The sequence below is a fragment of the Lithobates pipiens genome, unplaced genomic scaffold (assembly GCF_037356315.1).
Source record: "Lithobates pipiens isolate NorthernLeopardFrog02 unplaced genomic scaffold, aLitPip1_a1.2 Scaffold_19, whole genome shotgun sequence".
NCBI classification, from domain to species: domain Eukaryota; kingdom Metazoa; phylum Chordata; class Amphibia; order Anura; family Ranidae; genus Lithobates; species Lithobates pipiens.
This window is the reverse complement of record NW_027507764.1, coordinates 543,839,653-543,911,741: the sequence shown is the minus strand read 5'-3', so window position 1 is coordinate 543,911,741 and position 72,089 is coordinate 543,839,653. Positions and strand designations below refer to the sequence as shown.

The window sequence follows — 72,089 nt, the reverse complement described above, 5'->3', positions numbered from 1 at the left end:
TTAGGAGTGCACCGCAAGGTTGTGGACCCTACGGCTGACTGCTATGGACAGGTGATCCCACCGGGGTTAGAGCGTAAGATTCCCTGGGGCGTGGAGTCTAAGAGTCAGCGGGTGTTCACCAGAGCCTCTAGAGGTGAGGATGGACAGGGCTGCAACTGGCTCCAGGTCTCGACCCCCAGGGTCCCCCAGCTCGCACCCACAGTAGGCAACAGGAGGATATTGATAGTGAGGGATAAAGCCAAGGTCGGGGCCCCAAGCAGACAGGAATAGTCAGGGACACGCCAATAGGTCAGGATCACAGGCAAACACGGATAGTCAAGGACACGCCAAAGTCGGTAACGGAACAACAGAAGAGCACACAGCAGGTAACAGGAAGCTAAACACACAAAAATTGATCAGCAGGGTAGGCCTGCAGTGCACAGGTTAATATAGAGTCCTCTGAAAGGAGCTAGGGTGGAGCCATGCCAGAGGATGGATTACAAAAGCAGTCAGGTGAGGGTCGGCTGGTCTCTAGAGATGAACACATGGAAACAGGTAAGCAGACAACTCTATTGCATAACCATGACAGTCTGGGGCTTAGAAATCCCTGCAGCTTAATCTCCTAAATGTACCCAGTTAGGAGGGATGTTTAGGAGCATTCTAATTGGTCGGCACCATCACATGTGATGGCTCCGACCAATCGGAACCTGCGTCACCTGTCCTCTCAGCAGGAAAGAAGATGTGTGAATGCCGAGGGGATTTCTAAGCCGGATCGGTGAGGCAGCTATAGCAGGGCTCAGAATGGGAGATCACCGTGCTGCAGGTCAGTGGGACTGGGGGGGGGGGGGGTTGAGGAGGGGGTCCTGTGTAAGTTTACCTTACAGATTTTTCTGTAAAGGTGAACTCACCCTTTAATTTTACCTGTTGTAAGGTGACAGGTGGAATGCAATAATGAGCTTGACTTAAATCGATAAAGGAGGTTTTGGAAGAACAACAACATGTAATGTAAAGTACTGTGAACTATGTAGTGTATGCATTATACCTTTCTATCCAGCAGGTGGCACTCTAGTATGATAGTGTGTATTCTATGGTACAAAGTAATAACAGAATATGTCTGTATCTAAATATGTATCGAAGAAGCTTCCAAAGCATGATTTTAACTAATAGGTTATGGGTCCCAGGCACCCAGGCATTGGAGAGGATATCCCAGCACACCCAGCAGGCACCCAGCAGCACCCAGAGGCAATGGAAGGAATTGTGCAATACTGTGACTACTGTGTACAGGCTGCTGAAGGATGGCAAAAGGTTAGGATGGGAAATTTTCAAATGCAAAGCTGAACAATGCCAATTACCAGATTTGGAAGTTTAAACTGGAAATGCTTTTGAACAAGGATGACTTGTGGCAAGTGCTGAATACAGAAAGACCCACAAATGGAGAGACGGAGGAATGGGACAGGAAGGACAGACAAACAAAAGCAATTATGTGGATGACCAGCTTATCCACATAAGAACAGAGAAAATGGCCAAAGGTATGTGGACTTTATTACAAAAGCTGCATGAGCATTCAAGTCTAAACAGCAAACTGTTTTTACTAAGAAAGTTGTACAAGATGAGGCTACAAGAAGGCCAGCAAATGTCCATGTGAATGCTATGCTAGAGATCATAGAGCAGCTGTGTGCCAGAGGAGAGGACATCAAAGATAACCATATTGTTGCCCTTCTCCTCTGCAGCCTTCCAGAAACATATACTGCTCTTATTAACGCTTTAGAAACCAGACCCGAGCAGGAACTAACACTTGAATATGTCAAAGGCAAATTAATCGATGAATATGACAGGAGGAAGGAAAATATGCATCATGATGAAAAAGCTCTTAAAGCGAAAGGTACAAATACTGACTTTTAATAATCGGACACTTACTTATCCCAGGGTCCAGCAATGCCGGGAAACGAAGACCCGATCATCTCCCCCTCCTCTCTGCGGCGCCGACATTGTCACTTCACAGCTGGGCACGCACACGGGAGCCACGCTGTGACTGGCCAGGCAATCATCTGGGACCTCTGACGTGTCCCAGATGATTGCCAAGAGGGAGAGGGGAGAGGTGAACTGACTTCTGGCTCCGTGGAGCCCCGGGAGGAAGTGGGAGCTGGAACCCTCTTTTTAGAGGGTTTCCACTCCCCCCAAGCAAATGACATGCCAAATGTGGCATGTCAGGGGGTCACCTTCCCATAAAGTAGAAGTTCCATTTTTGGGTGGAACTCCGCTTTAAGATATACAAAGGCACAAAACACAACAAAGAAAGGAGAGCCTTTTTGCTGTAAAAGGACTGTTCTATCTGGAAAGCCGAGCAGCGAAAGCTAAAGTTATTCTCGAAAGAAAGAGTCAAAGCAATCACAGAGGAAACTGCAGACACATTATGGCACCTTTAAGGTAACACAAAGCGACAAGCAACGCGGCTGGTGCATAGGCTCAGGTGCGATAAGCCACGTGACTAGCAAAGAGACCTTCTTCACAATCATTGATTACAGTGCAAAAGACAAAGTCTTCCTAGCAAACGAGAAAAGCATCATCTCCAAAGGTAAAGGCCAGGGCTTCCTGAACTGCATTACACCACAAGGCAAGCAGCATATCCATGTAAAGAAAGTGCTGTATGTTCCAGATAGGCAGCCTTCTATCAGTGAAATGTCTTGCAAACAACAGTCTCACAGTTAAGTTCCAGGGTAATGAATGGACAATTCTGTCAGGGCTGGCTGCTCAGCTGTCAGCTAATTGCCAGCTCTCATCTCTCTCCACAATTACCCAGCTGTTCCTGATCCTGCTCGCCTGACCTGCCTACTTAAAGTGGGAGTCCCACAAATCTTTTTTTTTTTAAAGTCAGCAGCTACAAATAATGCAGCTGCTGACTTTTAAAATAAGGACACTCACCTGTCCCAGGGTCCAGGGATATCGGCACCCGAGGCCGAACCGTCCCTCGGTCCTCGGATGTGCCCGGAAGTGGGTGCAAATACCTGTCTTAGACAGGTATCTGCACCCCCGCCCCCCCTGAAAGGTGCCAAATGTGACACCGGAGGGGGGGAGGGTTCCGAAAAGCAGACGTTAAATTTTTGTGTGAACCTCCGCTTTAAGGCTGTCCAACTCACTTCATCTCTACCTTCACCTTGGTTACATCACAAGAAACCATCTCCTGCGTTCCTGTTTAACCACTAGGGATCCGCGCTATAGCCAAATGACGGCTACAGCGCGGACCTGCTTTGCCGGGACTACGTCTATTGACATCGTCCCGTGCACGAGCGGCCTGCGCGCCCTCTGAGGGGCGCGCGCGGTGCGCTCTGTGATCAGTGAGTCTATGAGACTCGCCTGATCATGGATCAGAGCAAGGGGTCGATCCCGACCCCTTACCACGTGATCAGCTGTCAGTCAATGACAGCTGATCATGTGACAAAACAGAGCCAGTAATCGGCTATTTTTCCTCAGTCCCGATCACGGCCAGCTTATCAGTGCCCACCTGCCCCCTGCCAGTGCCACCTAACCAATAAAAAAGTGCCCCCCATCAGTGCCACCCACTAGTGCCCATAGTGCCACCCATCAGTGCCCACAGTGCCACCCATCAGTGCCCAAAATCTGCCTCAACAACAGTGCTGCACCCCAGTGCCACATATCCGTGCCCATCAGTGTCATCTACCAGTGCCCATCAGTGCCACCCATCAGTGCCCAGCAGTGCCACCTATCAGTTCCACCTATCAGTGCCCATCAGTCCCATCTCTCAGTGGTACCTATCAGTGCCCCTTAGTGCCACCCATCCATGCCACCCATTCTTGCCACCCATCAGTGCCATCTTATCTGTGCCCGTCTTTGCCCATCAGTGCCGCCTTATCTGTGCCCATCAGTACTGCCTTATCTGTGCCTATCGGTGCCACCTTATCTGTGCCTATTAGTGCTGCCTTAACTGTGGCTATCAGTGCCCACCAGTGCAGCCTATCAGTGCCCACCAGTGCCGCCTCATCAGCGCATTTCAATGAAGGAGAATTTTATTTTTATTTTTTTTGTTTATTTTGCATCTTTTTTGTTTGTTTAGCAAAAAATAAAACTCCCAGCTGTAATTAAATACCACCAAAAGAAAGCTTTATTTGTGGGGAAAAAATGATAAAAATTTCATTTGGGTACAGTGTTGTATGGCCGCGCAATTGTCATTCAAAGTGCATCAGCGCTGAAAGCTGAAAATTGGTCTGGGCAGGAGGGGGGTTTAAGTGCCCAGTAAGCAAGTGGTTAAAGACTGGCTTGCTGACATCCCTTCTGGCTCCTAATCCTGCTTGCTGTTCCTCCACTTGGATCCCTGACTTCTGGTCTGATTACCTGATCTGGTTATTGAACTCTGGCCTGGCTGACTACTCGATCCCATTAATGGACTCTGGCTATGCTTTGACTATGCTTACTCTATTTACCTTTTTATTTTTTATTAATAAACAAGTGTGATTTAATTGTACTTCTGTCTTAGTATGGTTCATGGTTTCTGACAAATTCACAATAATAAGCAATTCCTCGCAAAAGGAAAACTGGATGATCACCTATACAGGCTCATCACCACAGACCAGCAAGCCAATATAGTCTCTAATGGCCTACACAGCAAATGTATTCAGGCGGCTGGGGCACAGAAGTCCAGAAGCTATACAGGACATTGAAAAGAGAGGTGTATCAGAAGATTTGACAATAATGCCTTGCAAAGTTCTCATGAAATACAGGTGCTGTATTGAAGCAAAAGTCACACATGCTCCCCTTCTACAGGCATCTCAAAAAAAAAAACACCCACCCCCTGCAGCTCATACACAGTGACATATGCGGTCCAATGAAAACTCCCACGTCAGACGGGAACAGATATATACTGACTTTCATTGATGATTATTCCAGGTACAGAACTACTTACCTGATGAAACACAAGAAGGAAACATCAGAGAAACTTCAAGAGTTAGTAGCCATGTCTATCAATAAATTCCAACGCAAACCAGGAATAATACGCACCGGCAATGGGAGAGAATACATAAGCAAAGAAGTGGCCTCATATCTGAAGAGGCAAGGAATAGTACACCAGACAACCACACCGTACACTTCTGAACAAACCGGTGTAGCAGAAAGGAAAAAAAATCACACCATGATGACAAAGCTCTTAAGATGTACAAAGGCACAAAGCACAACAAAGAAAGCAGAGCCTGTTTTCGCTGTAAAAGGACTGGTCACTTAAAAAAAGGCCTGTTCTATCTGGAAAGCCGAGCAGCTAGAGCTATCCAGAAAAGAGAGTCAAAGCAGCCACAAAGGAAGAGTGTTTGGATGTAAAGCATATGCCTATATTCCAAATGAAAAGCGATCCAAGCTTGAGAACAGAGCCATAGAGGGCATTCTAGTAGGCTACAGTGAGCAAACTAAGGGTTACAGAATCCTACACCCAAAAGACTGACAAAGTGACAATAAGCTATAGTGTTTATTTTGATGAGAGCCCATCATCAGAAACACTGATCCCTGAAAGCTGTGAAGTGAATATCCCAAACAAACCAGAAGAAAGAGTCAACCAAAGCGAACCTTTGCAGGAATCAGAACAAGAGGTGGAAATCACATTGCCCAAATCAAGTTCCCCACCAGATCCTGCTGAACTGCCTGAATTCAGAAGATTCACTCGGACTACAAAGGGGATACCACCCCGCAAGCTGTCATACACTGTCAAAACACACAGCATACTTGAACCAACATCCTGGGAAGACATAGAAAAACTGCAAAAACGTGTAGCAAATAAATTGGTAAGGCAGCAGAAGAAGAATTAAAGTGACTTCAAGGAAATAAGATCTGGACACTCACAGAGCTCCCTCCTAACCGCAAAACTATAGGAAGTAGTTGGACTTTTAAAGTAAAGACAGATGCAGAAGGTAATATCCATAAATACAAAGCCAGACTAGTTACCAAGGGTTACTCTCAGAAATTTGGTAAAGATTACGATGAAACATTCGCTGCTGCCATAAAACACTCTACAATCAGCTTGCTTCTTAGTGTTGCAGCCAAGAAGAACATGCAAGTCAAACACCTAGATGTTAAAACTGCTTTCCTATATGGAGACATTAAAGAGGAAGTAAACCCCTTCAAACCACTTTGACCTACAGGTAAGCCTAGATTAAGGCTTACCTGTAGGTCCAAGCAATATCTCCTAAACCTATATGGTTTAGGAGATATTTGCCTGAAAATGGGCGCCGCTGTCTACGGCGCATGCGCCGTAGACAGCGGCGCGCAGGCGCACTAAATGCGGCAAGTCCAAGAATGGATTTGCCTAATTTGTCGACTCCCGTGCGCATGCGCGGGAGTGACGTCATCGTGGCTTCGCCGCTGTCATTGGTCGGAGCTGCGAGATGCCACCAGCAAGATGGATGCGGCGGACTACAGGGGACAGCGGCGACTTCGCTGGCTCCTGTGTCAGGTAAGTGACACATAATGAGCTACTATGCGATGCATAGTAGTCCATTATGCTTTACCTTTGCAGGGAAAAAAAGAGGAAGTAAACCCATCAGGGTTTACTTCCTCTTTAAGGAAGATCTCTACATGGACCAACCACCAGGGTTTGAGAAAGTTGACAACCTTGTGTGTAAACTTCAGAAGAGCATCTACGGTCTTAAGCAATCTGCAAGGATGTGGAATAAGAAAGTGGATGAAGTACTTACCTGAGAGGGATTCTCAAGAAGTAAAGCAGACCCCTGTCTCTACTCCAAGAATCAAGAAGACAGATGGATTTACATCCTTTTCTATGTTGATGACATTATAACTTGTTTTGAACAAAGAGGGCGTGGTAGCCCTTTGGTGAGAGGGATCTCAAGACTTGAAATGTCTTGGATCCATTGTTTAAAATCTTATACCCCATATGGATTGAACATCGATACCGACATTAACGCCTTTATTGATAATTCCTGAACCTGCTCTTTCCATTCCAATATATAGTGTAGTATTTTTATTCTTTATCATTATGGTATTTAGAATATTACTGTATATGGTATGGCTGTATATCTATATATATATATATATATATATATATATATATATATATATATATATTTTCTGTATATTTCTTATTTTATATTTTTTAGTGTTTTTTGATGTAAACCTGCTCTGAGATGCCGAACAGGCCTAAAAAAATTATTAACTGAGTACTTCATTGAATTGGGGGTGGTAATTATCTTCCATTTAAATTATGGATTATATATTAACTATGGGCACATTCTTTGCAAGATGGGTACAATATTCACTTTCTATTTCTTTTTGGTTCCCCCACTTTTTTTTGGTTTAAACCTATTAATTATGGGTATATGCTTGCTAGGGTTTGTTGTACTGATTACTTTCCCTTTTAATTATATTAATTTTCATATAATTAATATACACATTTTTTAGATATATCCTATTCACTTCATTAACTTATATTTATTATAGATACATTTTTTCGCACTACACATATAAATTTTTTTCTTCACACATATATTTTGGACTCTATATATGTTCAACAATTACATGTCTTACATATCATTATATATTTTTGTTTTGGTGATGTGTATTCCTATTATATGCATATCTCCGTAGTAATTTTCAGTTTTCATCACTATACATTTATATGCATATATTTTTTATGGTCTTGTTGACATATACATGTGTGGGGTTTTCCCTTTCCATATCGGAACCCATATCCCCACTGGCGATTCGGTTCTTCCAAATATCGCATTTATGGTGGAAGCTTCCGGGACTATCACTTAATACCACTATTATTGTTTACCTTTTCTATTAGGTTCGGATCTGCAATACCACACTTCTTTTTCCTTTTTTTTCCTTTTTTTCTTCTTTTTTATCTTTTTCCCTTTCACTATATGGGAACATTGGTTACTTTTGCCATCAGTTAAGATGGTGTTGGAGGCCGGATCTCGCATCTCAGAACGAGGTCCGGGCATAAAAGGTGGTGCGTCGCTGCGTCGCCCGTTCCCCATTGATAACGTCATCTATGACGAAACGCGTCTGGGAAGGTACGCAGTGACGCCACCACACTCTACGAGGGGAGGACGGGATGCTTGTTTGTATGCCGGCCGGCGTTGTTTGCTCTGTTTTGATGCTGACAGAAAGCTGTTGTATGTAAGTGTGATTCTTTTATTCTAATAAATTATCTGAACGATTTTACGCTATGGAGGCATCTTTTTTTCTTTAACGGTGTTACCGGTGATACACGTGACCATTGACCATTGAAACTCTAAAGGCTGGGGTATTGCCATATACCTGCGTTAAGGGTTATCTGGATGCAAGAACCTTGATTGATGTTCTAACCACTCTGCTTCGGATTAATACCATTAAGGCTGTTACTGTTTATATATCTGGTAAGCGCATCACTTATCCGGTAACGGGCACAGATTTTCAGTTGTGTGTGGATTCACGGTGGTGACATGCTAATCGCTGCGATATTGGAACATCTTAATGGACTTTAATTTTATAGTTTTTATGTTTATTTTCATATATAGTCTTCATTTCACATAGATTATATATTTTTTATTTATATATTTCTTTGTGATTATTATAAGCACGTTAAGTGATTGCTTTCGGCAATTAGGCATTTATCCTTTATGAATGCCATATGTCCTTTATATGTTTTTATTTATACAGTTATTTTAATTATATAGTGCTACTGGCGCAGCTCTCCACATTTTCCTTCTTAGTGTTGCAGCCAAGAAGAACATGCAAGTCAAACACCTAGATGTTAAAACTGCTTTCCTATATAGAGACATTAAGGAAGATCTCTACATGGACCAACCACCAGGGTTTGAGAAAGTTGACAACCTTGTGTGTAAACTTCAGAAGAGCATCTACGGTCTTAAGCAATCTGCAAGGATGTGGAATAAGAAAGTGGATGAAGTACTTACCTGAGAGGGATTCTCAAGAAGTAAAGCAGACCCCTGTCTCTACTCCAAGAATCAAGAAGACAGATGGATTTACATCCTTTTCTATGTTGATGACATTATAACTTGTTTTGAACATAGAGGGGATTATAAAGAACAGCTGAAAGGACATTTTGAAATCATAGAACTTGGAACAATAGCTACTATCTGGGAATCTAAATAGAGAGAGAAGATGGAAGTAATCTTCTCAACCAATCTCAGAAAATCACAGAAATCTTGGAACAATTCTATGTGCAAGATGCAAAGGAAGTGAAAATTCCTATGGAACCAGGCTATCAAAAGAGCAATGAAGCAGAAAACTTGCTACCCAACAATGACACGTATCGCAGAGCAGTCGGTAAGCTGCTATATGTTGCCACTGTGACAAGACCAGACATAGTGGCAGCAGTGGGCATACTATGCAGGAAAGTCTCAGCTCCCTGTCAGCATGACTGGAACAGAGTAAAAAGAGTGATGCAATACCTCAAAGGAACAATCCAGAGGAAGTTCCGGTTACCAGCAACATCCAATCCAAAACTGGTCTGATATGTGGATGCTGATTGGGCCGGAGACTGCACACACTGCAAATCCACAAGTGGATTCATTTTCCAGTATGGGGAAGGAACCATAAGTTGGTCTAGTCGAAAGCAAGCAACTCTCGCTCTATCTTCAACTGAAGCAGAGTACATTGCAGCAACACATGCGTGTCAAGAAACGATATGAATGCATCAACTTTTGTGGACATTGGCATAGACGTGTCAAAACCAATTCCCATTTTTGAAGACAACCAGGGATGTATAAAGCTTACGCAATCAGAGAGGGTCAATCCTAGGACCAAACACATCAACGTCAAGTATCACCTACTGAGGGACAATCAAGAGAAAGGTGATATTGACATTCAATACTGTCCATCAGAGGAGATGACTGCTAATGGACTCACCAAACCTTTGCTGAAGGAACGTCATAGTTATATCCAGAAGAAGCTGAATGTAATTTGACAAAGCACATGCTGTTGAGAAGGGGTGTTGGAAGCACAACAACATGTAATGTAAAGTACTATGAACTATATAGTTTATGCATTATACCTTTATATCCAGCAGGTGGCACTGTGGTATGATAGTGTATATTCTATGGTACAAAGTAATAACAGGATCTACCGTTTGTATCTAAATATTTACTTGTATGCTCCTTGTTCCTTTTCTCTTCCTGTTCTATGATACAAGGCATGTAATATATTTCTCCATAAAAGTAAAGCCGTTTTCTGTATACAAGAAACTTCCAAAGCATGATTTCAATACTCAGCTAATAGAAGACAGTGAAACAAATTTTCCCATCATGATGCAAGACACATTTTGTTATTATTTTATAAAGAGCCTATGGCATGCATCCTGCTTACTTTGTAAGGTATATTTTCCTTTTAGGTACAGAAGACAAGCCAAACAGTACTCTGTCATGTTTAAAACTGAAGAAATGCAATAAATTTATAAGTCAGTACACACAATATAGTGAAATGAAATCTGCTTCAGGAACAAACTAAATCATTTGCTGCTTGTGCTGAATTTGACTGGGACAGAATAGAGGTAACAGTAATCTGTCTTACTTTATGGAGGAGCAGACTATTGGTTTTGTATTTTCTTTCTTAAAGCTCTGTGTTCTGTAACAAAGGAAAATAATAAAATATACAGTCTGAAAAATGAAAATCAATTTACATTGTGTTACCTCACTACATCAAAGAAAAAGGAATGTAAGGAACAGGTGTAATAAATCATGAATAATTGTAGTTACACCGATCAGCCATATGACCACCCACCATAGGCCGTTGAGGTGCGGCCTTCACTAAACCTTTTAAAGTGGTTGTAAAGTCTGAAGGTTTTTTTTATCTTCATGCATGAAGGTAAAAAATCTTCTGTATCTCCTGATTTAAACCTCTATTGCCATAATTGCGTGCATTGCACCCAACTGCATGCTTCTGCGGGGTCCAAGAGGTTTAAGCAAGTGGTGAAAAAGCAACACAACGTTGCCTGCTTTAACCCCTTGTTTGCTGTACTGCACAAGGTTACAGGGTATTTGCAGAGCAGCCTCATTCACTTTAATGGGTTATGCTTGGCATGTGCTACACCCACCAACCATGACAGGGCGTACAACTCTTACTGCAGCTGCGACATTTGTACTCCCCTGGCCACTGTAGCTAAAGGGGCTGCGTTTGGGGCAGAGGTGGAAAAAACATGGGGTTTTACCAACCCCCAAACTACAAATGTAAATACCGTAAACCCCAACAAGGCTACTTTCACACTGATGTGCTGCAGTTTACCCGCACTATGGGTGCAGTGCAGATCTGTGACATTCCTGAGTTAGCTGCACTTTGCCATAGACTTCTATTATATCCTGCAGGTGTGCTGCACTTTCTGAAAGATATTAATGAACCTTTTCCTCACAAAATTGTAGGGATTGTATGTTACCGTTAATATTTTTAATCTGGTCATTTACAGTATGCAGGGCAGTTTATTAATTCATAATTTTCCCACTTTATTTATCTAAGCTGTGTGTTGAAGCCGTGTCTGGGTGAAATTAGGTATAGACCTGCATTGCAACCAAATTGACTATTGTGATCCCAGGGAAATTGTCTATTGAAGAACCGAAGAGGGGGACAAGACCCTCGAAGTCGGAAGAAGAGGCGGCGGCAACAGAAGACCGGGCCACCACTAGTAAAAGAGCTATAGGAAGAAAGTGGAGGCCCGGCAAGAAGAACCGAAGAGGGGGACAAGACTCCCGAAGAGGGGGACAAGGCCCCCGAAGTCAGAAGAAGACCCCCAGGTGGCCACGAAGAGAGGAAAGCCAGGCTCCTCCGCTAGTAAAAGAGCTAGCAAAAGAGCAGAAGATAGCGGAGGAGTCCGTTGAAAAGACCCCCCAAGATGGAAGAAGCCCCCGGAGCTGTGCAATAAATTATTTTAAAACCTTGTGTTGTGTTTTATTTACATTTTTTCACCAGGTGAATGGGTAGGGGTACATTGTACCTCATACTCATTCACATAGGGTGGGGGGCCGGTATCTGGGGCCCCCTTATTAAAGGGGGCTCCCGGATTCCGATAAGCCCCTCGCCCACAGACCCCAACAACCAACGGCCAGGGTTGTCGGGAAGAGGCCCTTGTCCTCATCAACATGGGGACAAGGTGCTTTGGAGTAGGGGGGCCGCAGGGCCCCCCCTTTCCCAAAGCACCCCCCCCCCATGTTGAGGGCATGTTGAGGGCATGCGGCCTGGTATGGCTCGGGGGGGGGCGCTCACTTGTCCCCACCCCCTTTCCTGACCGGCCGGTTTGTGTGCTTGGATAAGGGCCTTGGATGAAGGCGGCGACATTGACTTCCTTCGCTAGTCCCGTCTACCTGGAGCTGCATTCAAAATTAATGGACTTTTCTCCGTGTGCGGGAAAGTCCGTTCATTTCAAAAGTCCGGTGGACTAGCACACAGGCGGCTGGATTTTCCGGCGGACAATTTTTGAGTCAAAACTACTTTCTAAGTCTGCACACGAACACAAACGGGCCCACAAACGGACGGATTAGTCCGCCGGATAGTCTGATCGTGTGTACGTGGCATAAGACAATCTGTTAGGTATCATCATCCTTATCTCTGGTTGCTTAAGATTCACAGTCATGTTCATCCACATCTTCTTTATTGAAGAGCCTGAGGAGGGCTGTTTTGTTCTGAGAAATTACCAATAGATAACCTTTCCACAGGGTTTATGTGCCAATTAACAAACCAACCCATGCAGTAAAATAAAAGTTTGCTTAGTAACAAACCTTAAGGGGTTTACCACTGCTAGAGGGAGACTGAGGCCGCCATCTACAGTCCTGATTCACCAGGTGGTTAATGAGCTAAACCTTGCCCTGCCAGGAATCAGGACATAATGAAACATTTTGTTCAGAACAGCAACAAAAAGGTAGGAATTTGCAACAGAATTACACTAATGTTCTGCAATGTACACAAACTGGAATTGTAGACCTCATAAACATGCTTCTCCCTCTTTTTTTTTTTTTTTTTTATGAAAAACTGGAGAGCACATAGAAATATAAAAGGATATCCCATACCTCAACAGGCCATGGCTGACCCAGTAGTCATCCACAGGTGACTCCTCTACCTTCTCTGGAAATGCTGGTCTTTTGAGGGGGTTGTCATAATAGCACAACAGTAAAGCAAACACAAGAAGCCACCAAAAGGTTATTGCCATGTGTGAACAGACAAAGTGTTACTTTGTGTACCTGTTATTCAGAGTACTCCCTGTGGAGGAGCTCAGGCTATGCATAGTGGCTGCAGGGAGCAAGGCACAACAATACTCAGCAATGCAGCATTCATTTGGATACAAAGCATTTTTCAAATTTAGCTCACCCATCCTCCATCTTTCGACTGTAAACACCAGCACATCGCAGATGCATGCTGCATAGGGAAGACTCTGCCAACACCGCTGCCCACTTTTTTATGGACCCAGCTGACCCCAGACAAGGCTGTTAGCCCTGATAAAAGCCACCCCAAGGAACTGCAGTGGGGCTCCCTGGATTATGGGTCATTTAGCCGAGACACCAGGGACTGCATACAGCCTAGTCCACATGCATTGACAGATGGCCAGCTCTTTATACTAGCCAGGTAGAGGAGCACACCTAGGTCCTGTGCATAGGAGGAAAAGAAGAAACACAGAGGCTGTAGGTGGGCTCAAATGTATATGAGTTAAGTCCTGGAGGCATGGGGGGCGGAGCCTATACCCAGTTGTGCTGACATGGAGCCGTCTGGAAAATAAATTGCCTTTGTATATGTAAGGCCCCTTTCACACGGGACGGATCCACTCTCCTCTATGGGGGATCGGATGAACACGGACCATAGCGGAGACGGATGATATCGGTGTCATGTTGTCATGATGTTCATCCGCTGACACCCGCTATCCCATAGGGATGCATGTATGTGCGTATTACATCCGAAAACGGATGGATGAAATGTGTGAAAGGGGTCTAAACCTTTCCTAAAATAAATATGAAGGCTGCCATTGCTGGCTTCCTCCTGAAAAGTACAAGTTCTATAGCTGTAATGCTGATCGTCTGGCTTCAGTCTAGAATCACTGACCTGGCACAAGTATGCAGATTAGGAAAAACAGAGTAAAGTCCTTACCTGAATGCCTGTCTTGGGTCAGTGACTCAATTTAGGAAACAGGGTCAGCATGACAGCCAGGCAAGTAGCATTTGCAAAATGAAACAGCAGCGTGGATCGGGAAAATGGGGCAACGGACTTCACAGACCGACATCCCTACAGCTCTGACATGGAGAGTGAGTGGATTGTTTTTAAGCATTTAATTTATTAGAAACTACCGCACCAGCAGCTGCCTCTCTCTTTCCCTTATGTTTTGACTCCTGTGTAACTGCCCCTGCTGCTCCGTCCACAGCATTCTAAACCCGTACTGTCCGGGCAAAACCCAGACAGGAGGCAACACTAAGCTGAGACTTCATATATTTTTTATTATATTGAAGCTGTACCCATTTTCTTGTGTGGAATGGGGGTGCCAAAAGCTGGGACAACACTAATAGGGATTGGTGTTCCTGTGGCCCACCGTCTGCCAAAGTAGATCTTCCAGCGGTGTACTACTTCCAGATCATCATATATTTCATTTATAAATGCTAGATCCCAGAAAAGGCATGTTCAGAAGGACAGAGGATGTTTTATATGTATGTTTGTGGACAGCTGATGTTTGTTTTTGTTTTTACTGAAAGATCTATCTATTTCTAGTTTTATTTTTTAGTCCTTTCAAAGAACATAAATGTTTGCCATGACCAGTGTAGTCTAAAGGTCCTTCCCATTCACCCTGTTATCCATTATACTCCACCCCCATTCCCCTTATCCCAATTACCCTTGAAAGATGAGACCACACCTTGATTTGGAGTAAAATGGCCATAACAGCCTTTATTAACATAACTTAAACACTCCAATCCAATATATATAAATAACCATAAATATAACCATATGCAACCATCTGGCATAACAAACAAATAGCATATAACAACCTGTCCAGTCTGGTGATCTCTGACGGTGACCCATAATTTTACCAAACAACCAACTCACTGCGGTACCCATTTTAACTTAACCAGGCCTCCAGCTGTGACCGCTCGTAGACAACTTCCGACAGTGATAACTATAACCGTATTCCATCCAACGTTCTGGAATACACCAGAGGGACCCATACTAGCGATGGGCCCCCCACCCCTTTCAGATGACCTCTGATTTACCACCCACCGTCAAAGACCACCAGACAAACACCGCCAGCACCCTCTTCCATCCACACCGCTGTCATGACGTCCGATTCTCACCACCTGAAAAAGAAGAACAGAAACAACAAAGAAAAAACACCCCCAGTAACCCAACATTAGGGAGGGAGGGTGGGAAAACTGCCTCCTCTCTCTGTCTTCTTCCCCGTACAGCACCTTTGCTCCACCCACTCCACACTTGTATCCAGCTCCTCCCCCTATCCTCTCTCTCTCTTTACTCCTCCCCTACTATTCCTTCTAAACTTTAACCCTTCCCTATGCTTCCTTATCCAGCACTGTCATGCCCGGCCCTTCTTTACCTTCCTTCCAGTCCAGCCATTCCAGGCCTCCCTGGATGGTTTTTGTTAATATGCAACCCTGAGAAAGGAGAACTATATTCCTCAGAAATGCATTCAACTTCTGCAGAGAGCTATAGTGAATCAGTTCATCACCATACTGATCTCTTTAGTGATAAAACATTATGGGATTTACAAAAATTGGAAAGTGCAAAATCTGGTGCAGCTCTGCATAGAAACCAATCGGCTTCCAGGCTTTTTTGTCAAAGCTTAAAACCTCTTTCACACTGGGGCCGCGGCTGCGTTAACGATAAAGTGCCGCTCGTTTTAGCAGCTCTAGCGCTTTTCGGGTGATAGCGGGGTGCTTTTAACCTCAAAGAAGGGGTTAAAAACTTCTGTGTTTTGCGGTGCTTCCAAATCACTTTTCAGGCGCTTCGGATGCACTGCCCATTCATTCCAGGGCGTTTTGGGAGTGCTAATTACAGCGCTCCCAACCCGCCCCAAAGATGCTGCTTGCAGTAATTTATTTTACGCCCCGCAAGCGCAGTGTCACACTTCAATCAATGGGCAGGATGGTTTTCAGGTGCTATTTAGAGGCTATTTCTAACATTAAAATGCCTGAAAACTGCCTCAGTGTGAAAGGGGTCTTATTGAACAAGCTGAAGTTAGAAGCTGATTGGCTACCATGCACAGATGCACCAGATTTTGCACTCTCCAATTTTAATAAATCAACCCCTATGCCTGCACCAGATTTGTATCTTTTCTGAAATGAAGAGATCAGTACAATACACAGGGTCATTTCCCTTACATTTGCCTTTAATAAAGTTCAGCAACTTAAAGAGGAAGTAAACCCTGATGGGTGTTACTTCCTCTTTGTTTGCCTGCAAAGGTAAAGCATAATGGGCTACTATGTCCCCGTCTTCCTCGCTACTAGCGAGCGTCCATTTTTCACCCATCTTCCTTCCGGGGCTGCGAAATCTGTGACTGGCCGGAGTCGCGTGACGTCACTCCCATGCATTTTTAACGGCATGATCCAAGCTAGAAACGGCACAGCGTGCCATTTCTAACTCCAGTGCATTTGCAGAAGAAATCACGACTTGCAAATATCTCCTGGACCGTGCATGTCTGAGAGATATTTTAAGCACCTACAGGTAAGCCTTAATCTAGGCTTACCTGTAGGTTAAAGTGGTTGTAAAGGGTTTAAACCACTTTAACAAGTCAGCATGAATAAATAACTGATGTGTCATATTATACAGCAATAGTATGATTGTCCAAAAAAATTCAACTTTTTGCTAATAAAAGCAGATGCTGAGCTCCTGTCAAGTGACAGCGCCTAGGCTGTGACAGTGAGGCCGATTTATGCAGCACAAATTAGATAGGGGTCAACTCAGTACCATATATATATTATGCTGGTCAGACATACAATTTTCTTGTGAAATTTTCCTTTAGATTTACCAAAACCATATAATATAAGCTCATATATAAACATTTTCAATTTGTATGCAAGCAGGCAGTCCCTTGCAATAAATAGTTCAAGGTAGATCCAAAGAAAATTGAATAAGAAAATCGTATAATGTATGGCCTGCTTTAGTTATTCATAAATCCAAATCAAAAAAAGAAAATGCAGACTTTAAATGTATCACAAAGAGACAACAATTTTGTGTTAAATTCAATATCCATTTATTAAAGAGGAGGGCCGTTTAAAAAAATAAATAAATTAAAAGTCAGCAGCTGCAAACACTGCAGCTGCTGACTTAATAAGCACACTTACCTGTCCAGGGCACCCGCGATGTCGGCCGCCCGAGGCCGACCCATCCCTCGGCTCTCGGGTCCCGGCGCCACCATTTCTTCACTGCCCGTTTCCTACTGCGCATGCGCGAGTCACGCAGCGCTTTGTGAATGGGACGCGCTGTGTTCTGGAACACACAGTTCCCAGAACACAGCGCGACCCATTACCCAGAAGATGAGGAGAGAAGAAAGAACATCTCCACGAAGGAGGAAGATTAGGATTATGTGCCTAGCAACAGGCATTTCTGGTAAGTATTTTTCAGGGTGGCCCTCCACTTTAATAAGATAAAAACGATATGGATCCTAAAATGCACACAATTTCTCAACATCAGTGTACATCATATGATAAGGAAAATCCATTCCAAAAAGGAGGAACGCCTGATTAAGGGTGGGCGAACGGTTCGGCGCGAACAAAAGTTCAGCCGAACGTTCGTTGTTCAGTTGTTCCGCTAACATGCGAACAAACGGGTCATTCGACTGTTCGGCCCCCCAAACCGACCACAATGCATTGTGGTACTAAACAGTGCATTGCAAGCCCTGATTGGCTGAAGCAATGAAAGCTTCAGCCAATCAGGGCAAAGAGCACTGTCAGAGTCATGATTGGACACTGTCATCATGACTTTATCCAATCATGGCTCATTCTCGCCCCACAGTATAAAGGTATTTTTTCAATGGCAGGCATTTTCAGTGTGATTTCTGTGTGGTGAGAGATAGAACAGGGCTCTGTTCAGTGCTATTAGTTAGTTAGTGTGCTATACTGTGCTATTTTGCTTCAATTGCCAGAGTAGAATATTAGTTTAGTGTCAGTCTAGGGATAGTGTTAGTGTAGTGAGGAGGATCATCATTCAGCTTTGCATAGTGTGCAACTAGAGTAGGGACAACTGGGATAGTTTCACTGTAGTGAAGTGAGACTGTGTCATTCATACATACATTAGTGTAGAGTAGGGACAGCTCATTTAGTTTCAGTGCAGTGTAGTGAGACTGTGTCAGTAATCCTGACATTAGTTTAAAGCTAGAGAAGGGACAGTTCAGATAGCGTCAGTGTAGTTACGGTTGAACAGCGTCTATGTGCGTTACTGCCAATTTAACACCATTTACTTCTGTGTGCATTACTGCCAGTTTAACGCCATATCGTTTTGTATACGTTACTGCCAGTTTAACGCCATATAGTTTTGCGCGCGTTACTGCCAGTTTAACGCCATATAGTTTTGCGTGCATTACTGCCAGTTTGAGGCCATATAGTTCTGTATGCGTTACTGTCAGTTTAACGCCATATAGTTTTGTGTGCGTTGCTGCCAGTTTAATGCCATATAGTTCCTTGTGCGTTACTGCCAGTTTAACGCCATATAGTTCTGTGTGTGTTACTGCTAGGGATGAGCCGAACACCCCCCCCTGTTCAGTTCGCATCCAGAACATGCGAACAGGCAAAAAATTAGTTTGAACATGCAAACACCATTAAAGTCTATGGGACACGAACATGAATAATCAAAAGTGCTAATTTTAAAGGTTTATTTGCATGGTATTGTCATAAAAAGTGTTTGGGGACCTGGGTCCTTCCCCAGGGGACATGTATCAATGCAAAAAAAAGTTTTAAAAACTGCAGTTTTTCTGGGAGCAGTGATTTTAATAATGCTTAAAATTGAAACAATAAAACTGTAACATTCCTTTAAATGTCGTACCTGGGGGGTGTCTATAGTATGCCTGTAAAGGGGCGCATGTTTCCAGTGTTTAGAACAGTCTGACAGCAAAATGACATTTCTAAAGCAAAAAAGTCATTTAAAAATACTCGCGGCTATAATGAATTGTCGGTCCCACAATACACATAACAGTTCATTCATAAAAACGGCATTGAATTTCCCCACAGGGGAACCCCGAACCAAATTTTTTTTTTAAATGCGTGGGGTTCCCCCTAAATTCCATACCAGGCCCTCCAGGTCTGGTATGGAATTTAAAGGGAACCCCGTGCCAATTTTTTTTTTTTTAAATGGCATGGGGTCCCCCCAAAAATCCATACCAGATCCTTATCCGAGCACGCAACCTGGAAAGCAGCAGGAAAATAGGGGGGATGAGAAAGCGCCCCCCCCTGAACCATACCAGGCCACATGCCCTCAACATTGGGAGGGTGATTTGGGGTAGCGCCCCCCCAAAGCACCTTGTCCCCATGTTGATGGGCAGAAGGGCCTCATCCCCACAACCTTTGCCCGGTGGTTGTCAAAAACCGTCTCTTGTGTTTTTTAACCATTTTGACACTTTTTTTGTGAAATGGTAGGGGTACATTTGTACCCCATTACCAATTCACACGGGGGCTGGGATCTGGGGGTCCCCTTGTTAAAGGAGCTTCCAGATTCCGATAAGCCCCCCACCCACAGACCCCACAACCACCGGGAAAGGGTTGTGGGGATGAGGCCCTTCTCCCCATCAACACAGGGACAAGGTGCTTGGGGGGGTCGCTACCACAAAGCACCCTCCCATTGTTGAGGGCAAGTGGCCTGGTACGGTTCAGGGGAGGCGCTCTCTCACCCCCCTCTTTTCCTGTGGTCTGCTAGGTTGCGTGCTCGGATAAGGGCCTGATATACATTTTTGGCGTGGGGTTCCCCTTAAAACCCATACCAGACCTGAAGGGTCTGGTATGGATTTTGAGCGGGACCCCCACACAATTGTTTTTTTACATTTTGGCACAGGGTTCCCCTTAATATCCATACCAGACCTGAAGGGCCTGGTATGGAATTTAGGGGGACCCTCACAAATTTTTGCTATGAACATCAGGTACCCCCTAAGCGTTCAAAGGGCTATTCCCAGAGTCAGGCTAAAAGGTGCCATGCAGTGCTTCAGCTAGTGTGTTTAGGGGACAGGAACCACACTGGAGCAGAGATTATTGCAGGGACAGGCCCAGAGGTGGTTCACACCACGCCAGCAGGAACCAGAAATGGTGGTGTGCAATAATGGCTCAAACCTCCTGTCCGCTCTTAGACAGGGAAAGTTGACACATGTGCCATGCCTGGCAAATGCCCTCAATTTGGTGGTTCAGCGTTTCCTAAGTATGTACCCAGGGTTGCAAGATGTACTAAAGCAGGCCAAAAGAGTCTGTAGCCATTTCAGGTGGTTATACACAGCCAGTGCTCGGTTGGCTGAAATTCAGCGTGATTTCCACCTGCTGGAGCAGACTCTGCATGGCATTATGGATAGGGCACTGGGGGCAGAGCAGCAGGAAGAAGAGGAGGACTTCCTTTGCTCTCAAGGCCCACTTTATCCAGATACCATCATTCCTATGTCACAGAACACACAGGAGGAGAGAGGGGAGGAGTATTCGGATTCGGAAAAGGATTCTGGCACTTTCATAGGCTTCGAAGAAGAGCAAGACATGCGTCAATTTGTAAGCGATGACTTTCCAACCCTAGGACCCTTGGGAGTAGTACGTGGCTGGGAGGAGGACGTTCCAGACCAGATGCTGTCATCCTAAATGACCCCCGAGGAGTCTTTCGAGCCTCTGCAAATTTGAGGCACATGGGCAACCTCATGCTTCATAACCTGTGAAAGGACCCAAGAATACGTGGCATAAAGGAAAAGAATGATTACTGGTTGGCAACCCTCCTTGACCACCGTTATAAGGGGAGGGTCTCAGAACTTACCCTGTCCCCACAGAGAGTGCAGAAGATAAAATCTGTTGAGGACATGTTAAAGAAGGTTTTATTGAACGTTTTAACTGACTCCAGTAGGTTACAGTGTCGTGGAAAACTTAGTTTTGAGTCTTCTGTTGGTCAAGAGGGGAGCGTTAGAGATAAGTGAATTTTGAATTTTTTTAGTCCTCACCGCCCAGGACTGTCAGGTTCAACATCCCATCGGCAGCGTCTGCAGAACATGGTCGACGATTACCTCGAGGCCAAAACAGAGATGGAGAGCTTTCCAGCTGACGATCCACTGACTTACTGAGTCATGAGAATAGACCATTGGCCAGAACTTTCTCAGTATGCTATTGAGTTGTTGGGCTGCCTGCATCCAGTGTGCTTTCAGAATGGGCATTCAGTGCTGCAGGAGGTTTTGTTATTGATCATATAACACCTCTGTTCACAGACTCCATGGACTGTTTGACTTTTATAAAAATGAATCAGTCCTGGATTACCAGCTATGAAGCCCCTGATGCCGATGTCACTAATTAAGTCTTTTTAGGATGTGGAATCTCTGCATGACTTCGAGGCTGCCTAGCTTTGAGGGTGTTCAATCATTTCATCTGGAAGAATGTTTTTGGTATAGGTTTCATGGGACAATTTACTCCTAAAGACCAATTTTTCAACACCTGTTTGATAGGTGCATATCATTGCAATTTTTTAGCAAGGCCAATTATTGCTTTCATCAAGAATACCTCTATAGGTTTACGGTGGGAAGGCGCCACTGACAACCAAAGACCATCATACTGGCTCCCCAGCTGTTGCTGAGAAAAATAAAGGCATTTATAAGGCTTTATAAATTCAATTATTGTTGCAGCATATTCTAGACATGTTGCAGATCTGCCACTTTACAAGTAGACTAAGGGGGCCCCCCCATGCACTATATTGGAAGGAATTTTTAATTTTTACGTTTCACTTTAAAAATAAAAAAATCACTGCTCATTTAAAAATGACGTTTTTAACAAATGTTTTTCTTATTGATACATGTCCCCCAGGGCAAGAGCCGGACCCCTATAACCATTGTATGCCCACTTACTTGCATATAAGCCTTCAAAATGGGCACTTTTTATTTTTGACATTCAGGTCCCATTGACTCTAATGGGGTTCGTTACTCGGGTCCTAACTTTCGTGGTGTTCAAAAGTTCTGGTGCGAACCAAACAGGGGTCCGCTTGGCCCATCCCTATGCCTGATACTAACAATACCCTACTAAGTTTCCATAGATTTTTATGTCATTATATTACTAAAATATAAATGGAGGTCATAACCACTGTAGGAGCGTCCTCCTACTTCTGATTCTTCAGGATGGAATGATACACTGTTTTTTTCTTTATGACACTTTAGTTTTATCGCTCCATCCTTAGAAATAGGATGTGGAAGTGTGGAATGCTCACATCTATACATCTTTAATATAGTTCAGATACAGAAACCAGTCAGCCAAGTATGACACATACATCCCAGACAAGAATCAGGATCATTTCATAGCACAGAATAAAATGAAGGGCACTTTTTTATGAGGGCCTATTCAAACTTTTGTGTTGTGGCAATGCATGCTAAAGTGAACGTTACCACAATGCATGGCAATTCACCTACCCATTGTGCAGTGCCATTCAATTTGACTGACCCCTAAATTAATTCTAAAATGAAAGCCTAACAGTGGGAATACAATAACACCCTATCCTCAAAAGGGGAAGCTCTGCTTGTTTGCCGCTTCCCCCCTCTGCTACCACATTTGACACCTTTCAGGGGGGAGGGGGGTGCGGGTTCCTGGTTTTGACAGCTGAGCTTGCTGAGGCAAACTCAATCGGAAGTTGGTCCCCTCCTCCTTCCCCCACCGCTGGGGCCATTCACAGAGCGCAGCGTGCTTTGTGTATGCATAGCAGGGAGTTGGATGTGAAACCGCAAGGCCGAGATGGTGGTGCCAGCACCCGAGAGCTGATTGAAAGATTGGCTCGGGTGGAGACATCGATGGATTCATGGACAGGTAAGTGTCCTAATATTAAAAGCCAGCAGCTACAGTATTAATTTTTTTCTGAAGGAGCCTGAAGCACCACTTTAAAATGGCCTCTGCCAGATTTAAAAAAATCCCTGCCATCCATTTCAGTAGCTTTTCCGACACCTGTGGCACATTCTACCACTCCTGTTACTGGCTGTTTAGGATGTAGAGCTGACAGCCTCCTAGAAACCAGTGACACTGTCAGTGGGCAAACCCTGATGGAGGAAGCTGAGGGACTTGTTCCCCATAAGGTCCACTCTCTCCTTGTGATTGACAACACGAACATTTTATTGCTAATAGCAGGATGTGTATTGACTATGCATTCTCCCACTGCCTGCTGTCGATCACAGGGAGAGTGGACCTGATGGGGAACTAGTGTCTTTGAATACCCATCAGGCTCCACCCACCCAGCTACAAAAATGCCCGGCCGTTGTGCTATCCGTTTGATAGATGCAGCGGCAGGAGTGAGATCAGCTGAGCATAGAATGTTCATAGGGACACGCTGGCTCTTGGTGTGCACTTCAAATTCATGTACCTGTTAATACCAGGTGCATGAATCTGTTGCCCACATCAACATGTTATATGGAGGATCACAGGCATATTATAGAGCACCATAGACACTTTAATGAATTCCCCTGAATGCAAATACTGTGCATTGTGTTGCTCTGTTAAAAGGTCATGCACTTTTTTTTTCATTCATTGTTATGAATGGGCTATTCATTCGTTGAATGGGCTGTTTTAATGCATTCCCTATTTGTAAATGGGCCTTTAACTACTTAAAGTGGATGTAAACCTCATTCATGAAATTTGAGTTTGGCACATATATCTGCAGTGTATTCTTATCTCTCTTCAAAGCCCTGTGTCTTGTAGCTTTGTCCTCCTCCGTTCTTCTGTTATCAGCTTGATAACTCTTGACAAGTTCTCAGAGATGGGACTGCTCAAAAACGCATGAAAAGCTCTTCAAAAGCGCTCAGTGTTTTAGGCTACTTTCACACTGCGGACTTTACCACTGTTATAGCTGCACTTTGGCGACACTTTTCAGGCGGTAGCGGGGTGCTTTTAACCCCCAAGAAGGGGTTAAAAGCGCCCGTAATGCCAGGCTTCGGAAGTGGTGCCCATTCATTCCAATGGGCAGGGGCGGTGTATACACCGCTCCCATGCCACCCCAAAGATGCTGCTTAAAGGACTTTTTTCCTTTACTGCAAGAGCACCGCCCAGTGTGAAGGCACTCAGCCTTTCGCACTGGGGAGGCTTGAGAGGCAGTTTTCAGGTGCTTTACAGTCACTATGTTTAGCGCTAAAACGCCTGAAAACTGTCTCAGTGTGAAAGAGGCCTTACTGGCAGTTTAGAAGCGCCTCGGGGTGAAAGGGGCCTTATAAATGAAAGTTCAGCTTTAATTGTTATGTTTACATTTTGTGACAGGTTCAATTTATTTAGGCTAAAACGTTCACATTTTGTAACAGGGCAACTTTATTGAGGTTAAAACGTTCACATTTTGTAACAGGGCAACTTTATTGAGGCTAAAACTTTCACATTTTGTAACAGGGCAACTTTATTGAGGTGTACACAGATCCCATGTGTATAACTTAGAAACATATGAAGGCCATTATTCCAGAACACAGAAATAGCAGCCCTCACAGTACACGTTTCCATGTTATTCAACTACAGGAAACACACGCCACAAAAACTTTCCTCCACCAACATGGCGTCCTCGCCCGGACGCGCCCCGCCCCCGTGACGCCACGACGCAGCGTCTCCGCTCTCTCTCTCCCCCGTGTCCTCCAGTCTCGGTGGTGACGCCCCCTGTGTGGTATTTCATCAGTAAACATCCTGCGGATTTGAACGCGCGATTTGGGCGGCAGGAAGGGGCGAGGCCGCCATCTTGTTTGTTTGAGTGGAAGTGGCAGCGGCTGAGCCCGAGTGAAGGAGGGGGAGACACGGAGCGGCCTCAGCGGACGGCGGCGCCAGCAGCACGCGGCGGTGAGTGTCGGAGGGAAGGGGGCGGGGAGGAAGGAGTGGAGGAGGCGGGGGAGGAGAGAACGGGGCCCGGGCTTCAAACCGAGGCCACCGCCGCTAATATGGCGGTGCAGGCCGCACTACGATCCCAGGCCTGTCCTGAGGCCTTTACCCCCGGGCTGGGCGGGTCGGAGCGGTCACCGGAGGGTCGGATATGGAGGGGAGAGTGTTATACTGATCACTTCTATATGGGAGAGGAACTCCCGGCTGTTCTATACAAATCTCCCGGAAGACTCCGCTCCTCCTGTACCGGGGATCCCCCGCCATGTCTCCGGTAGTGATCGGTGTGTGTAGTACGGAGACCTGCCCGCCATGCTGCCCGGAGAGTGCCACACCGGCAACCTGCTGATCCCACACTGCTGACATCACCTCCAGGGGGCGCGCTACTCTCCAGGAAGGACTCCTAGCTCCGCTCTTACAGACTTTTGGGGCGTGCTGAATATTTAAAGTAGCAAAGTTTTCATTATTTTTTTATTTAATTTTTAGTTTTTGGGTACGGTAAGGGAAGGCGACGATCCCTCTCTGGGTTTTTTTTTTTTCTTCTTTTGCATCTGTGGCCCCTGGGGGGAGATTTCCCATCACTTCCTGTCCCATAGCCAAAACAGGAAGTGAGGAAATCCCTCCAATGGAGAGGCAATGCCCGGTTGTCATCAGAACTAGTGCGCGCCCCCCCCCCCCCCATTGGAAGACTTCCTCTTTATTTCTGTTTTGTGCACAACCCAAACATTTGGGATTTAATTTTCATTCATCAGTGATAATGGTGTACAGGACCAAGGCTTCCCCAACAGCAGCACAGCGATAAAAATCTGACAGGGGCTCTTGTACATCTTTACTCTAAAGAAAACTTTTTTTTTTTGGTTATTGTTTAAAGCGGAGTTCTGCTTTTAAAAGTCACGCGGTGAGTCGCGATTGTCGCCCCAAAAGAAGCTTGTGGTCCCTTTGGCACTACAAGCAGCACAATTGAGGTGCCGTTAAAAGTAATGGCATTGCAAACGCGTCATGCGGCCATGTGAAATTGCGATTTCACCCGTGATCCTGTGAATGCAGCCTTCAAGAAGGAAGTAAACCCTGGTGGGTTTTACTTCCTTTTATTTTTTTTCATGGAAAGTAAAAGCATAATGGGCTAGTATGCATCACATTCTAGCCCGGGGCTCGACAAACCCCAGGTCGCCAATGCGACCAGAAATCGCAACCTGGTGCCTAAGCTGCCACCAACCCACTCACTTTTGATGCCCCAGACAGTCAGAGCATAACACTGACTGCCGTCCTCCTCCCTCCTCCACACTCAGCGGCGCCACGCTAAGTGTGTGAAACTGACAAGCAACTGAGAGAGGAGCATCTGTCAGATTTCAGCCTGATGTTGGGGTGGGTGGGTGGGTGGGGGGGCGGGCCCCAGCAGCTATCGAACACCAGCCATTGGCATCTAGGCGGGCCGCTACGTGTATGTGGCCCCGCCCCTTTTCTTAAGCAGCCCAATCGTTGGCTGGTGTTTGATAGCAGCCGGGGCCCATTCCGACATTAAGCTCAATTCTGACAGCTCCTCTGTTACATTTCAGTAACAGTGCTCCGTGTGAAACCGATCAGTGCCACCTGCCACCGCCAATCAGTGCCACCTGCTAGTTCCACCGCCAATCAATACCACCTGCCACCGCCAACCAGTGCCACCTGCTGCCGCCAACCAGTGCCACCTGCCAGTGACTAGTGCCACCACCAACCAGGGCCACCTGCCACTTCCAAACCAGTGCCACCTGCCAATCAGTGCCACCGTCAGTGTCACCTGCCAGTGCCAACCAGTGTCACCTGCCAATGCCATCTGGCAGTTCCATGTGCCTGCCAGTGCCACCGCTAATCGATGCCACCTGCCACCTACCAGTGCCACCTGCCACTACCAATCAGTGCCATCTGCCAGTGACAACTAGTGCCATCGCCAACCAGGGCCACCTGCCATCGCCAACCAGGGCCACCTGCCAATCAGTGCCACCGCCAGTGTCACCTGCCTGTGCCAAACCAGTGTCACCTGCCAGTGCCATCTGGCAGTTCCACGTTCCTGCCAGTGCCAGCCAGTTCCATCTGTTGCCAGCCTTACTCTGAAACAGCATTTCATTGGAGTTATTGACTGGGTGCTCCATTGTGAGTTAAGGATAGGGGGTGAAAATGAGTGGCCTTACCCCGGGAGCTGACAATCCACACCACTCTAAAAAAAAAAACTGGCTCCTAACTTTTTTAACCGGCTCCTAAATTCAAAGAAAACTTGTCAACCACTGTTCTAGCTCATTATGTTGCACTTACCTGTAAACCAAGCCAGCGATGTCCGTGCTGGTGGCCACACCCATCTTCATCCCTCTTCCTTCCGGGGGGCTGTGGACTCCGGCTCTGTGACTGACTGGAGCATGCACAGGAGCTGCCGGACATGGTGTGAGCCCCTTATAAACAGCACGATCGTGCCTTTTCTTCAGTTCCCCGTGTGCCGATGATGTTGGCACAAATGTTTATGGTAAATATCTCCAAAACATGTAAGTTTAGGAAACATTTCCAGTACCTATATGTGAGCCTTATTCTAGGCTTACCTGGGGATTATGTGCTGTAACTAGCTTTACAGCCACTTTAATGTATAACTAAACCCACAGCAGTAAAATCGGTCTGTATATGCAGTAAAGCTTGCTTGTTATGCTCTTCGGAACCTAAGGAGTTAATCATCTGCATTGTATATCAAGGCTGTTTGATCCTGTCTTCACTGATCCTCCCCTCCCTGCACTGTCCATATGGAGAAGTCTGGATAAGACCAAGCTTTTGGTGTCAGGCTGCACATGCTCAGTTTGGTTTGTATTGCTAGAGGTGTTTGTTTTTTGTTTTGTTTTTCTTGGGAGAGTGCATGTGATCAGCACAGGGCCAATCAACACTGTCCGGAAAGAGGTTTAGAAGCCCTGTAGCCTCGTAGGACAGCTCAGCTCAGTATGAAAACTCCTATGAGTTCCTGGTGAAGCTTCTAGAAATCAAAAGACTGCTATATACCGCTGATGAGGACTGTGGAAGTCCAGATATATTGAATGCTGGGTTTAGTAACACTTTAAAGACCTTTTTAGCTTTAGAGGGGAGATGTATAAGAGCCCCTGTGATTTTTATCGCTGTGCTGCGGTGAATCGGCATAAGGGCCAGTCCAGGCTTGTGAGTGGATCCCGACTTCATTGCCGCGATCCTTTTGGTGCCTGTCTGGGCTCTGTGACATCAGCCGACATCAGGCTTTAAACTGCTGTCAGCTGAAAGCGGGTCACAGGAGTGCAGAATGAACTGATCAACAGGAGAAGTACAGCCAAATAAGCTGTGGCTCTACTTCTCCTTTAACCCCTTGCCTCTCACAGAATCATCTGTGATTATACCGGGGTTATGGCTGTGTGAATGCCATAACCCCCTTCTTTTTTCTTTTTTCTTTTTTTTGCTGCTAGATTGCTTTTACAGCTCTCACGTGAGGTTGGGGAGCCTGGTATCCAATCTGGCAGTGCTGCCGGGTTATCCTATCATGGATACTATGTAACTAAGTATCCTAGAGTTTGCCGAGGACCGGCAGGTCCCGAGCTATCTGTATGATCTAGGTCACAGGGATCTCCAAACTACGGCCATCCAGCTGTTGCGGAACTACACATCCCATAAGGCATTATAAAACTCTGATATTCAGACATGACGACAATTGTAGTTCCCGAACAACTGGAGGCCGCAGTTTGGAGACCCCTGGTCTAGAACAATGTTTCTTAACTACTGTCCTCAAATACCCCCAATGGGTCATGGCCTGAAGACGGGGGGGGGGGTCAGTACTGTACTTGAGGACTGGAGTAGAGATGAGGAGAAACATTGGTCTAGAACAGTGATGGTGAACCTTGGCACCCCAGATGTTTTGGAACTACATTTCCCATGATGCTCATGCACTCTGCAGTGTAGTGGAGCATCATGGAAAATGTAGTTCCCAAACATCTGGGGTGCCAAGGTTCGCCATCACTGGTCTAGGAGGCCGGAAGTGACATGCTATTTCTGCTTAGATGTAAATTCTCCTGCTTTTTAGGGTAGAGGAAAGATCTGAGTTCCTATAAGCCTGTCGTGCCTTATTTCTATCACAAGGGATGATTACCCTTCTTTAAAAAAAAAATTTAACCACTTGCTTACTGGGCACTTAACACCCCTGCCCAGACCAATTATCACCTTTCACATCTGTCACACTTTGACAATTGCGCGGTCATACAACACTGTACCCAAATTACATTTTTAGCATTTTTTCACGCATATAGAGCTTTCTTTTGGTGGTATTTAATTACAGCTGGGATTTTTATTTTTTGCTAAACAAACAATAAAATATATATTTTTAATTTTTTTTCCTTGTTTCATAGTTTGTTATAAGATTTTGCAAACAGGTAATTTTTTTTCCTTCATTGATATGCGCTGAGGAGGCGCAGATAAGATGGCACTGGTAGGGTGGACTGTTTACTGTTAGGTGGCACAGGTGGGCACTGAGGAGCTGGCGGCAGCTCTCCATGATTGGGACTGATGTCCCTCTCACGGCCGCAGATTGGCTGTCAGCACGAGGAGCGAAAAAAAGACGATTGCTAGCTCTGTTTACGTCACATGATCAGCTGTCATTGGCTGACAGCTGATCACTTGGTAAGGGGTCGGGATCAACCCCTTAGTCCAATCTGTGATGCACTGAGTCTCATAGACTACACAGCAAAGCAGGTCTGCACTGTAGCCATCATTTGGCTATAGCGTGGGTCTGAAGAAGTAAAAGCACCCCATCCTCGTGTGCAAAAGCGAACGTGTGGGGTATCGCCACCAACGTTCTAGTGAGAGCAACAATTCTAACACTAATTCTAAATCTCCTCCTTATCTCTGAACTGGTAACATGTACAACATTTTTAGAGCAGCGCCTATGGGGATTTTTAAGTATTGTCTTTTGTCGCCATTCTACAAGTGTGTGTAATTTTCAATCACTTGATGAGCGCATCGCACAGCTTAGTTATACGGTGACAGATTGGCTTTCCTGTGCTGGATCACACACGATTTCAAAGCCGCATTTTAGTCTGACTTTGGGGGCAACTTGAAAGACACCTGTGTGGGTTCATACACAGATATCTATTGAAATTGCCCTCCAAGTTGCCAGTGATTTTGGAAATCTGTGCAGTGCTGCAAAGTTGGCGTTGCACTGATTGGGAAGCTTCTATTGCTGGCAATAGGTTTCTATTTGACCTGTCAAATCACAGCAATGTCCAACTGTTTGCCATTACTAGTATAAAATATTCCCATAGTTTGTAGATGCTATAACTTGTGCGCAAACTAATCAATATACACTTCTTATTTATTTTTTAACAAAAACACCTAGAAGAATACATATTGGCCTAAATTTCTGAAGAAATATTTTTATTGGATGTGTTTTATAACAGAAAGTTAAAAAAAATCAAATTTTTTTGCTTTATAATTCATTAGTGTATTTTTTCCAAAACAATTGTGTATGAAAAACTGCTGTGCACATAAAATGTGACAATAGAAATTGCAGCAACCGCTATTTTATTATCTACTGTTTCTACTTAAAAAAAAAAAAAAAAAAAAAAAAGTTTGGGGGTTGGAAGTATTTTTGTAGCAAAAAAATGTGGATTTCTACATGTAAAGGCAAAAAGGGTTGGAAAGGAAGTGGTTAAAGAGAAAACTACATGTCCGGATCACAGGTAGATCCAAAGTGAGGGAATGTCAGTCACCACAGCTACTGTCCTCATTGGAAGATTTCCCTTGTTGGTATCAATGTTGTACACATGTTTACATCCATAAACACACTTGCATTACTTGCCAATATGTGTTTTTTACACTGTATTTTTTTTAGCAGCAAGATTCAGCATGTTGGAGTAAATTGAGTCTTCATGTGCAATGATCCCTTATAGTTGTCACCAGAACAGGAGGCAAAGGGAAATCTTCCACCAGGGACACCTGGTCTGGTGACCAGCAGTTTTTTTTTCTTTTTGCTTTTCTTTTCTCACATCCTGTTGTCTGTTTAAAGTGAGTTGTCTCCTGCAGGACACAGACGGGAAAATAAAAATGCGCATACCCCCCTCTGTGCAAAATGAATTGTTTTTTGCTTTAGAAGCTTTAAAGTGTGTGGCCAACATTTTGGGACGTAAGTCTCTACCAAGCAGTCACAGGTGCAGCCTGTCAAATCAAGCCTTGTCCTGGCACTGCAAGGGTTAAATACATTTTAGGTCAAGGGGATGAGGAATAGTCTGTAATAATGTACCACGTTCCTCATCCTGGCAGGCTTCCTCCACAGTGTATGATGGGCAACTCCAGACAGCGCTTACACTGTGACCCCATCAGTTACCATGCAGGACCAGTCCTACATTGTAGGTGAGGATGCTGAGTCAACCCACAATGCCTTCAAGAAGTGCATTGAATGATGAGGGACGGGAATAAGGCAATAGGTGCAATGGTATGGGTGGCTTTTTTGTAAATTCCCAGGGTTCAGCTTTAACCACTTGCTAGCTACCTACCTGCATTTTACTGCTGGTGGGCGGCATGCACAATCGCATACCTATACGTCAGCGCAGTCTTCCTGGTTCAGGGGCGCGTGCACGCACACTCCCCTGTGGTTGGGCACAGCAGTAATTTGTCTACAGGTTTCATCTGATTCATGGCTGCGACCTGCTTATTGGCTGTCCTGTCACAGCCGCCCAGAGCCCTGTGTTGATGAACACAGAGGTCTGTACAGAGGGAATGACGGGTTTTGTTTTTTTTCTTCTCCCTACAAAGCAGGGAATAAGGGACAATATCTATTTACTAAAAAGCAGCATATCATTCACACATTAACACTTGTGAGGCACACACTCAACCCCGTGATTACTCCACAGTGTTAAAGGGGTTGTAAACCCTTGAGGTTTTTCACCTTAATGCATCCACACCTCCCTGAGACCCTTTTTTTTACTTACCTGAACCCAGTCTTTCCAGTGAGCACTCCAGCTGGTGTCTCGGGTCCGTATAGTTTGATGGCAACAGGAACCATTAGCTCTTGCCAATCAAATCCAATGATTCAGGTGCCGAGTCCTGCTGTCTGTGTCATGGGTGCCCACAGGAAAAGACTCTGTAGGGGCACTGGATGCGGGGAGAAGCCAGAAGTGCCGCTGGGGGACCCCAGAAGAGGAAGATCTAGGCTACTCAGTGCAAAACCCTTGCACAGAGGTGGTAAGTATGATATTTTTATTTTATTTTTTCAAAGCGTCTTTCAAGACATCTATATCAATTTTTTTTAGGGATGCACCGAAATTTCGGCCGCCGAAACATATCGGCCGAAAGAGAGAAAATGGGGCGTGGCCTGGGTAGGGGGCGGGACTCCGCCCCCCTGCCCCTGGTGCTGCCCATCGTGTAAAGCTATATCATGCTATAGTACAAGAGAGCCGCCTCCACCACCTGTTTGATCACAGCGTGGGAACATCACAGCTTTCAGTTCAATAGCTGTGTGTTCCCGGCCGCGCACCGTCACGTACAGCTCCTCCCCCTTGTCAGGGCGCTTTGATAGACAGATAAGGGGGAGGGGCTGTACGTGACGGCGTGTGGCCGGGAACACACAGCTATTGAACTGAAAGCTGTGATGTTCCTGGCGCTGTGATCAAACAGGCGACGGAGGTGGCTCTCCTCTTTTCACAGGTTAGCTGCAATGGGGGGGGACGCTGGCTGCATTGTATCAATTGTATCGTGTGTCATGTATCATTGTATCGTGTGCAATTTCTGGCCGTCTCCTGCACCACAACATTTTTTTAAAATGTTTCGGTATCGGTTTTCGGCCTAGTGTATTTCATTTTCGGTATCGGCACCAAAAAACCCATTTGGTGCACCCCTAATATTTTTTTATTATACACATATTTTATTTTGCCCAACTAAAGAGGAGATGTATTCATTTTTATTACTAACCTACACACACACTTGGAGCTTTCTTTTGGGGGCATTATTTTATTTTTTGCGCTAGAAACAACGTTTAAATCTAATTATTTCATCAGTGTAGACCAATATGTATTCTGCTACATATTTTTGGTAAAAAAAAAAGTCCCATTAAGCGTATATTGATTGGTTTGCAAAAAAATTATCTACAAACTGGTTAGATTTATGCCATTTATTATTTTTACTATTACAGCAATCAGTGATTTTTAGTAGCACTGTGACATTGTGGTGGGCAAATCTGGCCCTCAGTGATCAGTGCTAAAAAAAAAATATATGATCCCTGTATAAATGAAAAGTAAGCTGCACTCTTAAAGTGACTTATTAACCAAATATACAAACAATAAATGAAAAAAATCCAAAACAGTGTAACTTATGTAAAGTCCTCCAGTGAACATTTTAAACCTTAAAACTTCCTCCAATGTAACATGGACAAACGGCAAATGTTTAATGAAAATCTTGTGACTATGAAACGAACAGAGTGAATCCACCACCACACAGATTGCACGCTTACCAGCTGCACAAGATTAGACACTTATGGCTAATACCCAGCCAGGGCCTTTTTCTCCATGGACTTCAGGTGTCTGGTCAAGCCATATGATGCAGTAAGCCGTTAATCCGGAAGGTGGTTAAGAGGCCCACACGCGATGTAAGAGGCAATGTCTGCTCAGGGAAAATCGCCATAGGTGGTTTACTAATAATAAAAAAAAGCAGTATCCCTTATAAAGCACATACAAAATTCCAATAAAAAAAAAAGGCCGGCAACAATACAAACGCCCGTGCAATCGGAACGTAAACAGCGTGGTGACGTCAGCACGTCACTCCTCCCAACACGTTTTGCCAGTAATCTGACTAACCTGTATAAATGACACTGGTAGGGAAAGGGCTAACACTAGGGGGGCGATTAAGGGGTTGCGTGTGTCCTGGGGGGTGTTACACTGGAGGAAAACAGTGTTACAGCTGTAACAGAATATCTTTTTCTCACTGACCAATTAGCAGTGTGCCTTGTTTACATAGGCACACCACTGCTCCATGTCACCTATGAATGATCAGCAGGTCAAGCCGCTCTGGCCCCCTACACCACATGCACAAAATCATGTACAGGTAAGTGATTTTGCGCAGCCGGGCTGCCCTGCAGCGATATGTGGGCGGTCCGAAAGCGGTTAAGGTAAAATTTACACTTTAGCCACTTCACTTTTGCTGTAACTTTTTTTTTTTTTTTTCTTATCCCAACCCTGGTCATTCTTTGTCTCTTCACAAGGCCATTCCAATCACCTCCACCTGTTAGTTTTTCAGGCAGACCTGATTGAAAGGTCCATGGAGCCCTATGTACATGTAAATTTGTGTTCATTTACACCCACCTACCTCGTCTACCTCTGGGTCCATCCAAGTTTGCAAAAAAAAATATGCCTCCATTTCAGTTTTTGTTGAATGAATTGGAAGTGGCCTTTATGCAAACAGATGGTGGAGTCTGTTTACACCTAGCTGCCCATAAAGATAACGGGTCCACCTGCATCCGCTGAGCAGAAACAAAATGGTCACAGATGTGATGCCCGTCCTGTTTGGCTGTGATCTGTGTGACAGGAGCTTGGTAGTGTCATGTCCTGACCATGTCCTGACATGCACCTTTCTCTGATAGTTTTCCTTTTTATATAGCTGTGGTGGAGGTCTTGAGAGATAAAAATATCACTTTACATCTGTAAATGAAACCTAATTGTTAGGATTTTAAAACCTTTTGTGACTCATAGTAAGCCTGAGGCAATGTAAAAACTAGGCCATTTCTAAACTTAAAAAGAACTGTGCTAATTACCATTCAAATGAAACGTGCAACTGTGCATTGCAAATACCATGGATGATAAAATGACAAACTACCACTTAAACCCTGTGCTACTTTTATTAACATGGAAGTCCAGTCAAAAAAAAAATTTGCTATTCTATGTAAAATATTATCTTTAACATTTTTATTAATATTCTTGACAGTTTATTGCCAAGCTTAGAAAGTCTTTTATATAGGCTAGAAATCACCTTTTTCCTATTCTTTACCGACAACCTTACTTCCCTTTTTATCTAAATTCTGCATACTGCCTCTCGCTTCTTGAAAACGTTGTCATTCTCTCCAACAGACATGCCTACTGTTCATTCTAACCACCCCTGTCTTGCCCAGCCTGCCCCATCCCTCCTATGCTTAGTCAGAGAACAATATCTTCCAGTGTTCATAGCCTCGCGGATACCAGCTTCCTGAGAGATGACGAGGAGGCAGGCATGGTAAGTATGTTATGCTCCCTGCAAGTGGCTAAAGCGGAGATAACGCAGACCCCTCGATGAGAGCAGAAATAGCAGTCCCCGAGGTGGCTGGAATAGATGATGCCTCTCTCATCACGTGGGATCGAGGGCGGAGTCTAATGTGCCCCGGTTGTCATGGAACAGCCAGTATGCAGCGTCATTACCTTTTTACAATTGTTTCCCTGTGCGCCCGAAGTTGGAAGTGACGTTGGGCTGGGTACAATGTCACTTCCGGAAAATAGATTTCTCTAGCGTTCATTGATGGACACAACAGCTCTTCTTGACCTGGGGGTAGAGAGGACTAGGCAGAAAGTGTTAAACAGCAAAACCTGCACAGTATCGCCCACAGGGCGGTCCTACTGGCTATAACCCCTCACACTGCATCCAGCAGCTCAGTTTTTTTTTTCTGCCTAGTATAGGCCTGGGAATGATTTTTTATTTATTTTTTTGCTAAATTTTTAATTGAGATACAAACTTACCCACGCAGGGGCCAAACATTACCCATGCGGGGGGGTTGAATCCTCCGGTGCAGTCAAGAACCACACCGGAGCATAACTTGTAACACATCGACCCAACCTGGCAGCAGCAACATGCCGCAGCAGGTCAGACCGTTTAACAGACACAACCTTATCTAACTATACCCCTATGTGGGGAGGGGTTTACTGCAGGAGACTGTGCTCACTATTAGAGTGGTAGGATATTAAGACATGAAAATACCTGGATCAATCTGTTATCACATTATGCTCATAATGTTAATCTAGGGAGTAGTTACTGCCTCCGTTGCCGTAGTATTATCATCCAACCAACAGGTCCACACTTTGTCAAATTTTTGTGGGCAACCCCTGCCTGAGTAGGTGGCTCTGTAAAGGGGCAAACTGGCGTTCACCAAAGCCTTCCAGAACCCAACAGAGCGGGGAGATGGCTGCTTCCAGCTCATTGTAATGGCCTTGCGTGCATAGTACAGTAGTAGAGATATTAGTATCTCCCTAGCTCTGAGGATTGACATTTGTTCCACCAGCCCCAGGAGACAATCTTTAGGATCCTGAGGGAAACTAGTCTTGGTTATTTTAGCGATCACTTTAAGAACTTCCTTCTAATAGTGTGCAATTGCTGGGCAAGCCCAGAAAATGTGAGTGTCGTCCCCTGGCTGATGAGAGCAGCACCAGCACACCGGGGTATGCACCGGCGACATCTGGTGCAGCCTGTGGGGTGTGTAATGAACCCTGTGTACTATTTTGTATTGAACCAGTTTATCCCTGGCTGAAATCAGGGAGGAGAACGGAAAATCCCAGATTTCCCTCCAATCATCCTCATCCAACCCGGGTATGTCCCCCACCCATTTCCTGCGGAGGGAGGACACCTCTGGGATGGCAGCAACCAGCAGGGACCCATAAACCTGAGACGTAGGTTTCTCCAGGCCTTCCACCCGAAGGGTGGATTCAAGTCCCAAATAGTCCAGGATAACCGGGTTACCCAAAAACAGACATCTATAGGCATGTGAGATTTGAAGATACCTAAAATGGGCCCCCATCGGCACATTAAATCTGGTGCACAATGCATGAAAGGGAGTAAGCTCTCCATTGGTGATATGTTCCAGTGTTAATACTTTGTATTTGGCCCAGGCCTGTGGGTCAGGGATGGTATTGAACTGTGATAGGTTAGGATTCAACCATAGAGGGGTCTGGGGAGACCAGGATGCCCTCAGCATGTCTCCCACCTTCCACGCCCTCATACTAGCGGTGCGCATAGAAGGGGCGAGGCAATGAGGTGTTTTTGGGCCCCCTGAATATTAACCCTTTCAGAGCCTCCAGAGACCCCACTACAGCTGCCTCCAACACCGTGGCAGAGTTGGTCAGGTCTGGCTGCAACCAAAGGACAGTTGCAAGCTGAGTGGCCAAGAAATATTTGTGGCAGTCAGGGAGAGCCAACCCCCCCACTATGCACAGGCCTGGTTAGAGTAGTGTATTTGAATCTAGGTGATGTAGACCCCCAAATAAAGGAGAGGAAAAGCTGCTTAAGGGATTTAATGAAAGTTTTATTCAGCCATTGCGGGGAATTCCTAAATATGTAAGTGAGTTTGGGGAAAACTTACATTTTGAGAAGGTTTATGCGGGCCTGGGAATTTTATTTTTCTGCATTTTTGAATCCTGTGATCTTCAATCAACAGCCTGGGTGACAGGCTGGATAATTATAGATCCTTGTAGTGAGAGTGAGCAGGCCCTAGTTATGCCCTGGGTCAGCCACAACAAGCCCCATCTATTCCAGGGGCGGCCGGTGAGCTATATGCTCCGGGGCACTCATATGACCGGGCTGCTTTTGTCTGTGTAGGCCCTCAACAGCTTTGTGAAAGTACAAAGATTCAGGATGGAATCGGTTTGCTCAGTGGTTGCTGCACTCCGTCAGGGATTTTCTGGCATCCCTGGACATCAAGGACGCATACGTGCATGTCCCCATATGCATCAAGCATCAGAGGTTTCTGCGATTTGCAGTCGGGGATGAGCACTACCAATTTGTAGCTCTCCCTTTTGGCCTTTCGTCGGCACCGATGGTCTTCACCAAGGTGCCAACCGTAATTTTGGCTTTGAGGCAGCGAGGGATCGCAATCGTGGGTTACCTGGACGACCTTCTGAGGGCAGCTTCTGCCTCAGAATTAAGGGAGGATGTGGCAATCGCCATGCAAACTCTTTGGGAGTTTGGGTACTGAAGTCGGTGTTGGTGCTGACTCAACGCCTGGAGTACCTGGGCTTGCTTCTGGACTCCTCACAAGCAAGTCTTTCTCCCTTCGGACAAGTTGCAGACTCTTCAAGCTGCGGTAAACTTGTTGATGTTCCGCAGGTGGTCATCGCTCTGTTTTTGCATGCAAGTCCCGGTTCTCACGGTAGCCACTTTCGAGGTGGTACCGTATGGTCAATTCCACACTCGAGTCTTGCAAAAGGAGATGTTGTCCACATGGGACAAATCTCCTTCGTCCCTAGATTGTCAAATTTGTGTGAGCCAGCTAGTCAGGGATTCCCTTCGGTCCGGGGGGGGGGGGGTCCTTTCCTCTTCATTGGATGGTGATCACGACGGATCCGGTTGGGGAGTTTGGGGCGTACAGTCAGACCAGGGTTGGTGGAACCAGGAGGAATCCCGCCTGTCGCTCAATGTACTGGAGCTTCGGGCAATCAGGCGGTGCCTCTCCGTGGTCAGAGGCTGCAGGGGCGTCCGGTCAGGATCCAGTCGGACAACTCCGTGGCATATGTCAACTATCAAGGAGGAACAAGGAGCTCGTCTGCAGCACTGGAGGGCGCTCACATCCTGCGGTGGTCAGAGCAGCGTTTGCCTGTTCTGTTGGCCGTGTACATTCGGGGTGTAGAAAAATGGCAAGCAGGCTACCTAAGTCGTCAGATGCTGGGCCAAGAGTAATGGTTGCTACATCCAGATATATTTTGGCTCCTTCAACTCAATCGTAATGTACAGAGGTTTGTGGCCAGGTCAAAGGTTCCCTGAGCGGACGCGGCAGACGTGTTGGTGGCTCCATGGGGGCATTATCGGCTGATTTAAACTTAAACTTCTACTGCATCGTAGAGTGGAGGCCGAGGGGATTCTGGTGATTCTGATTGCCCCAGATTGGCCTCGGCTGGTACGCCGACGTAGTACGAATGGTGGCGGATGTTCCTTGGCGACTGCCGATGCGAGAGGACCTTCTGTTGCAAGGTCCAATATTTCATCCTGCTTTACCGTCACTGGCTTTAATGGCGTGGCTGTTGAAAGCCAGATGCTAAGGCACCGAGGTCTGTCAGATTCGTTAATATCCACTATGTTGGGGGCACGGAAGTTATCGTCTCATTAGGGAGATTCCCTTATTGACACTCTCGTAAGGTGGTCTTTCTAGTGGCCATTACGTCTGCCAGGAGGGTTTGAGTTGGCAGCCTTGTCTTGCAAGTCTCCCTACTTGATCCTCCACAAGGTTAAGCGGTGCTGTGTCTGCAGCCTTCCTTTCTTCCAAAGGCTGTTTTGGCTTTTCATCTAAATGAGGACATTGTGCTTCCATCCTTATGTCCTCGGCCGTCATTCCCTAGACGTGGTCTGGGCTCTGCAGGCTCTTTATTTTATTTTATTTTTTTTGGAGGTCAGACTCACTTTTGTATCGGTAGCTGGTCCAAAGAAGGGACTGGCGTTCTCATCCGCCACCCTCTCTCGGTGGATCAGACAGACTGTAGTTCAGGCTTATGCCATAAGGGGACTGGCGCTTCCCTTTCCTGTCACGGCGCATTCTACCAGGGCAATTGGTGCCTCTTGGGCTTTCCAACATCAAGAGTCTGTGTTTCTCAGGTGTGGAAGGCGGCGACCTGGTCGTCCGTTCACACTTTTACAAATTTTTACAAGGTTGTGCATCTTCGGATGTTTGCTTCGGCCGCGCGGTTTTGCAGGTGGCTGTTTAAGGTTGCAACTCCTCTGTTGAGGAGCTCTGGCTTTTTTGGGTGGAGGTTTTGCAGGTGGCTGTTCCCATCCCTCATTTCTTTGACACTGCTTGGGGACGCCCCTAAGGTCAACAAGAGCTGCTGTGTCCGTCAATGAACGATGGAGAAAATAGGATTTTTGTACACACCGTAAAAACCTTTTTTCTGAAGTTCATTGACTGACATGGCACCCACCCCTCGTATTTGTACTGCTTTTGACGAACTGAGCTGCTGGATGCAGTATGAGGGTTATAGCCAGTAGGACAGCCCCCTGGGTGGTACTGTGCAAGTGTTGCTGTTTAACACTTTCTGCCTAGTCCTCTCCTAAAGGGGCGATATAACCCTAAGATCAAGAAGAGCTGCTGTGTCCGTCAATGAACTTCAGAGAAAAGGATTTTACGGTAAGTACAAAAATACTATTCAATGAAGAAAATGCCCAGCAGCTGGGGACGATTGGCATGCCCAGCTGCTGTAATTGGCAGAGGGAGCTGGGGAAGGACGATCACGTCACTGGCGCTATTTAGCAACATAATGAGGTACAAAGGAGGGGTTTTTGACAAGTTTGAACGATACAGATCGTTTCCTAATGCTCATTGCGTGTCGGCTATGAATTTTACTGTGGTTGCCTGGACTTCCACTTTAGCCACTTGCTGACCGGGCCATAGCCGAAAGACGGCTACAGCGTGGTCGGCTTATTCTGGGAGGGCGTCCATGGACGTCCTCCCAGAATCTTGCTCTCATCACGGTAAACGGTAGTATATGGTAGCATGATCGCTCCGTCAAATGACATGGTAAAATTCATCTCCATGGAGTACGAGCAGAAATTACACTTTTAGGTGTAACTCCGCTTGAACTACATGTCTTTCATGGCGATGCATCAAAAAACAGTTTAGGACTTTTTAGGGGGGTGGGATTAAACAAAAAAAAAAACTTGACTGGTTTTACTCCAAGAACTGAGCGATCCAAGACCACTGGTCGCTCAGTTCTTGATCTTCAATGCACAGAAAGCAGTGACCATCTCCTCTATGCTCTGCCCCCCTCAGTGCTCACTGGAGAGGCTCGGCCAGCTGCTGCTTGCAGATCTGGGCTGATCCCTGCAGAGCATGGACAGGCTCTGACAGCAGTGGACTAGCTGGTTCTCCACGGAATCTAGAACATTAAGTGCACTCCTGAGATCCCCAGGAGAGGGAAGGCCGGGAAAGCCTTGGCCATACTTCAAATGTGCACATGGTGATTGAAATGTTATGGGGGATCTCTGTCTCTCCCAACTTTGATTTGAATAGTATATCGTGGCAGCCAGTGACTTCACCGGTGCATTCGCTCAAAGCAGGGGTCTTCAAACTATGGCCCTCGAGTTGTTCAGGAACTACAATTCCCATCATGCCTAGTCATGTCTGTTAATGTCAGAGGTTTACAATGCATCATGGGACATAAAGTTCTGCAACAGCTGGAGGGCCATAGTTTGGAGATCCCTGCTCTAAAGGAACGGCATACCCAAAGCCTTTCAGGTCTGTGTTCCGTGGCCATGACTCCCGCTTGCATGTGCGGGAATTATGTCATCTTGGCTCGGCCATTCAAGCCGCCGGAGCTCGGGAACAAGACTGGGTGAAGATGAAAGCCCCGTTGGGTGGGGGGGGCTTCATTTTTAGCTAATTTTCACATAATGTGCTAGTATTTAACACATTCTAACATTGCCCTGCAGGGGGAAAGCTTTTTCCTCAGTTTACTACCGCTTTAACCACTTGCCGACCGCCGCACGACGATGTACGTCTTTAGTTCTAATGTACCCCCCTAACCCCCCCCAATAAAGGTTTAACCCCGTGATCACCCCCCGTCGCCAGTGTCACTAATGCTGGGTTCACATTGCAGCGGTTTATGAGAACGGATGTGATTTGCACCGCACTGCAGTGCAAATCACATCCAATCTCTGTGCGATTCGAGTTCAGCCATACAGATAGTAATAGATAGCAAATTCGCACGGGACCCTTTTTTTGGTCCGCAGCAGAATCTGATCGCATGGGTGTTCACACCATGCGATCCGAGTTTGCAGATCGCACTGCGATGTGCGAACTGATCTGGGGGTGTCATTAACATTTCACTGACACTCCCAGCAGTTCGCATAGGGCAGTGTGAACTGCCGCCGGGAGGCATGCGATGCGGGACCCCGCCGCGGATTCGTGGCGTTCCTGCATCGCTCCAGTGTGAACCCAGCCTAATAAGCGATCATTTTTCTGATCGCTGTATTAGTGTCACAGGTGACGCTAGTTAGGCAGGTAGGTATTTAGGTTCGCCGCAGCTTTTTATAGCGCCAGGGACCCCCATATACTACCGCATAAAGCCCCCTGATTGCCCCCTAGTTAACCCTTTCACCAGTGATCACCATATAACAGTTACAGGTGACGCTGGTTGGTTAGTTATTTTTTTTTTATAGTTTCAGGGCACCCGCCATTTATTACCTAGTCTCACTAGTGTACCCCTAAATTTTAGGGGTGTCTACTTTCCAAAATGGGGTCATTTGGGGGGGGTTGTGCCATCTTGGCATTTTATCGCCTTCAAAACTGTAACGCCCTTAGAAAGCCTGAAGGCGGTGCTTGGTTTTCGGGGCCCCGTACGCGGCTAGGCTCCCAAAAAGTCCCACATATGTGGTATCCCCGTACTCAGGAGAAGCAGCAGGATTTATTTTGGGGTGTCATTTCACATATGCCCATAGCATGTGTGAGCAATATATTATTTAGTGACAACTTTGTAATTATTTTTTTTTTTGTCATTCAATCGCTTGAGGCAAAAAAATAAAATATTCAATGGGCTCAACATGCCTCTTATCAATTTCCTTAGGGGGTCTACTTTCCAAAATGGGATCATTTGGGGGGGGTTTGTACTGCCCTGCCATTTTAGCACCTCAAAAAATGAGATAGGCAGTCGTAAACTAAAAGCTGCGTAAATTCCAGAAAACGTACCTTAGTTTATAGATGTGACAACTTTTGCGCAAACCAATAAATATACAGTTATTGACTTTTTTTTTTTACCAAAGACATGTGGCTGAATACATTTTGGCCTAAATGTATGACTAAAATTGAGTTTATTGGATTTTTCTAATAAAAAGTAGAAAATATCATTTTGTTTTTCAAAATTTGCGGTCTTTTTACGTTTATATCACAAAAAATAAAAATCGCAGAGTCAGTCAAATACCTTTAAAAGAAAGCTCTATTTGTGGGAAAAAAAGGACGCAAATTTTGTTTGGGTACAACATTGCATGACCGCGCAATTACCAGTTAAAGCAGCGCAGTGCCAAATTGTAAAAAGACCTCTGGTCATTTACCAGCAAAATGGTCCGGTCTGAAAGTGGTTAAGGAGGCCTGTGCACATGGGGTTTTATTGATGGAGATAAGTAGGGGCTGGCAAACATGCTTCTGAACATCAAGGCTCTATTGGTAGCAGATATAGGTAAATCTGCTTGGGCCTGTGTTTGGATCCATCTGTACACACCAGGGCCACTTGCATGCCTTGGACCCAGGCAGTCTGTAGTACGGAGTGGAAGCGTTGGTTTGTAAAGGAGTAATAGCTGTAATCTCTACTATCCTTCATGTAAACTAAACTGTTCTTGATCTCACTGTAGCATGTCTTCAGTGTCCAACCACACCTCTAGCATGACCCCAGTCTCCGAACGTGATTTCCTCCGTTTATGTCGGACATATGTACATTCTGTCCCATTTTGGTGTCCGGCAACAGTTGAAGCCCCCTATACTTTGTAGGGGTACAAGCATTGGTTTAGATACAATGGCTGCCTAGCTCTTGTGATTTGTTCATAATGCTATTCTAGTTTCAAAAATACACTAAAACTGTCAATTTGTGTGGTTTACCTTGATCCTAAGAGTTGCATTCATTGGTCTGTGTTCTCCCCCCCTTCTTGCAGGTTAGTCCTCTGTGGCTCCAGTAGCGCGGGAAGATGTTTTACGCACACTTTGTTCTGAGCAAGAGAGGGCCGCTAGCCAAAATTTGGCTGGCGGCCCACTGGGACAAGAAGCTGACTAAAGCCCATGTGTTTGAGTGCAACCTGGAGAGCAGTGTGGAGAGCATCATCTCACCAAAGGTACGTGCTATGCTATATTCAGAATTGCCAGTTTCTATTATATATATATATATATATATAAAATATAATATATATATATATATATATATATATATATATATATATATATATATATATATATATATATATATATATATATATATATATATATATATATATATATATATATTTTTTTTTTTTTTTTTTCTAGCCATTTCTAACCACCTCCATATTCTTCTAGGTAAAAATGGCTTTGCGGACTTCTGGGCATCTCCTTTTGGGTGTTGTCAGAATCTACCACAGGAAGGCAAAGTACCTCCTCGCTGATTGTAACGAAGCTTTCATCAAAATAAAGATGGCCTTTCGGCCTGGTGAGTATCGACGCTCCTCAGTTTGTAAATCTGCTTATCACACAGCTGTTTTCCATCAAGGAGGAAAGAACATAGATTTTTATTTGGATGCTATATCTTTAGCCCTCAATTAAATGATCTGTGTACCATTTATCTCCTGAGCGCCCTATCCTGCAAATGTCATTTTGTGTATCTTGGCAGCACAGAAAGCTGGATGTGGTGTGTGCTGCTTGTAGGTGATAAGATCCAGCCACTAACTGATCCTTTCAAACATTTAGATTTCAATTTGTAAAGAGATTGTAATCTCTTTTTTTTTTTTTTTTTTTGGTTGATATTATTTGAGGTTGCATAATATTCTACTCTCAAATGACAAACTGGACAAGCGTCCTCAGACAGCGCTTTAGTCTTCGCATTTCTGTGATCTGAAAATCGGCTGCTTGTATTTTAAAGAGACATTTGCTCATTCTTGTGACACTGGTTTGATAGCCAATCCCTATAGCAATGTGTACTTTGCTGCCCAGCCAAACCCCTTGCTCTGTTACTCTAATGGAGAGTGGTCCTGGGGTATGGAGGAGGCATTTGACACCATCTGGGGGTGGAGGGGGGCAGTGTGTCTTCAATCAGAGTATGTGCTTAGAACCCTTTCACACTGACAGCATGGCCGCATTAGTGGTAAAGTTTTAGTGGTGCCTTACCTTCATTTTAAAGGTGCTTTTCGGCCGTTAACCGGGCACTTTTAACCTCTGCTAGTGGCCGAATAAAGGGTCAAAAGTGTCGCTGCTGAGGTGCTTTGCAGGCAATTTGATAGTGCTGCCCATTGATTTCAATGAGTGTATACACCGCTCCTAAAGCTCCCGAAACATGCTGCTTGCAGGGCTTTTTTAATTTTTTATTTTTTTTTTATTATTATTATACATCCTGCCAGCATAGCTCCCCGGTGTGAAAGCACTCAGGCTTTCACAATGGGACTGCAGATGGGGTGCTTTACAGATGCTATTTTTAGCGTTAAAGCACCTGAAAAAACGCCACCTATGTGTACTCGAGGTGGACTTCTGCACCGGCAAGGGAGCAGAGCCTGTATGAGTGAATATACCTTGTTGAAGGGGCCTAGAAACCTGCCTATTGAAAAGCACCATCGCCATCTTCTGAATAGGCTGGTAAGAGTCTCTTTAGGCTTCGCCCAGGATTCACAGCTGCAGTGTAGAGCTACCCATAGTAATCAAAGGCTGTGCACAGGCAGGGCTGCCTTTAACGCAGGGCAAAAGGGTCAGCTGTCCTGGGCCATGACATTGCTGTGGGACCCAAAGCAGCAGCCACTTAAGCCCTATGCCATCCGCAGTTTTCCCAAAATAGGGAGCAGGCGAATTCCAGGAGAGCGGGACAGTTGTGGGCTTCATGTGCTTGAGCCCGCTTGTCCCGCTTCTCCCTCTGTCAGGTGCAATGGTCAGGAATGACAGTGGTGCTCAGTGTTCCTCCCTCCCCCGCCTGACAGACCTGTGTAATCTGAGTGAAGTGTGCTGACCTGTCGCACCGCCGTGTCATCGGGTGAGAGAGGATTCACATGTACAGAGGCCAATATGGCAGGGGGGTACAGAGGTGACTGAGGGGGGGGGGGGTTCAGTGGTGGATGGAAGGATACAGAGGTGATCATCCTGGAGTCCCTTATCTCCAAACCCCCCCCTCACCCCCCCCAATCATCCTGGACTTGTCTACACCCCCCCCCCCCCCCATCATCCTGGACTCCCTTAACACAATTTTGTCTTGGTGGTGTTTATTTTATTTTTTGGTTCTACAGGAAGAATACATATTTTACGTTTGCTGTGGACATGGGCGGTTTGACTACTTGTACTCCCAATAAGAATACTACACCAGGGAGTAGTGTGTGTGCGCACTGTATAAACACAATTCACTGCGTTTAGTCCACATCCTCCAGCAGACCTGGAAATGCATTAGACTTGCAAGTGGGGTATCAAATAACATGCTTCCATGAATGTCTGGCTGTCTTTGGCGTCATCTCTTTGAATCACTCTCCAACATTAATGCAAATTAGTAGCTCTGGCTTAGCTGCTGCACATATGGTGATTCGAAGTATTGAAGCATAACTTTGACAACCAAGCAGATAAAACTTTCATAAGACTGGAAGCACAGTCCTTATCTAATGACAAGTTTCTACTAGACTTGAAATGTCAAACTCTGATGAAACAAACCTGTGCTGAATTGAGGACTACATTTTCAAGGGGTCTACATTAGGTCTACTGTGGACCGCACCTACTTGGTTCCAGGGAAAAAATGCACTTTAGAACTTAAAACAAGTATGGCCTTTGTAAAACTAAAATAAAACAATTTGTACTTGGGTTGGAGGCAGCCTCAATCTGGCTCTGCAGTGAGAACTGAGCAATCAAACTACTCTGATCGCTCAGTTCTCCCCTTGTTTTTTTGCGCAGATATCCAGGACGGTCACTCACTGGCTCTCTGCCCCTCCAGCGCTCACTGGAGCGGTGGAGGGAATGGCTCAGGCTCTCAGCAGATTACTGAGAGGCTGAGTCAGGTCCCAGTCCAGGCTACTGGGTGGATCCTGACCATGTGGATCTTTTCAGAGCCTGAAATTAGGGATGCACCGAAATTTCGGCCGCCGAAACATATCGGCCGATAATGCCCTTTTCGGCAATTTGCCGAAAGAGAAAAAGGCCGATAATGGAGCCGAAAATGGGGCGGGGCCAGGGTAGGGAGCGGGGCTCCGCCCCCCACCGCTGGTGCGCCCATCATGAAAAGCTATAACATTCCAAATAGTGCAGGAGAGCCGTCTCCACCACCTGTTTGATCACAGAGCGGGAACATCACAGCTTTTATTTCAATAGCTGTGTGTTCCCGGCCGTGCGCCATCACGTACAGCCCCTCCCCCTTGTCCGGGCACTTTGATAGACAGATCACCCGTAGGATTGGACGGATGATCTGTCTATCAAAGTGCCCTGACAAGGGGGAGGGGCTTACGTGGCGGCGCGCGGCCGGGAACACACAGCTATTGAACTGAAAGCTGTGATGTTCCCTTGCTGTGGTCAAACAGGCGACGGAGGCGACTCTCCTCTTCTCTCTTCTCTTTACAGGTTAGCTGCTATGAGGGGAGACACTGGCTGCTATGAGGGGAGACACTGGCTGCTATGAGGGGAGACACTGGCTGCCTGCATTGTATCATGTATCATGTGTGCAATTTCTGACCACCTCCTGTACCACGTCCCCAGTCTCTGACCACCTCCTGTACCACGTCCCCAGCCTCTGACCACCTCCTGTACCACGTCCCCCAGCCTCTGACCACCTCCTGTACCACGTCCCCCAGCCTCTGACCACCTCCTGTACCACGTCCCCCAGCCTCTGACCACCTCCTGTACCACGTCCCCCAGCCTCTGACCACCTCCTGTACAAAAATATTTTTTAAAAACAGTCATTTTCGGTATCGGTGCTGTTTCGGTTTTCGGCCTAGTGTATTTTTCATTTTCGGTATCGGTTTCGGCACCAAAAAACCCATTCGGTGCATCCCTACCTGAAATGGTTCAGTGAGGTCGGCAGACTTGAGCCCACTGTCTGCTAAAAAAAGGTCACAGGAGTGCAGTACACACTGCACTCCTCTGATCCAAAAAAGCTTTGGCTGTACTTTTTTTTCTTTAACTGCAGATTTCAATCTCTTGGGGTCTTGCACATGGATGTGGTTGGATCAGATCCACCTGTCGGGTTTTTGAGGTGCATCTGGCTGAAAGCTTGATGTTAGTCTATGGGCAGGGGTCTGTGTATGTATATGGTGTGTGTATTCTCTAATACATGGATGTAGACCTAACATTGGTTCGGCTCTAGGGGAAAACTTGAACAGAAATGGAAGTCAAAAGTGTGCCATCAGCCTAAATAAAACGCTGTAGGCTTGCAGTTACTTTGACAACTTAACGGTTGTAATGTGTCTCATGGACTGATGCTTTCTTTTAGGTGTGGTGGATTTGCCAGAGGAAAACAGAGAAGCTGCATACAATGCAATCACACTGCCAGAGGAATTTCATGATTTTGACCAACCCTTGCCAGACCTGGAGTAAGCAACATATATGAATTATCAGTTTTTAATGTGTGACCAGTGTTTTGGTTTTATTGTGTACATTTAAAAAAACTACATTGTAGATTAAAAAAAAGCTGGTGTTCCTAATTATGGCATAACTGTCTTCTCTTTAGTGATATTGATGTGGCCCAGCAGTTCAGCCTCAACCAGAGTAGAGTGGAGGAAATCACTATGAGAGAAGAGGTGGGAAACCTCAATATCTTGCAAGACAATGATTTTGGTGAGTACTTTTTTTCTCTTGCATATAGTTTTTTGTACAAAACAGAATCTCAGATATCAACCCCCAGTTTTGTATTAAATGAAATCCATTAAATTCTTATAGAGCACTTCATCCCACACGTTGTGGGTTTTTCTTTATTAGGCTTTCTATGGTGGGGAGGGCTTTGAATTGGTCAGGCAAATGGCCACTTAGACCCCAGCACTGCATCGTAACTATGGCCGGGACGGGTGTGGATTGCTCCCTAAGATTTGAGTCTCTTTAAAGCACTCTCACTAAAGGTTTCTCTGAATAAATGTTCACCTCTCCTGCCACTGGTTTTCATTCTAATGAAAAGACCACCGTTTCCCTCGCTGGCTCCAGTGGTGTTGAAGGTTTGCGGATTTAACAAATGACCACAGTGAGGGACTAGGAAAACACCCCAGGAGTATTTGATTCTGAAGAGTCTTCAGTCAGTAGGGCTCTGTTCTTTAGTGTAGATCAGTGGTACAGGTAGCAGGAGAGCATATTTTGTATGTTCTTTGCAGAGGAAGCTTTTTAACAGCAGGGGTTGAATCAAACTTTTCAGATAGTGTGCCCTCTAGTGGTTAATCTACCCCTTTATATATTACATTAGCAAATATGGAATCCCAAGCATCAGTCACATAAAGGCTTGCATTTCAAAAGCACACAGAATATACTGTTCCTTTGAAAAACATTGCTTTTATTTGTGTTGGTAGCCATATTCATATGACCTGACACTTGCTATTTTTCCTGCATATGGTAGAACAGTCTTACCACCGTTCCTATCAATTCTCTCTGTCCAGTTTATTACCTTTCAGTGGTTTGTCCCGTGACGTATGTTCACTACGTCTGTTATTACAGTCCCTAATATAAAAATGTGACTATTTTGTATGCAATGTTTTTTGCCTGCAAAACAAACATTTGCAATATTAAGCATGCCCTCAATTTTAACCACTTCAATACAGGGCACTTAAACACCTTCCTGCCCAGACCAATTTTGAGCTTTCAGCGCTGTCGCACTTTGAATGACAATTGCGCGGTCATGCTACACTGTACCCAAATGAAATTTTTATCATTTTTTCCCCACAAATAGAGCTTTCTTTTGGTGGTATTTGATCACCTCTACGGTTTTTATTTTTTGCGCTACAAATAAAAAAATACCGAAAATTTTGAAAAAAAAAGTTTTTTTTTGTTTCAGTTTCAAAACTTTGTAAATAAGTATGTTTTCTCCTTCACTGATGGGCACTGATGGGGCTACACTGATGGGCACTGATAAGGTGGCACTGATGGGCACCAATGTGGCACCAATGAAGTGGCACTGATAGGCGGCACGGATGGGCGGCACGGATGGGCGACACGGATGGGCGACACGGACGGACACTGATAGGTGGCACAAATTGGCACTGATAGCTGGCACGGATGGGCGGCACGGATGGGCATGGATAGGCGGCACAGGTGGGCATGGATAGGCGGCACAGGTGGGCATGGATAGGCGGCACAGGTGGGCATGGATAGGCGGCACAGGTGGGCATGGATAGGCGGCACAGGTGGGCATGGATAGGCGGCACAGGTGGGCATGGATAGGCGGCACAGGTGGGCATGGATAGGCGGCACAGGTGGGCACTCATAGGCGGCACAGGTGGGCACTCATAGGCGGCACAGGTGGGCACTCATAGGCGGCATCGGTGTTATAGTAATGGATGCCAATCAGTGCCAAACAATAATGCATGCCAATCAGTGATGCCCATTGTGGCCACTGATTGGCATCCATTATGGGCACTGATTGGCACCCATTGTGCTGACTGGCACCCTGGTGGTCTAGGGAGGATTATGTATTTTTATTACCTTTTCCCTGGTGGTCTAGTGGTGTCCCTGGTGGTCCAGTGTGGGCATCCTCGGGGGGGCTGTGCTGATAATCGATCAGCACAGACCCCCCCTGTCAGAGGAGCAGCCGATCGGCTCTCCTCTACTCGCGTCTGACAGACGCGAGTGAGGGAAAGCCGATCACCGGCTCTTCCCATTTACACTGTGATCAGCCGTGATTGGACACGGCTGATCACATGGTAAAGAGTCTCCGTCGGAGACTCTTTACCGAGATCGTAGTTGCCGGGTGTCAGACTGACACCCCGCAACAACGATCGCCGCGATGCGCGCCCCCGGGGGCGCGCAGCGGCTTATTATCCTAATCACGTCATATGACGTCGGGTTAGGATAATGAAACCACTTTGCCGCCGTCAATTTGTAATAGGGCGGGCGGCAAGTGGTTAACACTCCTCTCCTGAAAATGGTAAACGTTGATAAGAGATTTATATAGTGCATACAGTTTGCGCTTTAAAAATAAAGGAAGACTGTACCATTATAAAACCACTTAAGACCAGAGAGTTATGACGGTCTTTGAGGACTAATGCTGGGTACACATGGATTGAAATTCGGCCAGTTCAGCAGGGACAGTCTGAATTTTAGATTTGGGTACCTCTCCCTGTTTGACAGAAGTTGATTGCTAGTTCAGCTTCTGTCAAATGGGACCCATTGAAAAAACACCTTTTTTTTTTTTTTTTTTAATCAGCAGCTGTAGCACTGACCAATGTATTCTGACAGCGCAGTGTCCCTGCTATCAGAAAACTGTCCCAGCGGGGGTGGATTCTTGGATGCAGACATCTATTTTATTTTTTTTCCTTCATTACATTAGTTGAACAAAAAAAGGAAACCATGTGTACCCAGCTTTACAGTCTAGGAGTGGAGCAAGTGATACAAGAGGTTTTAGGGGATGAGTTGATGGAGAAATTAGGTTTAGGTAGCCGCAGGATGAAATATCCTAATGATACATTATCCCCCTTATGGATTAAATTCTCAGCCTTGCTTACTGATGAGCCGAATCTCCATGAGTTATCGCCCTCATTTGAATTTTTTGTTTCTTTGACACCAATTGTGCTTTTACTAATACGGGTATTTGTATTACACCGACTCTTCATTGCATTGCTTTAGGTGACTTTGGTATGGATGACCGAGAGATGATGCGTGAAGGCAGTGCGTTTGAAGATGACATGTTGGTCAGTACCAGCGCCTCCAATCTGTTACTGGAGCCAGAACAGAATGATGCCCCGCTAATCGAGAAGAGCAACCACTTGGAATATGATGACCAGTACAAAGATGACAACTTCGGGGATGGAAATGACGGAGGAATATTGGGTATGAATTGTCATGTGATAAAATAATTGTCAATGGCCATTTACAAGAACGAGTGTTTTCACAAAGATTTCCCCACTTTTGACATTGGTCATTGAGACAAAGGGTATATGAATAAAGAAATTAAGTTTATTTTATTTAAGTTGTGAACCTTAGGAAGAACAGTATTGCCAAAAACTGTTCTCCGTTCTGTTAACAATTTTGAAGAAAAAAAAAAAAAGCAGAAAGCTGGTGCGTTTTTTTCTTTTTTTTATGAATTGTACAGGGAGTGGCATGTGGGAGTCTGATGGATGTTGGCGCACGGATGCTAAATGATCGCAGTGTATGCATTTGTTCAGAGAATCTGTACTTACTGTCATTTTTATTCTACCAGATGACAAGCTTATAAGTGATGGTGGCGGGGGTATCTTTGATGACCCGCCCACGCTTCCAGAAGAAGGTATCGCAATGCCTGAACAGCCCCCACATGACGACGATCTGGACGACGATGATAATGTATCCCGTAAGTAATTCAACAGAAGACTGTCTACAATGGCATAAAGTGTGACAAATTTTCTGTATTCTTTAATGCTTGTCCTGCATCTGTTTTTCATTAATCTACAATATTTCTCTACAGTTGGGGGGGCAGACAGCCCTGATTCTGTGGATCCTGTGGAGCCTCTGCCAACTATGACTGATCAGACTACCTTGGTCCCAAATGAGGAGGAGGCTTTTGCTCTGGAGCCAATTGATATTACAGGTGAATCCTTTTTTTTTTTTTTAACTTGGCAATTGCTTGGAACATGTTCTATCCAGCGTGTTTGGAACTTAGACAATATATATTTTCTATCTATATCTATCTCTCTATACCTGTGTTAACGGCCTTTTGTTTGCATCTTTTAGTCAAGGAAACTAAGGCCAAGAGGAAGAGAAAGCTGATTGTGGACAGTGTGAAGGAGTTGGACAGCAAAACCATTCGTGCACAGCTGAGCGACTACTCTGATATTGTAACAACTCTGGACCTGGCACCTCCAACCAAGAAACTGATGATGTGGAAGGAGACGGGAGGTGTGGAAAAACTTTTCTCCCTTCCTGCTCAGCCCTTGTGGAATCCTAGGCTCCTGAAGGTAAGAAGAGACCCAAAATGAGAGCCTGTAGTTGGCATTAATTAGTAAGAGCGCATATGTTCAATATGCTCCTTCTGTTCTCTGTTAACAGCTGTTTACACGTTGCCTCACACCCCTGGTAGCTGATGAGCTCCGAAAGAGGAAAAAGGGTGGAGAAGCTGATAATTTAGATGAGTTCCTGAAGGAATTTGAGAATCCGGAAGTTCCGAGAGAGGAAATGAGACAGCAGGAAGTTATTGGTAAGTGTTTGCCCTATTCTGTGGTTCTGAACACCACTCGTAGCAAATGCAGTTAGATGATTTATGTAATGATTAAGCTTTTCACAACCACACTGTAGCTGAATGACATGGACGCACTTGGTCATGAGGCAGTCGTATGGTGTCGTGCTGCCTGCGCGTGCCCCCTGTGGATCGCATCAGCAGTGATTGCAGCTAATCAGACCGTGGTTAAAAGCCAATCCCGGCGGCTCTTTACATTGATAACTGGAAAATCCTGTTTACATTTTATCTGCAATCCTCTCATGCTGGCGAGGAGAGCTCGATAACCAGCAAATCCACACAGGGAACATCTACTCTGATCGGGACAATGGTCGTCAGTGCCCACCAGTGCAGCCTCATCGGTGAAGGAGCAAAATTACTTTAAGAATTTCAAAATTATCTTTTCTTTTAGGGAAAATACAATGCATTGCATCAGTGCAGGAGAATAATTACTTATTTACGAAATTTTATGACAAACTTATTTTATTTTTTATTTCTGCCTTTTTGTTTAGCAAAAAATAAAAACCCCAGTTGTGATTAATTACTCCCAAAAGAAAGCTGTCTCAATAAAATATAATGGTTTAGGTACAGTGCTGCATGACTGTGCAATTATCATTCAAAGTGAACAGCTGAAAGCTGAAAATTTGGCCTGGGCAGGAAGGTGGTTAAAGAGGAAATAAAGGCTTCCTCTGTTAATTGTACCTATAGGTAAGCCTATATCTCTTAAATTTGCACAGTTTAGGAGATATTTATTATATACTCTGACGGCGCATGCACACTAAAGGAACGGCCCACTCGTGCTGTTTCTTCAGGGCCTGTGCCATGACTAGCGACTGGCTCCTGCATGTGTGACGTCATCACGGCTCCGACCAATCCCAGCGCTGGATCAAGCAAACCCAGAATTAACTCTGGGAAAGCTATTGGCCCTGTCAGTGGTGTGCCGGCGCTGATTCAGGGCATCGTTCTAAGGTAAGTATTTCATGAGCTAGTATGCAATGCATACTAGCTCATTATTAATGGTTTTTAATCTTTTTTTTTTTTTTTTTTTTTTTTTTTTTTGAGGTTTACAACATCTCTAACCACTTAAGGACCAGACTTATTTTTCAAACTTCAAGTTTGAATTCACTTATTATTATTATTATTATTATAATTATATATATATATATATATATATATATATATATATATATATATATTATATATCCATCCAAATGTGGCTAAAAGCATCACTCAAAGCTATCACCCAAAAGAAGTTCCTGTTACGTTTTGGGCTACAAGCTTTGCAAGATGTTTTTTCTGTTGCACGACAATTTCAGCAAAATCACTTTGCGTTTGAGGTACCATTAAGAATACATGGCACCCAAATGTTCATGGTGTGTTTTGCCACGATTTCAATGCGATTTGTATTTGCAGGCAGAATTCCAGCAATTCTGCCTGCGATTTCAAATTTGAAAAGTGTGAATGGGGCCAGAGGATAGCTGATGGACAGGCAAGATGAGGCTTCCTAAATAAACTTCAGAACTGCAGCAGTTTTAAAAAATGGTTGGTTTATAACGCATTAAGACCAACGAGGTGTATGACTCCTTTCTCCTCCTCCTTCTCAAACACTAGTGAAGCTTCTGGTCTCGGGTCATGCAGACATCAAATAAAGGTTCCTACATACGTTATAGCAGTTTATCTGCCCACCCTTCTCTACTTCAATTTAAAGTGCTGAATTTACAGCTTGTCGGAGAATTCAGAAAAAAGGAGCAGAGAGCTGAGGTTACTCCGGAGAGTTATGAGAGCTGATTGAAGGGAAGAGACACCCCCTTCACACAGCACCAGGAACAGATTTGAGGCTGTCAATCGGCTCGATCCCTCCCTTGTCACTTTTTTTTTTCTCTTGGAGTAAGGAAAACTTGTCAGAGGTGACTCATGGCAGAGGAAGGAGGCATCAGGCAGAAAATGCACTTGGTGGTCTTGATTGAGACAAGTACACACTAGAGAGGGATATGTTTTGCTCATATTTCATGTCTGAGGTTTGCAACCACTTTAAGTTATGCACAATTTGCAGGAAATACAGCTGTTTTTGTCCCAGTGCTTTGACAGGAGAGGTGCATATGCTGCGACTATCTGCCTTTCCCCACTGCTGTCCAATCACAGAATACAAAAACCTTCTGTGATTGGGCAAGAGGTAAGGGCAGCTGGACAATACTCTGCAGCTTTTGTTGCTGAGATCTGAATGTCAAGTTCCTGAAGCATAGTGATGGTTGAACTCCCGGCACTCATTAAAAATGTAAATAAAAGTATCAATAATAGCTCTGCCGCTCCAAGCTTGCCTTTTTTCCCTTTTATGTCTAACTCCCATCAGGTGCATTCTCAAGGGTGCATCCCCACTCAGTTGTGCTGTTTGTCAAGTAGAAATGAAGAGGGTCATACACAAAGTACAAGCCTGTGGCACTTCATCTAGATATCTGACTGTGCAGGCCAGACAGCCCTGGATACGCATGTATTGCGTATCGGGCTTAAACTATCTAAGTACCAGCCTCCTAATACCCTTCGTTACCCGACACCTTGTTTTCAGTCCTGTGATAATTTGACAATTACTCCGTAATGCAGCACTGTACCCAAATTTTATCTTTTGTTTTTTTTGACTGATTTCTTTTAGTATTAACCACTAGGGTTTTTATTGTATAATTTATATATTTTTTTTTTTTTTTTTGAGATTGAGTTTCTCTTCCTGTTGAAATAAAAATGCCTGAACAGGCAGGCTGCCATGTCCCATATTTAGATGAAGTGCCACTGGCTCATAATCTGTGCAGGTGCTTTTATTCCTACTTGGTAAATAAGTCCACAAGGTGTCATATACCTCGTTTTGACTTGAGCCCTTATAAGCCAGTGGATTTTTAAAACTATTGCAATTTCTGGAGTTCTTCCCTCTCCAAAGCTTTTTATTTATTTATTTATTTTCAGCACAATACTTGTAGTGCTGAGTGTAGATGAAGCCTTGTTCGTCAATTTTGGTGTAACTTTGATAACTTGCTATATGTCATGGAGTCAACATTTTTATATTCAGACCAACCCATATTGGAAGAAGCCAGTAGGTTGCAGGAGTCTATGATGGAGGGAAGCAGAACTCAGCTGGATGAAACTATAATGCCACCACCACCAACTCCTCAGCCGCCGCCACCGCAGCAGCAGCAAGGTGTGAAGCGTGACTCTCAACAGATGGAACCAGAACCATTGATTCCTGTAAGTCTCTTGATTTTCATTTGGCACATGAAGCTCATTACAGTCCCTTTTTGTATAGTTTCTAATTTTATTTATTTTTTGTGCAGCAAGAACCAGAGCCTCAGATAGAGATGCCACCTGTGGAACTTCCACCAGAGGAACCTCAGACCCTTAGTGAGCTAATTCCAGAGCTCAATCTTCTACCAGAGAAGGAAAAAGACAAGGAGGATGAGGAGGAAGAGGTAACTTTTTATTTTATTTTTTTTTTATTTATTTATTTTTTCCTTTTTACAATATTTTTTTTAAACAAACCCTAACCCTGAGTTCACACTGGTGCGGGAACCAGCGCCGGTTCCCGCATTGCCCCCCTCCCGCAGGCAGTTCATACTGCCTTGTGTTAATGACACCCCCAGTTTAGTTCAGATCGCAGTGCGGACTGTGAACTTGCACAGGAATTGGATTGCATAGGTGAGAACACCGATTGTAGTGCAGGGAAAAACGAGTCCCTGCACTATTTAATGTGCGAATCCAATGCGAGCCATACAACTGGCTGAACTCGCATTGCTCAGAGATCGCGTGTGATTGGCACCTGCGGTGCAGGTGCAAATCGCATGCGATCTGAGATTGCGCTAGTGTGAACCAGGGCTAAATGTAAAGTGGAGCCAAAGCTCTTTTGGCCCTACAGTGGATATAAAAAGCATGCACCCCCCTGTTTAAAATGTCAGGTTTCTGTGATGTAAAAAAATGACCCAAAGATAAATCATTTGGGAGCTTTTTTCCACTTTTTAATGTGACCTCTAAACTATAAAACTCAATTGAAAAACTGAAATCTTTTTAGGGGGACTGGAAAGTAAAAAAAAAAAATGTGGTTACTTAATGGTGCACACCCTCTTATAACTGGGGATGTAGCTGTGTTCAGAATTAAGCAATCTCATTCAAACTCTTGTTAAATAGGAGTCAATACACACCTGCCATCATTTAAATTTCAGCTGCCTTTCCTCCAATCAGCTGTCACACAGTGTATGCCAAGACTCCACTCCCACAGCTGACTGCCTGTCAGTTTTTTAGGCGGACCTGAACAGATGCTCCATAGACCTCCTATGGAGAGTCGGATGTCACCAGTGACATGTCCGCTGACATCTGACCCGCTCCAATCCAAAAAAGTGTGACTGAGGAAGAACCTACTTTTCCATCTGTCATCAGATGAGGACGGTCTCTGTGGTCAGTCGTCGTCCGATCCCCCATAGGGGAGAGCTGCGCTCTGACAGGTCCATCCCTGCACAGTGTGCAGAGACGGACCTGTCATCTTCATGCTCAGCGGGGATCGACGGAGCGATCCCAGCTGAGCAAGCGGATGTCCACGGGGTGGATCATCACGGATCTGTCCTAGGTGAGCCTTTACACTTTCTAAACCGTATATAAAGCTGAATACAGCAGATATACAAATAAAACTTATGTAGGGAGTTTTGTTTCATCCCTGTGTATCGTCTGAGGCTATTCACTGGGTATAGGAGAGGGTTAACATTCAGGATTGGTAATCTGGTAATATATTTCCTGGTTTTGGGTATAGATTAAAGGCTAAATTCGCCTTTGAAAGATTTTACATGCTCCTGCATCCTCTCCCGCCAATCCCTTCTCCCTGTAACGGTGGATGGGAATTCTCTCCCCACACCCACTGTCACAATTTAAAACCAGCCTGGCTGCACCCACACTGGCACGTCATTCATTCACTGAATTCTGTGAATGAACTACAACTTTGCCTCCACGGCTATCAGCTTGTAGTTCTCAATGAACTGGGATGGCACTGGTGAGCGTCCTCATAGTTCATGGACTCTTCCTGCATTTCAGTAGTTGCCTGTGTCAGATGTACAGGCGGATGTACTGCAAGTCTGCAGGATCCAGGTAATGCACCTGTCATCTGCTGATTGCGGATGTAATGCTTTGCAGTCTCCAGTATAAAAAAAATTACACTATCACTTTTATTCTTTTAAACCTCAGGGAAAGTAAACGTCCCTTGTGACAATAGGCATGTGACAGGTACTCCTTGGTAGAGAGCCCCCAGATCTCTCCATAAAATCAGCGAGATCAAATGCTTTTGATTTTTTAAAATGGTGGTTTTTACATCTGGGTGACGTCATTGCTTCCTGGGTTACTAAATCATAGTCAAGGGAAGCCTATCTGGTTTTTGATGGGCTCTATGATCAGCTGCCAGAAGTGCCGGCTGCTGTTAATCTCGCTAACAGGCTAAGACGGCAATAAAAACCTGACCAGTATCCTAATCCATCTCCATGCCAAAGCTTAAAAAAAAGTTGCCTTTTAGCTATTTAAGATGTTCAAAAATCCTTCCATAAAAGTTGCTGTGGGTTTTTTTTTTAACTTTATTTTTATTTTTTACATTTTTGTCCTCCAAGAGACATTGATGCACCTCCATTAATTGTCACTCATCCACTTTGTTCTTTAATTGCTTTTTGATTTCTACACATGTTTGCCTTGTTGATTATTTGCCCTCAGTCCTCCGTATTGTATAAAGTTTGGCTTCATCTGTAAATGGCTGTTTAAATATATACAACATGGCTCGGAAGCTGGCACTGAGGTCGCTTGCTTCTGTTTGCCTTCCTGAAAGGACACAATGGTACATCGTAATTTCCCTCACCAGCCAACAAAAACATCTGCGATTTTAACATCTCAATAAAAAATCTGCTTTGCTAAATATTTTCTTAGCGCAGAGACAGGAGACTCATTTGCTGTGTATCAGATGAGCAGGTAGTTTAGGATGGGATATTGAAAAATATGAATTCATTTTCCCCTTCACTTGTTATCCTATGAATATTAATCACTGCTTGCAGCTGTTTTTCTAAGTGTTGTGATTGTTGCTGCAGGAGGAAGATGCCACGGGGACTGAGCAGGACCAGGAAGAGAGAAGGTGGAACAAGAGGACTCAACAGATGCTGCACGGTCTTCAGGTACTGCACCGCTTCTTACCCCCTTTCCCCAAACAACATTGGATCATAACTGCTTCCCTTGCTGACGTCAGCAGTCCATTGATTATTTATCTTTAGGGGACACAGTTGATTGCAAAGTATAGAATTTGCTTTAATCTGTGTGCATTTTTTTTTTTTTCCTGCTCTAGTGAAATTGCAATCTGTAGGGTTGCTTTTAAAAGGTACTTCAGTTTGCAAAACAAGACTTGCTGTAAACCTGTTGACTGGAAATAAATATCAAAAGCACACAGCGGTGTCTGGATGTACTGTACCTTACCTGCTAAGTTTAGCTGGATCTGAAGTGATCTTTATGTAAATGGGGCAGTTGGCTCCAAAGTAACCACTTAAGGACAAGGCTTTTTCTGGCACTTTTTGTTCACATGTAACAGTTTGGGGGGGGGGAGGGGAATTGCTTGGAACCCTTAAACATTTAGATTATTTTTTTTTTATAATGGAGGCCCTAGAGAAACTTTTGCATTAAAATAAAAAAGACACAATACATAACAAAATGTGTCACTCTTTAAAATTGTGCAGACCTGTTCAATGGAGACCAACTATGTACATTTTACTATCCATAGGCAATGCTTTAAAAGCCTTTACAAGTTACCACTTTAGATTTACAGAGGAGGTCTGGTGCTATAATTACTGCCCACGATCTGACATTTGTGTGGTAACTAAAATTTAATTTTTACAGTTTTACCTTTTGCTTGCTGTCACAAGAATGTGAACTTGATTGTGACAGAAATAGGCATGCGACAGGTACTCTTTGGCGGGAACTGGGCACTTAAATGCATTAAAAACAATAAGATTGGTATTTTCAAATGCTCTTGAGTGTTTTTATAAAAAAAAAAAAGGCACTGTTTTACATCTCGGTAACTATAGCAGAGAGCTGATCCTGGTGGGACGGCTAAGTTTGAGGAAGCTGATTGGTGTAACACCTATCTTCCTGCTGCTTGCAGTCGAGTGGCTAATTAGCTGCCCTGATTAGTGTTACAGGAGAGTGGACAGCCAGCTCTAAAGAAAAACTGTACCATGTCTGCAGCTGCAGGCATCATCCCGGTACAACCACTTGGAGACCGGTGACGTACCAGGTACACGACTGGTCGGCAGATGGGTTATGTAGATGGGACAATCTGCTCCAAGTCGCAACTATGACAAACCTCACTAACCAGTGTAGAGGAACGCATTACACATAGCCGGAGGTCTTGCTGTAGAACGGTTATTTTATATTCAGCTTCCTTGTTTTGTGGGCTCTGGTGAGTCCTAGTAGGGAGAAGAAACCAGGAGAATTTTCAGAATCCACTACTTTCAAGAGTGCGATTCTTCTGCTGCATTCCATAGTTCCTTTCTGCCAACCCTGCATCACTACTGTGTCCTGCAGGGGGCCAGGAAATGTAAATTCTTGGAGGCTTTGGATTGTGAAGGATGTCCCCCGTCCCCCCCCTGGTAGTTTTAGCTTCACTATCTGAAAGGCTGGCAGTGCAGCAGATTCTCCCTATTGTATCTAAAGTGCAGCAGGGTTAGATGTCACTTTGTATAGTGTGGGAAAATCTTTGATGCGATATTGGACTAATCTAGCATTTGGTCCTATTTATTGGTACCATGAGTTTTTTTTTTTTTTTTGTTTTCCTCACTTTTTATTTTTTTATTTTTACAGAGAGTCTTGGCCAGAACGGGTGCTGAATCTATTAGTTTGCTTGACCTGTGCCGAAATACAAACCGCAAGCAAGCCGCAGCAAAATTCTACAGTTTCCTGGTCCTTAAAAAGCAACAAGCGATTGAGCTGACACAAGAGGAACCATACAGTGACATCATTGCCACGCCAGGCCCAAGGTTTCACGTGGTCTGAATTGCTTCTCCCTTCAGCCTAAGCAAGTGACCTCACCACATGCTATGAACCTCTATGCTGGATCTTGCATGGCAGAGCCGTGTACTAGAGGCTTTATCACAACACCAAGCTGGTCAAAAAAACCATGTCATGCTGGTCATCTCCCTACTGGCGTTTTTATTGGGCATGGTTATTTTAATATATGTACAGTTTGTCCCTTTTTTTATTTTTCTTTAAATGTAACTTCTATATTTTTATGGGTTATAAATGTGGATTTGGGGTGGGTGGGAGAATTACTATTTTTTTTTTTTTTTTCTCTCCAACCAACTCATTACAACATTTCTGGAGTAAAAGAATAGAGTGAGACTATCGGGCAGTTGTGTGCAGTATTGTATTGATGAATGCGTAAAGTATGTTCCTAAATGTTATATAGCCGCCACCTGTAGCCAGGATTAGGTTCCTGCACTGAAGTTGACAGTTCCATTTGCCAGCTGCAGTGTGCCGCCTTTACTGCTAGGTCCTGGAAGGTTAAAGGAACCCGTCATGAGGGGGCCATTGCCAGGCTGAGCTGCTTCTTCAAAATGTACTAGTTATCTGGTTGCCATGGTTACCCTATTCCTGCAATTATTGAGGTTGACCATGAAACAAGTAAGCTGAAAAGGATTTCTTACAAATATATATATTTATCTGGATGCTTGTTCAGGTCAGTAACCAATTCGCATGGAAAAGAAGTTGCCAGGCAACTTGCATTTTAAGCAAGTAAACAATGACAGCCTTCCTATATTGCATGACTTATGGTTACAAGTTCTCCTCCTGTGCTTCAGGTACCCAGATGTGCCTATATGTTGGCAACAAAGGGATCCTTTCTCTTCAAAGATTATTGCTGAGAAATCCAGATTAGTGCAGCAGGAAGTGATAGTATGAGAGATTCAGCCACCAGTGTCTGTAACTGAAGTATCGGATTTTAAAAATCAGACTTGTTTTCTTTGCTCCAGTCTGCAGCTAAATTATTGATCTACAATGTGTTAGATAATTTGGGAATTCCCTTCTCCTGTTGTAATTTACCATGTACACAGCTTAGCACAAGTAAGAATAGTTCTAAATGCCTCTTTTCTATACGATTCATATGTAGAATAGAGTGTTTGCTGTCAAAAAATAAATCAGGATTTGGCTAGATAAGTCAGATTTACATTTCGCCTGTGTTGGCCTTCACTATCGTGGATAACCAAATTGCAAATGTTATGTGTGAGGTTTACCCCTACACTACATAATCATTGAGTTTTATATCCTTTCTGTAACATGGATAAACCATGCAGAATTAGGGTGGAAATGGTTTTGTTGACTGTTAAGGGAGTGGACTTTTTAAGGATGGCTGTAAGTTTCTAGAATGAGTGCTTTGTCTGCAGATGTCAGGGGTGACTAGGTACTCCGCTTCCTCTGCATGCAAGTAAATAGTTTAAAGTCCGTTGACTTTGCATACATGCAGCCTGTCTACCGGAAGTCTGGAGTTTAGGCTTACAGAATGGTTTCTTGCACCATGTGTGCACAGCAGGTACAGATAAGTCTCTGACTTCTAAGCGTCTGTGGTCCAGATTGAGGGTTCTTTTTACATTGGCTTTTATTCTGCTTTTTGTAGTCGTAAATGTAAAATATTTCTGTAAATACACATTTTAGTATTTTATGGCATTAAAAGAAAAATTTAAATAATAAACGTTGCCGTCTCATTAATAGAAAATATTTGGTATGTTTCTCTGCCCATTGGAAAACTGACATGGGTTATATAAATCATCATTCTGTTCCAAATGGAGTTCAGTATATGGATGTAATTGAGGATGTTTAAACGCATGCTTTTGTGCTCTCACGCATGTTCATCTTTTCACCCAATGGTGTGAAAAGGTTTGCTATGGTGTTTGATCCAGAGCTTAGCAAATATCTGGAATTGGCACTGCGTATAGTTCTTATGTGATTTACTACATTGCCTATATTTTTTTATAGGCTCTTGAAAAGAGGTCTTTGACGTTCTGTAGAATGCAGCTTCTCCTGCATCCTCTTAATAGATGAACTCCAGAGTCGGGGTTTGTATTCCTCTAGAGTGGGTACACAGCTCAAGTAGTGACAATTGTTATGGCATCATAATAGAAAGATCTTGCTGATCATCCAGATATCTTTCAGCCAGCAGCATATAATATGCGTCTGCATTGGTGGGTGATTTTCTTTTGGGGAGTGTATACAAGTCACATGAGACATTGCAAGGCTGACATTTGCCAGCATGACTCCCACAGGCAGAGGCATGATAGGACTTGTAGTTCCGCAACAGCTGGAGGGCCGCGAATTTGACACCACTGCTAAGGTAAACATTTTACCTTTACAATCACTGATATAATTATTGTAAAATTTGACCAGATGGAAGTTGATAACATTTGGCTCGCTTCACACCTGTGCGTTCCCCCCCCCCCCCCCCCCAACTGCAATTTCAATTAAATCAGTGGACGTGCATCAAATGTGCATTGCCACACGTTTTCTACATGCGTTGTAATGCTGTCATAGTTGGTTTGTTTACGTGTGTATTGACACATTGACGTCTGCCATGACTCGCTTTGTCTAGCAGCTTAGTGCATTTTTTGATGCATTTCCATTGATTTTTGATGTGATGCATCAGAAAAAAAATATATAAAGCTGATAATCCAGCCCCATTAATCTCTATACCCTTATGTTAATTTCAATTAACCTGTTAAAAGGTATACCAGAAACAAATTACATTTGCGTGAGGAGCCCCTTAGTATAAAATTGTTTATAATGCAGAGGATTACATCAAAGCAACCCAGTCAGTGGAAAAACACTGCCACTAATAAATGAGCCCGGGCTCCTGGAGTTGACGCGATTTTTCTTCCGGGATTACCGATTGGGCAGTCATCCAGGTCAGTTTATTTTAGAGAGAGGTGATTGGCTGTGGAAGTTTTGCAGAAAGCATGTTTGTTCCCAGCGATACACACAGAACTTAGCAGAGCTGCTGAATGTTGTCAGGGAGTTGGCTTTTTCCATTTTTTTTTTTTTTCTATGGTGAGCCTTTGGTGTGCTTTGTGCTGGAGACCAATTGTTTTGTGTATAACCACCTGCTGCCACGGGTAAAATCTGAAATAAATATCTGTCTCTGGACGGTGGTAAGCCTTGGGCTAAGTGTGTACAGTTTCTCCGAAAAGAAATTGCCATAGAGGTTCTCACCTTTGAATCGGACACTGGCCATAAAAACAAAAATTACTTTGGTGAGGCAGCTGTCATTTGTCATTTCCTTTTAATTCTGGGCTTTTCAAAAAATGACGGTTAAAGATCCAAAAAAAAAAGTTAATTCTAATAAAAATTGTTATACATTTCTACACTGGTCAGTGCAACTAAATGAGCGAATCACTACTATAAGAAAATCATTCACTGGGAATATCAGACTTGCGTTGACTGCTGTCTGTAAAGATGTTGTAGCACCTGGGACTTGTGATTATAAGGTAGGACCTCCTCTCTCTTTTTTAGCACTTATTTTGGAGTATTTCTGCACTTGGGATGTTCTATCGGAGCAGTGGTCATTTGTTTCCACAACCAAGAAACTGAGGCATGGTTGACAACACACGGCTTCATGTTATGGTGTGTGTGTGTGTGTAAGATAAGTGAGATTTTTCTTTTGTGCGGTCTGTTGTAAGATCTGTTGCTAAAGGCACCTTTGTATGAGGGCTGTACTACAAGGCATAAGATGGAATCCTTAGTCACTGAACTGGAACGTTAAGCATACAAGCAAAACGATCTATGGGATGGTGCACAGTTGAAGACTAATTTTTTAAATGTTTGATATGTATTTAGCATAAGAGTATTTTGGTTCAAAGAAACCTTTCCTCCATTTGTCACTTCGCATTTCAAAGTTTAATACTGCACACTCCTGTTTTAAGATTAAAGTGTGTCCTGTAAATGGGATTTTAAACGCTCATACTCTGGCTGCCTTTGCTGCTATAATGTAGAGAAATCGGCACTAAGGTCCATTTTTCACATTAATGGACCAATCGGGTCCACCTGTCAGGTTTTTCAGGCGGCCCCGATCGGACCCTCCTGTCTCCTCCTATGGAGCGATGGGTGTAAACGGACATGTAGAGTTCAAGTGACAATTCTCTACTTTACAGAGGCATTCAGCAGTAGGTGAGGTGAGTATTTACGTTCTTCACAGAGAACCTTTTTAATCCTACTTACTTTTGAGTCTCTAAGCTAAAAAGTTGTTTTTTAGTAAAGAACTGTTTGTTTTGATGTGTTTTTTGTATTGCTGGTTTAAAAAGGCACTTTTAATGTTCCAAGTTTTTTTTTCCTTTAAGAATTTTGGTGAGGTAAATATAAATGATCAATGTCCATGTATCTTCTGTTCCATTTGCAGCTTCTTTGATATTACAAATGGGATTCTATTGCATCCTTAGAGTAAAAGTCTGGGCTAACTAACCTTAACATTCCCTATCGCCTCCGAACACCTATGCCAATTAGCCTGTGTAAGAAGATGCATATGCCTAACTATTTTCAGCCAGCTCCAGTTTGGTCATGTGAACTGGCTTCCCTGTGTCATCCAGCCACTGCTGCAGGGGAGAGGAGAGGTGGGGAGCTTTCAACAAGGAATGAGCCATAGTAAGTGGGTGACATCACTGAGCGCACGCTCCTTTCCCCTGCAGCCAGTGCTGACATGAGTTCACATGGCCAGACCAGAAAATAGTAAGTATACAGATCTTTCTTACACAGGTTAGTTAGAATAGGTGTTAGAGGGGAGACTGACTAGGTAATGCCCAACTTTAAGTAAATGGATTTACCTAAACACTTCAGGGTATATTGAAAGACTGGATTTGACATTTGCAAACAAGCTTGAGTGTTCTGTATGGGTCACGGGAAAATGAATATCTTCTTTAGTGGGATGACTCAGGCTTCCAGAGCCATCTTACACAGCCATCAATATACAGTGTGCCCTGTTCCACAGTGGTTTGAACTATGGAGAACTGGTGTCTAAAAGTGGTTCCCATGTAAACGACTCCCCACCCGTAATGCTCCCTAATGCAAGCAGATTTCTACCTCTGAAGCCTTTTTTTCCAAAGGGATATACAGTGCCTTGCAAAAGTATTCACCCCCTTGGCATTTTTTGTTTTGTTGCCTCACAACCTGGAATTAACGTGGATTGTTTGAGGATTTGCGTCATTTAATTTACAGAACATGCCCAACAATGAAAATACACACTTTTATTTTTTTGCGACGCAAACAACAAATGGTTCAAAATAGTCAATTTGCATAGCTATTGCCCCCCCCCCCCCTAAAGTCACTTTGTAGAGCCACCTTTTGTGGGTATCGCAGCTCTTACCACTTTGATTTTTTTTGCCAATTCCTCCTTGAAAAACTGCTCCAGCTCCTTCAAGTTGGATGCTTTGTGCTTGTGAACAGCAATCTTTAAGTCTGACCACAGATTTGGATTGAGGTCTGGGCTTTGACTAGGCCATTCCAACACATTTACATGTTTACCCTTAAACCACTCAAGTGTTGCTTTAGCAGTGTGTTTGGGGTCATTGTCCTGCAGGAAGGGGAACCTCCGTCCTAGCCTCAAATCACACACAGTGTGCTACAGGTTTTGCTCAAGTATATCTCTGTATTTAGCACCATCCATCTTTCCCTCAACTCTGACCAGTTTCCCAGTCCCAATTGCTGAAAAACATCTTGATCTTTGGGTGATGTCTTGGGTTTGCGCCAGACATAGCGTTTTCTTTGGCCAAAAAGGTCAATTTTAGTCTAGTCAGAGAAGGTGCTCTACCTTCCTCCATACTTTTTGGGAGTCTCTCGCATGCCTTTTTGCAAAATCAAAACATGGCATTTTGTTTTGTCGCTGAAAGTAATGGCTTTCTTCTGGCCACTCTGCCACAAAGCCCAACTCTATGGAGCGTACCGATATCATCCTATGTACAGATACTCCAGTCTCTGCTGTGGAACTCTGCAGCTCCTCCAGGGTTACCTTAGGTCTCTGTGCTGCCTCTCTGATTAATGCCCATCTTGCCCGGTCCATGAGTTTTGGTGTGCGGCCGTCTCTTGGCAGGTTTGCTGTTGTGCCATGTTCTTTCCATTTGGTTATGATAGATTTGATGTAGCTCCTAGGGATCATAAAAGATTTGGATTTTTTTAATAACCCAAACCTGACTTGTACTTCTCAATAACATTGTCCCTTACTTGTTTGGAGCGTTCCTTGGTCTTCATGGCAGTGTTTGGTTAGTGGTGCCTCTTCCTTAGGTGTTGCAGCCTCTGGGGCTTTTAAAAAGGTGTGTCTATGTAATGACAGATCATGTGACACTTAGATTGCACACAGGTGGACATCATTTCACTAATTATGTGACTTCTGAAGGTAATTGGTTGCACCGGAGCTTTTTATGGGCTTCATGACAAAGGGGGTGAATACATACGCACATGACAATTATCAGTTTAATTCTGAAAAAGTTTTTATGTATATATTTTTGTAATTTTACTTCACCAACTTAGACTATTGTGTTCTGATCCATCACATATAATTCAGATTAAAAAAAAAAATTGAACCAAAGGTTGTAATGTAACAAAATAGGTAAAAGCCAAGGGGGGTGAATACTTTTTGCAAGGCACTGTAGTCTGTGAACTGCAGGTGCAGTTCTTCTAGATCTGAAGGGAACATGCAAGGAAAATAAGCTGAATTTAAGCTAATAATTGGACGATAGAAATCAGCAGAGCTTCACTTCAGATCTAGAGCGAGCGCACAATATATTTGCCTTTAGTAAATCAACCTTCCTCACTCGGTAAGACTAGCTGTGCCCAGAGAAACGAAAAAAAGTCATTCAGTAAAGGAAAAATCTGCAGGCTTGTGATTAGAACTCAACATAAATCAAATACGGAAAAGCAAAGTTCTTGCACAGTAACATTTTAGAAAGGTGCACACGATATTACGTTTGTTTTTTGTTTTTATGGTGTCTCACATGTTCACTCTTAGCCTTTTATTTTTCCTTGCACACAATTCGGCAGTGGTGGACTCTTCAGACCCTAGAAAAATAACATGTCCAAATCCAGTGTGGTCCCTTAACTTAATTTATGTTTTAAAATGATGTATCGCACAATTCCTTTTATTATAATGTAAAATAAAGAAAAAAGCTTTAAGCACGCCTTTCTGTTTTTTCTATTTGACGTGCCTCAGAAACCAGTTTTTCCCTTTGTATAAAGAGAGATTGTAGATAACATGGATGTTCTAAATCTAGAAATTAATCTGTTACTTGTCACATTTTAGTCAGTTTTCATTGCTTCTTGAGAATAATTGTTCATGAAAATAGTTGATATGCTGTGTTATGTATAACTTTTCTAATAAAATGTCTTGATGATCTTTACCTTGTGTAATGTATAATTGATGTGAGTGCTGGATGTAAAGCTCTAGGGGATTTTTTTTTTCCTGTTAAAATGTCTGTAAACATGCCAGCGCCTTTTAGTGTCTGCAGCATTCTGAGACTGTCCCGTGCTGAGCTAGAGTTTTCCAATGGGCACAGCTAATGCTTTTGCTCTAGCTCAGCATGGTGTCAGGCTGCTGTTGAAATGACGACTGCGTCTCTCAGCAGTGGTCCTTCTCAGCAACAAATGCCAAGATACAGAATCTTCAATGTATCCAAATTGTTTTTTTAGTAAACTACCATTTGGCTATAACATAATGGATTGGACAAAACCTAGCTCTGTGCAGGAAAAACCTCCTCCTACCTGCGTGCCTCAGTTTTGTTTTAGGAGGATGGACATGTTTTGCTCTGCTGTGTTGAAGACTAACTTTTTTCCCCCCCCCCTCTTGGATTATATTCTACATCCCTGCTGGGAGGTTTGACTTTTTAATTGCAGATGCCTGGTCCGGTCATTTTTGACTGTATCTGTATCCTACTGGACGAGTTGCTGGGATAGTCTTGAAGTGACCTTTGGCACCTGAGTTTCCCTTGGTAAGCTTTCCAAACTCTGTTCTTGTAAAAAGGATTTGCCCTGTCTCTGAAGACTCAATGAGTAAGCTAGTTTGAGCGCCAAGAGTTGCGATGTTTGCAAAGGCCGCTGGGTGAATTTTGCTGTGGAAGAGGTCAACTATTTGGGACTGAGCACTGAAGACATCTGCTGGGTGAAGTGTCATGTAGGGATGCACCGAATGGGTTTTTTGGTGCCGATACCGAAAATACATTTTCCTTGATCCCGAAACAGCACCGATACTGAAATTGACTATTTTTAAAAAATATTTTTATACAGGAGATGGCCAGAGACTGGGGGCATGCTACAGGAGATGGCCAGAGACTGGGGGCATGCTACAGGAGATGGCCAGAGACTGGGGGCATGCTACAGGAGATGGCCAGAGACTGGGGGCATGCTACAGGAGATGGCCAGAGACTGGGGGCATGCTACAGGAGATCAATGCAGCCTCACTGTGCCCAGCAGCCTACCAGTGCCCGTCATGTAGCCTGCCTGTGCCTCACCAGTGCATATAAACATACACACACGTGCACACACACTGCTAGACCCCTTCTCTTTTGCTTTCACAGTAAACGGCGTGCCCAGCACATGGGCTGAGGAGACCTATGCAGCCACCGCTGAGGAGAGGGGGACTTTAGAGCGAGACCCCACAGGCTGACTGCAGCATGGGTGAGGAGGGAGGGGAGGAGGAGACAGAATGACAGCCCCTGTGATGGGCAGCACCGGGGGTGGGCTCAAGCTCAGCAGGCCCCGCCCCATTTTCAGCACCAGTATCTGCGAAAATTCTTTCGGCTTTTTGCCGAAAGGCCAATTTTCGGCCGATATGTTTCGGCAGCCGAAATTTTCGTGCATCCCTAGTGTCATGTGCTTGTTCTGTGCTCCTTCCTTCCATGAAGCCTCAGGGAAGAGTCTGCAAGCAGGAACAGCCGTTGGGAAAGAGCCATGTAGAACACCAATCTTTAATCTGTTCCTGCAGTTGCTAACTGATACCCACCTGCTACCAGCTACCTGAGGGATTGCCTCTTACCTTGAGCATATACATTGTAATTGAAACATCAGGATTGTAGACATTGGTCGGTACCAGGTGCCCCTAGTTCACTTTCTCCTCATGGTGCAGTGCAAGCAACACTGAAGCCAACTGGTGGGGCTGATATCTGCATCCTGGAGTCTGCTTCATCTTTAGAGTGCTTTTCAGCTCTGTAGGGTGTGTGGATTCCCTACCTTTTTTTGACTAAGGTCTTCACCATGGTCATAAAAGATTCTATGGCCCAAGTCACCCGTTTATTTGCTGGCTGTGATCTCGGATCCCAAGCATGCTCCTCTGCACTCTCCTGCGGGTTTTTGTTTCCTGATATGCCTTTAGCCTTAGTAGCTTCTCGAGTCATTGGCCACAGAGACTGATTCTGAGTTGCTACAGTCCTTGACTGATGAGCTTACCCCCTGAAGAGTTGTTTTTATTACTCCTAAAGTAAAGACAACTGTTTTGACTCTTAGTAATAAAGTGGGGACTGCTCTGAAACAAGAGAATTGCCTTGTTGCTTCTAGTGCTGTATCCAGGCTTTATTTACAACTCCTAAGACCACAAAGACTTTCTTTGCAACTCCTGCTTTTTCATCTATTGCTGTAAGGAGATCATAAGCATCTTTGATAAGGCAATTGCTCCCATTAAGCACTTAGTCTTTTATCCATTTTGTTGAGGATTTTCTACAGAAGTGGTCTGTTCCCACTCTTTCCATGCCTCATTTTACCTACATGCTTACTAGATCAGTGAAGGATGCACCCGTTTCCAACCAATAAGTGGTAAGAAGCCTTTCGTCAAAAAAACAAATACTCTGGTTCCTGCATTTCACCTGATCCACTTGCTCTTGTCCTGGCTTTACTTTTTCATGTCTGCTTGGTTGAAATCCCCTAAAAGCAATCTAAGCACTGCTGCAGCCAAATCCTTTATTAACCACTTTGGCCCCGGACCATTTGGCTGGCAAAAGACCAGAGCACTTTTCGGCACTGTCGCTTTAACTATTGTGTGACGTGGCTCCCAAACAAACTTGACGTCCCCCCACCACAAATAGAGCTTTCTTTTGGTGGTATTTGATCATCTCTGCGGTTTTTATTTTGCACTATAAACAAAAGTGTCAATTTTGAAAACACATATTGTACTTTTTGCTTTAAGTATCCTCAAATATATATATATATATATTTTTTTCCTCAGTTTAGGCCGATACATAATTCTACATATTTTTGGTAAAAAAAATTGCAATAAGTTTTTGGTTTGCTCAAAAGTTAGTGCCCACAAAATAGGGGATGCTTTATGTTTAACCTTTGCGCAAAAAGCATTTGATCTGCATGGCCTTCAACTGATGCCTCTTTGGACCAGCTGTTTTTATTTAATATTATTATTATTTTTTTTTTTTCTGTGGTGACAGATTAGACGCTTGTCGCTATTTTGGGACCATTCATACTTATACAGCGATCAGTGCTGTTAAAAAGGCATTGATTACTGTGTAAATGTGACTGGCAGTGAAGGGGTTAACCGCTAAGGGGTGCTGTAGGGGTTAAGTGTCCTAGTGAGTGATTCTCACACTGGGGGGAGGGGCTGTGTGTGACACAACACTGATCACTGCTCCCAATTACAGGGAGCTGTGGTCAGTATCACTAGGCAGAATGGGGAAATGCTTGTTTACATCAGCATTTCCCTGTTCTTCCTCTCTGTGAGATGATCGCAGGTATCCCTGTGGACATTGAGTCTGCGGGACCCACGATCACACTCACGGAGCTCGTGGCCGGCGCGCCCGCAAACCACTTCTTAAAGGGCAATGTACAGGTACAATAATATGCCTGTAAGTGCCCTTCTGCCGACGTATAATGGCGTGAGCCAGTCTGCAAGCGGTTAAACATGTAGCGCAGATGGCTGTAGCGTTAGTACTTATTATACAATGGTTTTCTGGAAGCCTCTAATGCATGTGGTGGACTGTTTAACCTTTTGCGCAAAAAGCATTTGATCTGCATGGCCTTCAACTGATGCCTCTTTGGACCAGCTGTTAACATCAAGATGGCAAGAGCACCCATCTTCCTCACTGGACGTCTTAAACACTTAGGGAGTTTTCTCCCTATCTGTATGGTAAGAAATGGCCCTTTCATTTTCTTCACTCCAACCTCCACA

The 72,089-nt window shown here is 44.5% G+C and overlaps 1 protein-coding gene across 1 annotated transcript; it reads left to right on the top strand.

The window, feature by feature from the left end:
* The first annotated feature begins 24,728 nt into the window (after positions 1 to 24,728).
* Positions 24,729 to 68,325, top strand: RAD21 (RAD21 cohesin complex component). Its single transcript, XM_077493243.1, has 14 exons — positions 24,729 to 24,914; positions 43,545 to 43,721; positions 43,942 to 44,071; positions 48,023 to 48,122; positions 48,260 to 48,366; positions 51,352 to 51,555; positions 51,926 to 52,054; positions 52,169 to 52,291; positions 52,435 to 52,658; positions 52,750 to 52,897; positions 55,971 to 56,146; positions 56,233 to 56,367; positions 59,005 to 59,088; positions 60,764 to 68,325. Exons 2-14 carry the CDS (start codon positions 43,578 to 43,580, stop codon positions 60,953 to 60,955), a joined length of 1,896 nt encoding a protein of 631 aa, XP_077349369.1. The 5' UTR covers positions 24,729 to 24,914; positions 43,545 to 43,577; the 3' UTR covers positions 60,956 to 68,325.
* The last annotated feature ends 3,764 nt before the right edge of the window (positions 68,326 to 72,089 follow it).

What these genes read in the sequence shown, in the direction of transcription:
- RAD21 (XM_077493243.1), top strand. Translation starts at nt 43,578, where the DNA reads ATGTTTTACGCACACTTTGTTCTGAGCAAGAGAGGGCCGCTAGCCAAA. An exon ending in AAAGATGGCCTTTCGGCCTG is followed by an intron (nt 44,072 to 48,022) that starts GTGAGTATCGAC and finishes GCTTTCTTTTAG; the next exon opens with GTGTGGTGGATTTGCCAGAG. An exon ending in CGACGATGATAATGTATCCC is followed by an intron (nt 52,055 to 52,168) that starts GTAAGTAATTCA and finishes ATTTCTCTACAG; the next exon opens with TTGGGGGGGCAGACAGCCCT.